At 43.5% G+C, this 58,725-nt stretch overlaps 1 protein-coding gene across 46 annotated transcripts; it reads right to left on the bottom strand.

Annotated features, from left to right (window-relative positions):
* Positions 1 to 17,509: 17,509 nt before the first annotated feature.
* On the bottom strand, positions 17,510 to 55,660 carry KIF3B (kinesin family member 3B). Of its 46 annotated transcripts, none has more exons than XR_014073807.1 (13): positions 55,583 to 55,660; positions 54,238 to 54,361; positions 50,450 to 50,601; positions 45,972 to 46,149; positions 33,204 to 34,660; positions 29,792 to 29,893; positions 29,457 to 29,579; positions 29,231 to 29,349; positions 24,556 to 24,669; positions 23,764 to 23,869; positions 21,530 to 21,708; positions 20,610 to 20,938; positions 17,510 to 20,450 (listed from the first exon to the last, which is right to left on the bottom strand). XR_014073807.1 is itself a non-coding variant. In XM_081559599.1 (12 exons), exons 5-12 carry the CDS (start codon positions 34,593 to 34,595, stop codon positions 20,842 to 20,844), a joined length of 2,232 nt encoding a protein of 743 aa, XP_081415725.1. In that variant the 5' UTR covers positions 34,596 to 34,660; positions 45,972 to 46,149; positions 50,450 to 50,601; positions 54,238 to 54,361; positions 55,583 to 55,660; the 3' UTR covers positions 17,510 to 20,841. The 46 variants fall into 46 exon arrangements, 22 of the variants coding, with proteins under 22 accessions (XP_081415725.1, XP_081415732.1, XP_081415736.1 ...); XR_014073814.1 differs by having other exon boundaries at positions 17,510 to 18,270; XR_014073810.1 differs by having other exon boundaries at positions 17,510 to 20,337; positions 50,450 to 50,551.
* Positions 55,661 to 58,725: the final 3,065 nt, after the last annotated feature.

Raw genomic sequence — 58,725 nt, 5'->3', positions numbered from 1 at the left:
TATTTTTGAGATGAAAATCAGCATAAAACACCTGGCAGGTTGGAAGAGGGTGTGCAGGGGGAACCCTGACATTAGGTCCGTATGATTTGGCTCCTGGCATAGAGTAAGTGTTTAATAATTGGTACAGGCTAAGAGACAATGAGCAACGTACTTACCCTTTCCAAGCTTTGGTTGCAGAAGCATGAAATGAAATGAGGTTCAGAGTACCCAACACATAGGTTTTCTGTGCCTATTTATTGAATCAGTCAACTGTCCAGAAACATCGCTAGAATCAGTCCTAAACTGGATAACGGCCAGTTCTTTAAAATTAGAGAGGAGGTGTCACTGGTCACATTTGAAAGGATTCCCGCAGTGAGGAAGCATACCTTCTACTCGCAGGTGTTAGCACATGGGAGAGCCAGTGATGAGGGAAGATCAACAGGGTGCTGCCCACGTGGAACACTATGGAGTTAAGTGCTCCTCCTTCAAATTCTCATCACACAGAAGGCTTTCAGGTCCAGTAAACAAAATCCTGCAAAGTGACTAGACTGTGCAAGGTAAAATAAGGCATGGTTTTGTTGGGGTTTCTTTGGCTGCACCACATGGCATGTGGGATCTTAGTTCCCTGACCAAGGATGGAACCTGTGCACCCTGAAGTGGAAGCACAGAGTCCTAATCACTAGACTGGCAGGGAATTCCTAAGCCTGTTTTCTAATCTTCTGTCCCCTTCTAACTTCACCCCAATAGGGGGGAAAGAAGAACCCCACTGCCATGATGAAAAAAAGTGTTTGACCTGACTTTTCACAAAAGGGTGATGGTGGTGGTGGTGGTTTAATGTATAACTTTTGACAGGTCATTTGGCGTGTTTAAAATCTTTTGTTCTTGAGTAGCTTCATCCCACTACCACCCCCGCCCCCCTGACCTCCAGGGAGTCACTAGAGAAGGTTTATTCTAAAATGTACGCATTTAGTATAGGCACTGTGGTTGGCAGAATAATGTTCTTGTTGCCACCTGCCCCCCCAAAAAGAAAAACTATGCTCTAGTCCCTGGAACCTGTGAATATGTTATATTCCACAGTAAACAGGACATTGCAGATGGAATTAAAGACCATAAAATAGGGAGATTATCCTGGATTATATGGGTGAACCCAGTGTAATCACATGGACCCTTGTAAAGGAAGGCAAAAGAGATGCCTTGGAGAGAAGTGGCAGAAAAGAATCAGATTGGAAGCTTGAGAGGAAGTCAACCCACTGTTGCCGAAGGGGTCATGAGCCAGGGAATGTCAGAAGCCTTTAGAAGCAGAGAACAAAGCCCTGTCCACAAGTAATGGGACCTCAGTTCAACAGTCACAGGGGACTGAGATTTCATAACCTGAATAAGCTTGGAAACATGTTCTCCCCACCTCCCCATCTCTCATCCTGCAGAGAGAAGTCCAGTCCTGCTAACAGGCTGATTTTAGCCAGATCAGAGAACCAGCTGACCCACACAGTCCAGACTTGTGACCCATAGAAAGTGTGAGACAGAGTGTTGCTTTAAACCACTAAACCTAGTAACTTTTTACAATAGCAAAAGAAAGCTAATGCAGGGACTGTGGAAATACCTAATTTTTTCAGCCAGTATTGCCTGGCTCTCAGTTGAGTCAAGCCACACTGGAATCCAGATGTGAATGTTTCAAGGTCTCTGCCCTTGCAGAATCAAATGGAAACTAATGACAACATCATAGTTAAGTGTGAAAAGAGTTATGTTCAGAGGACTCTGCAAGATGTGTGGCTTTAGTCATTAAACCTTAAGTAGCTGTCATTTTTTAAAAGTTAATGAGACTCATGAGTATATTCTATTGTCAGAAACACCAAAAACAAGTCTATATATATATATATTTTTTTTTTTTTTTTGGTGTGTTTTTCTGTTTTATCACAGTGCTTTTATTACAAAGTTTCTTTGAAGTCAACACAGGTGCCACAGGGCAGTATAAGATAAACAGGTCTGATATTCAGCCCTGCCCTTTTTGGGGATGAGTCAGTGTTTTCGAAGTGCACAGTTACGAGCAAAGCACACATTCAGGAATCTGAATAGCAAACACACCACCAGCAAACCTAAGCATTCCCAAAAGGACACATATACCCTAGGAACCTCACTAAGAGAGAATGCATTGCTACTGACTTTGGATTTTGGCAAGCCTGGGTTTGAATCTTCTTGTAGTCATTCTCCAGGGCTGTGTGGTCTTGGTCAAGCTATGAAACCTCTCATTGACTCAGAGTCATCATTTGGATAATGGGGTACATAAACTCAAATGGGTGGAATTGAGATTAAGTAGGATCTTTGTAGAGAGATCACAGCAGACTCACTGGAACACAGCAGACTCACTAAAGGCCATCAAAAATGTTTTAATCAGAAGTGTAAAAAGTGCCTCATTTTTATACTTCAGTGAACCAAGCCCTGGAACAGAGTTTGCCACACTGACACATGTTCTCTCCCAGTGATTCTGTCCCCATTTTCAAATGAAGTTCAGAGAGGTCAGATTATCTCCTTCAAGTCCCAGGGAGATAACACTGGCTAAACTTCCAACACAGCAGATGATTCACAAACGTGCACCTCTCCTGGTTCCCCCCACAGTTCATTTCTTTGTATGATTTTTGGTTTAGTGTCTCTGCTCTTGTTAGCATCTTCTTGGGTTCATCATCACCCTTTCAACACCTGGCACAGTCTTGGCATGTGGTAGGCACTTAATCTGTGGAATTAATGACCTTACTCAATAATTACTTTATTGGACAAAATCCCTAAGTACTACTTATGAGCCCTGTACAGTATTTGGAATCAGCCCAGGCAGAATTGGTGAACAGTCAGGATTCACCCAAACATATCTATGCAAGCTGTAAAGATGCTTAGGGATGGGGACTTCATCACTTCACTGATTCAGCTTACCTGCCTTTCACCATCATTTAAATCCATTCCTGTTTTTCAGTCTCCCATGAGGCTGAAAAAGGTGTTTAAATCCCAACTGTTAATATTAGTTACTTCTGGTTTGTAAGACTACATTCAACTGGGGGGAGAGTGGGTTTTACAAAGTATTACATTTTGTTTTAATTGAAAAAAAAATTTTTTTTAATGTATTTGGCTGCGTTGAGTCTTAGTTAAGGCACGTGGGATCTTTCATTGCCGCTGGCAGGCTCTCTACTTGCCAAACTTGGGCTCCAGAGTGCCTGGGCTCAGTTGCCCTGAGGCATGTGGGATCCTCGTTCCCCATCCAGGGATTGAACCTGCGCCCTGCATTGGAAGGCAGAGTCTTAATCACTATGCCACCAGGGAAGTCCCGAAAAAAATTTTTTCTCATCCAAACCACAAAACAGCATTTAGATTAAGGTGGCAGATCTAATGTTTTTCACTTCTTTACAGTTGTCTGTAGTTTCCAAATCTTCTAGAATGAGTATGTCCTACTCATGTCATTTGAATATGATGAAAAAGTAAAGTTTTTCATGCTTAACAATGTAAGAACACCTTTTTTTTTTTTTTTTGCCGAGCTGTGCAACTTGTAGGATTTGGGATCTCAGTTTCCTGACCAGGGATTGGACCCAGCCCCCTGCAGTGGAAACACAGAGTCCTAAGCAGTGAACTGACAGGGAACTCCCAATAATACATCGTTCCATTTTACGTTAGGGGCTTTCCTGGTGGCTCAGTTGGTAAAGAATTCACCTGCAATGCAAGAGACCTGAGTTCAATCCCTGGGTCAGGAAGATCCCCTGAAGAAGGAAATGGCAACCCACTCCAGTATTCTTGCCTGGGAAATCCCGTGGACAGAGGAGCCTGGCGGGTTACAGTCCGTGTGGTCATAAGAATCTGACACAACTGAGCAACTACACCACCACCACCATTTTACTTTAAAAGATCTGTGGGATCCCCTCCTACAATGGCTTCAAAGAATGATCTGAGTGAATTTTTACCAAAATTGTAGGTAAGAACAGCATACTACCTAACTCTTTAAAATTTTCAGGTGGAGATTTCAGGACCCCGTGAAGGAACCCATCTCAGTTTTCAGTCTCTATAATGCCAGAGAGTGGTACCCATATCTACCATAAATCTTTCTCATCTTAATTTAAGCCATTTCCTCCATTCTTTCTCTGTGAAAAAGGAAAAGAAACTTTAAAGTGCATTTTGACACCAAAATTCTAAGAGTGGTGCTAATTTGATGAGACTGGTAGATGAGCTGGTTAGTTCTTCATTTGCTATTTTTTTGTACTGAAAACATCAACTTACACACTGCACCAAATGGCTTTTCTTCCTCTTCCTCTTTATTGATTGCTAACAACCAAATGTGAAGTCCAGGGCTTGGATAAATGGCTTTCACAGGCCTTAACTCTTGAGTAGCACAATTACCATGTGAGCTGAGTGAGAAAACTGGCAGGGCCAGTAAAGCGAAGGAACTTTCCCAAGATCACACAGTTGGCAGTGGAGTCAAGATTTAAACTGACAGCTCCTCATTCCAAATTCCTTCTAAGGCACTGTGGTAGCCAGCCTCCAAAATGACCCCCAGTGATTCTCAGACCTGACATTCACATCTGTTTTAGTCCCTCCCATTCTGAATAGGGCTGAACTGTGAAACCAATTGGGTACTTTGGAAATGGCCGTGTGTGGCTTCTGGGGTTTGGTCATAAAAGACACTGCAGCTTCTGCCTTGTTCCCTCAGATCATAAGCTCTAGGGGAGGCCAGGCACCATGTCATGAGGACACTTAGGCAGCCATATGGAGAGGTGACGTCTACACCGCAGGTAGCCCAGACAAGCTTTCCAATGACTTCAGCCCTGGCTAACATCTTGAGAGATCAATCTCATAAAAGATCCACAGCCAGGATCACCCAAACAAGCTTCTCCTGGATTCCTGACCCACAGGAACGGTCACATAATGTTCATTGTTTTGGTCAGATAATGTTCATTGTTTTAACTCCCTAAATTCTGAGGTCATCTGCTACATAGCAATACATAGCAACAGACAACTAAGAAAATGCATTCCTCTTGCTTAGCTTGTACATTTTGTGAAATTTAAAAATCAAGGAACCCTCCTTCCAGAAAAACTTACACGTATTTAAACAATTCTTTATAGAATTTTAACATGTGCCCAGACCCTCTGAAGCCAACATAGTAATACTAATCATAGTATTCCCCTTTGCTTGAAGGCTCAGAGAAATAAAACCACTTGTCCCACTTCATGGAGCTACTACATGCCAGAGCCAGGGTTGAAACCCAAGTAACCCAGCTTTCCCTGGAGAAGGAAATGGCAACCCGCTCCATTATTCTTGTCTAGAAAATTCCATGGACAGAGGAGCCTGGTGGGCTACAGTTCATGAGGTCGCAAAGAGTCCGACATGACTGAGCACAGCCCAGCTTTGCACATGGCTCACACTCTGCCAGCTTGCTCCTCTGCTCTCGGAGCCCTAAGTTCAGAACCACTGCTCTAAGCTAAGTAACCCCACCCCTTCTCTTCTTTCTATACTCTACCCCTTTACTTATAGAAGTTGCATTTCTCTGACCGCATTTTAATTGCAGTTCCTAAGTGATCCATTGTGTATTAGTTCCTACCAGAGAGACAGAGTCAAGGTCCCTGACTCTGAGGGCCTCCTGGTCTGATGGAAACAAATAACTGTGCACGACTGTCAATTTTGGACAAGGACTCAGTAACAAACTCTGAGAGGGCAGACTGCACAGAGGTAGTGATACTCTGGTTCTTGAATGCCGAGAGAAAAAAGGAGAGGTTCAGGGGAATTCTTTGTAGAAATGACAGTGAATATGATGGGCCCAGGGGATGGCAGCCTCCACATGTGTGAAACTGCAAGTGTGTTCAGCTGGCAAGGGACTAGCAGTCCAGTGAGGCAGGAGAAGATGAGGTCAAAGAGGTGGGCTGGGGCCTAGTAGGGGGTATGAGAGAGAGATAGGAGATAGATCCCCGTGCTGAGGAGTTCTGATTGTCTCCAGTAACTCCCAAGAATCAACAGAGCTCTGATTAGAGCTCAGATACTGGCTCTTACCCAACCCTGTGGCCCCAGACCAAACAGCACAGGATCTGACACAGAGCAGATGCTCTTTGCTGAATAGATTCATTCAAGGAGGCCTGGGTGCTAACACTAGTCTGCCCTGGAGGGGGAACGTGTTGGGTGCAGAGTCGTCCTGGGCTCCTCCTGGAATATTTCTTCAGCAAGGCTTTTCCTGCTGCTCTGTACTCAACTAAGTCCTTTACACTCCCATAGCACCCAAAACTCCCTTCAAAATGTAATGAGGAAAAATATTTAATGTAATTCATTCTTGACCCTAATGATGACTTCCTCAGTGTCTGCTCCCAAATTAGACTGTCAGCCAGATGAGGTCAGGGACTACAGGTCTATTTGCTGTCCTGCCCTGTATCCTGGAAGAGAGGCTCTTCTATTCCAGAAAAGAGTCATATAGCATGGGGCACCTCCTTTAATTGGCATTGGTAAGTCTGTACTGATACAAGCCCTATGCTGAGCCCTGGGGACTAACAGCCCAATTAGGCGCAGTTTCTGCATCACAAAGATGAATTTCAAGTGACAGCAAGCCAAGGGATGGAAACCTGGGGTGCTCCCAGAGCTGAGAGAAAGGAATGTCTCAAAGCTGATACTGTGCAGGGAGAAATTATTCCCCAAATCAACAATTATAGCTACTTTGGGTGCAACATAAACATTTAAAAATGAATGACTAGATATAGAGAACAGACTGGTGGTTGCCAGAAGCAAGGTGGACAAAATGGGTAAAAGTGATCAAAAGGTACAAAGTTCCAATAAAATAAGTCCTGGGGATATAAGGCATAGCATGGCGATGATAGTTAATAATACTGTATTGTATATTTGAAAGTTGCTAAGAGAATAGGTCTTAAAAGTTCTCACCACAAGAAAAAAGATGTACCATATGGTGAGAGATGTTAACTAGACTTATTGTGGTGATCATTTTACAATATATACAAATACAGAATCATTATGTTGTATACCTGAAACTAATATTATATGTCAATTACCTCTCAATTTAAAAAGTGAATAACTTTCTTATGTACTAAAGAATTCACGTTCACCAAAATGACAACAAAAGTTATATCATCTGGAAATAAAGTTAATATAAAATCGCGCCTCTTATATGAAGAAAACTATAAACTCTACCAAGGAACATAAAGTCTCGTATCCATAAAGAGCACAACTTGCCTCCGGCTGGAAAACGCTATGACATGTGGACATTCATTATCTCAAAATTAGCATATCAAGTAAATGTCATCCCAATCAAGATCCAAGGAAGATTTTATTGTTAAAGTGATCCTAAAATTCAACTGGAAAAATAGATGCATCTTTTTCATAACAAAGGGACTGAACATTTACTGACCACTTACCATGTGCCAGACTTGCTATGCATCATTTCCTCTCATCCTCACAAAAACACAGTAAGGCAGATACTGTTACAATTAACTTTAGACAGATGAGGAAGCAGAGGTTCAGAGAGAAAAAAAAAATTTCCTGAGATTACACAGCTTGTGGGTGGTTGACCTGGGATTAAAGCTCTAGCTGGGTTGTCCCTGGTGGCTCAGGGGTAAAGAATCCCCCTGCCAATGCAGGAGACACAGGTTCAATCCCTGGTTCAATCCCTGATCCCTAGAAGATCCCACGTGCCCGTGCGCCACAACTACTGAGCCTGTGTGCTAGAGCCTGGGAGCCTCAATTACTGAGCCCACATGCTGAAACTAATGAAGCCCGAGCATCCTAGAGCCTGAGCTCTGCAACAAAAGAAGCCACTACAATGAGAATCCCGCATACTGCAACTGGAGAGTAGCCCCTGCTCACCACAACTAGAGAAAAGCACGTGCAGCAACAAAGACCCAGCTCAGCCATAAATAAATAAATGAGTAAATTATAAAGCTCAGGCTGGCTGAATGAACACGAACTCCGTGAATTTAACCACTCCACTTCACTGCCCTATTGCCAAGAAAAGTTTGAGGACGAGTTGGGACTTGTTCTACCAAATATTAAAATGTACCTACACCAACTAAAACAGTGCCATTTTGAAAAAGGAACTGACAGACCTATTAAACTGAACAGAGTATAGGAACAGAGCCAAATGTATAAGGAATTGCAGTGCACAGTAAATGTAACATGTCATATTGGTGGAGAAAAGATGGAAGTCAATAAACAGAACAGGATGATTGGGTAGCCATTTGGAGAAAAATTAAGTTGGAGCTCCATCTCTCTCCTTAAATCTAAATTTCCCCTATTAGATCAAAGGTGTATATGTAAACAATGAAATTTGTTTCTTTTTTGGGAAGAAACAAACAAGTGACTATTTTTATAATCCGGAAATGGAAGTATTTCTAAACATGTTTAAAAAGTTTTTTTTTTAATCCATCAAGTAAAATCAAGTCAAGATTTGACTTCATAAAATTAAAAATTCATATTCGGCAATAAAACACCCCAGACAAGGTTAAAGACAGCCAATGCGGTGGAGGAAAATATCTGTCACATTCATGACAAAGAGTTCTTAAAAAGTCAATAGGAAACACCTGAGTAGAAAAAGTCAAATAATAATGGCCTAAACAGGCAATTAACAAAAGAAGAATCACAAATGGAAACAAATACTTGAAAATATTTTCCACTTCATTAGTAACCACAGATAGAAACGAAATTGAGACATCATTTTTCAACAGGTCAGACTGGCAAAGATCAAAAAGATTGGCAGAACCTAGTGTTAACAAGGCTGTATGGAAGTGGGCACAATTTATGCACAATTTATGCTGGTGGAAGCACAAATTCATATAGTCTACTTTCGGAGGCCATTTACCAAAATGGAACAAAATTATAACGGGAAAATTCTTTGTTAGTCATTCATTTACAGTGATTTATCTCAGGAAGGACGTTAAACAAGTGAACAATGATCTACGTGTGAGGTTGCCTGATACAGTATTGTATAGGGACTTCCCTGGCAGTCCAGTGGTTCGGACTCCTTGCTTCTACTGTAGGGTTTGATCCCTGGTTGGAGCACTAAGATCCCACGTGATGCATGGTGCAGCCAAAAAAAAAAAAAATACAGTGTTATATAAAACAGAAAATAATTTGGAAATTACTTCAATGATCATCTATAGTGTTCAATAAATTCTGGTGATTCACACAATAGATTACTAGGAAGCGATTAAAAACGAAAATATAAATCTATATTTATTAACTGAACATATGTGTATAACATATTATTGAGTGAAAACAGGATAGGTGTGTACTGTGGACCCATGTATATTATGAAGGTCAAACTAAGAGTTTGTATAAAGAGATACCTAAAAAATTCGCCATCAGCTATAGGAAGTGGAATTTCCAGTGATATGTATTTCTTTAAATGTTTTTGTATTGCTTCAATGTTTTATCATCAGAATATATGATTTTTATAATCAGAATATTCAATAATGGTTGCTGTATTTTGATTTTAAAATGGCACTTAGCACTTATTATACAACCTAGGAACTTAATATTATCACATTTATCATATGTCAATCCTACAAGGAAGGTATTATTCATTCATTTTACAGAAAAGGGAGACAATCCAATGCTCAGAAAGTTTAACCAACTTGAAATGGGAATGTCAGGATCTGAACACAAGTCTGGCTGACATAAGAGCTCTTTCCATAATGCTACACTGTTACTAATAATTAATAGTTACTAATATTTTCATAATAAATGCCTCTTGAGTCTGCCTGCAATGCAGGAGACCAGGGTTTGGTTCTTGGGTCAGAAAGATGCCCTGGAGAAAGAAATAGCAATCCATTTCAGTATTCTTGCCTGGGAAATCCCATGGACAGAGGATCCTGGTGGACACAGTCACGACTTAATGACTAAACCACCACTGTGTGTCTATTAAGTGCCAGGTGCTTGATGGATGTTTTCTTTAACCTTCCAGCAAACTCGGAGAGCAGCAGGGGAGGTATTAACCCTCCTCCCAAAGTACAGTAGCTTCAGGTAGAAAGTGCTAACCCAGGTTTGCTGTTGCTGCTGTGCTGTGCTCAGTCACTCAGTTGTGTCTGACTCTTTGCAACCCCATGGACTGTAGCCCACCAGGCTCCTCTGTCCATGGAATTCTCCAGGCAAGAATACTGGAGTGGGCTGCCATTTCCTGTTCCAGGGGATCTTCCCGTCATAGGGTTCAAATCCACGTCTCTTGCATTTCCTGCATTGTCCGGTGGATTCTTTATCCCTGCGCTGCCTGGGAACCCCAGCTCCAAAACCTCTCTGCTCCAGTTTGCCACATTTCCTGCTTATCTGTAGAATACTGTCTACACCTTGAGAAATTATTTGCCCTGAAGTCTTGGCTCCTCCACAGGTCCTTACATCTCTATCTTGTAGCTCTTTGGTTAGATCATAGTGCCTAAATGGGGCTTCACTGGTGGCTCAGATGATAAAGAATCTGCCTGTAATGCAGGAGACCCTTCAATCCCCAGGTCAGGAAGATCCCCTGGAGAAGGGAATAGCTATCCACTCCAGTATTCTTGCCTGGAGAATTCCACGGACAGAGGAACCTAGTGGGTTACGGAGGTCACAAAGACTTGGACACAACTTAGCAACTAACACTTTCACACTTTGTGCTTAAATAGAGATTATGCATTGGACCATAATGCAGATGTTTACTTTTACAATGAAGTATTTAAACAAGAATGTTGAGAAGTCTTAATTTATCTGCTAATTTTATCACTGGGTTCAGAAGCCTTGGGCTCTCCCCCTGGCGGACTAAAACCAAGGCAGCCAGGCTTCAACACAGTGTAGCGCAGAGTACTGTAGGCCTCTCCATTCATGCTGCTGACCACACCTCTCCCAGGTTTTTCATCACAAAAGCCAAGCATTAGGACTGGCCCAGAGTGGCATTCAGTTAATGCCAGCTGAAGGGAGGAAAAAAGAATGCTCTGCCATGAGAGACAGATTTCAACCAGGCAACTCGAAAGGGGCCTTGGAGGCTGAGTGAAATTTAATTGAGCAGAGATGAGGGTAGGCTTGGATGAAGGCAACATGCTTGCAGTCACCTAGAGACCCACCTCTATACAGTGCTGTCCACAGTTTCAAAGTGCTTTCCTATAATAATCACAACAGCTTCCGTTGACAGAAGGCTTGCCTCATGCCAGGCGCCAGGTGCTTTACATCTCTGCTTTCTTATTCATGTATTTTTAATGTATTATGATTACTATTGTCTTTATGATTAATATTTACTTGCTGTTTCTACTAGCTGCACACAAGCTCTAGGGAAGCAGGGTTTTTTTCCCTGTTGTGTTCAAAACAGTGCTTAGTACTGTCAGGTTACTGAATCCTCCACAGAGCCCCACGAGGTAAGATCTTTTGCCCCCATTTTACAGATGGGCAACCTGAGGCTCAGAGGGGACAAGTGACTTTTCCAAAAGTAGAGATCCCACATGAGGACAAGACTAAAAATACATCTATGATCTCTCTCTCCATTACCGCTGCAACTGCCTGGACTCAGAAGTGTCCAGTTGGCCTCAATGTTGGGAGCCGCCACCTGCTTGCTCCTCACTTAACTAATAATGATAACAGCCTTGTAACACTGACCCCTCCCTGAGCACTTGCTACTACACACCAGGCACTCTTCCCAGTAGTTCACATGGCTTGACTCCGAGCAACTTAGGAAGTACTTGCTATGATGCCTTTATGGCAGTTGAGGAATCTGAAGCCCCAGGGAGGTTAAAAACCTTTGCAATAATCATGCAACCTGTCAGTGATGAGTTCAGAATTCAGAATCCAGCAGTCTGGGCCCAGCGCCCATGCTTTTCACCCCTGGCCACGATGCCTCAGCAAGATGGTGAGCAGTGGGGGAGAGCTGGGATTTCCAGAGTACTTATGAAGGCCAAGGCCATTCTGCCTGGCAACTATTAGGCACGCTCTCCTGTTTCTCTTCATGCTCTCTTTTCAACCTCACAATCACCCTGTGAAGTTACTGGATTTCTGAGCACCGCACAGATGAGACAGAGTCGATTAGTGGTTGCCTACAGCTTGTGTGGTGGGAAGGAAATGGGGAGTGGCAGTTAATGGGTATTTTGGGGGTGATGAAAATGTTTTAAAATTGATAGGGGTTGATGATTACACAACTGTGAATATACTAAAAACCAATGAATTATATACACTTTAATGGGTAAAATGTGTGGTAGGGGGATTGTATCTTAGTAACGCCTTTTATCTCAAAGGGGAGGGGCATGGAAGGAAGTGGCAGGGGTGGAATTTCCACCGGCTTCAGATCAAAAACTTTGGAAAACTTTGGAACCGCTGTTGCCTCCTTTGTCTCTCACTTCTCACAAACAATTATCAGCAATCAGCGTATATCCTAAGGCGTGTTCCCACTTCTCCCCCTGGCTCCCACCGCCTGGTCCAAGCCACCACCTCTTCTCTAAACCACCATACCCCTTCTAAGCATTCTCCTTCCTCTCCCCTTGCTCTCTCTCTCCTCTGTTCTCCACAGAGCAGCCAGAGGGATCCTATTAAAGCATTCCTGTCAGATTTCCCTCTTTTGCTTAAAAGCCTCCAGTGGTCTAAAAATAAAATTTACCATTCAGCATTGGCCCCCCGCCACCTGTCCAACCCCACTGCCTGCTGCCCACACTTGTCCTCAAACACACCCCAGCCTCCAGGCCTCTGCACCATGGTTCCTCTTCCCCGGAATATTCTTGGTCCTGGTACCAGAAACCCATGCTTGTTCCCCAGTTTCACTCGGGGCTCTGTTCAAATGGAAAACATGCTGCAGAGAAGCCCTGGCTGACCTCCCAACCTGAGCCAGCCACCAACCCCTCCTCATCTCTCTCTCACCCTTGCCCTGCCTTGTTGTCCTTCAGGGCACCTTTGGTTAACCAAAAGTCCACACTTTTGGTGAACCACCTGTCTCTCCCACTAGAACGTGCCATCCCTAGGAGCAGGAGCTTCATCCTGGATCCCTGCGACTAGAACAATGCCCCCACATAGTAGGCACTCAAAAAATGAGAAAGGATCTGACACCAAAGTGCTGGCTCCTCCCACTGCCCCAGATCAAGCAAAGAAGACTCATCACCAAGTTTAACACACCGCACACTGAAAAGGCTACAACCCCCTCACTGCACCCCGTGAGTGTCGTATCTGAGCCACTGATCACTTTGAAATGTATGTATTTGTGCGGGATGATAATTCCCTACCAGACTGGGAGCTCCGGAAGGGCAGGACCCTGAGTCGTATGTAGCCCTTGACATCTGGCATAGAGTGTTGAACAGCATTTAGTTAAAATCTTTTGGTCACTGGCCAAAGAAGATAAATTTCAAAACCAATGGCAGAAGTTTCTCTTTTCCTAAATGTAGCAAAGGCACCACCCTTCCATTCTACCGCTTTGAAAAATGCCTCAGCCTCATTTCCAAGGGAACCGAGTCACAGTCAACCGTTGGAATTCCTTGGGTTCTGAGCTGTGCCAGGGAAAGCTCCTTGAGAATGGAGTTTGCCAACTGAGCCCAGAAAACCTGTGTGAACAGCAGGCACACTTAAAGCAGCACTTGGTGAAACTGCTTCCTGTTATGTCGGGTAGAAACAGGAGCATGAGAGGCTGGCTTAAGGAGAAAACGCCTGGAGTGTAAGTAGGACCAGGCGTCACTCCTTCACACACACACATCATCCACCAAAAAAGCCTCCAAGGGCCGCCCCTCTATCTACAGGCTGTACCGTGGAGTTGAGCCCCTTCTCACAGTCTGCTCCCTCACTCCAGTACACCTTCCCTGTGCTTGTTCGTGTTGTTGTCTTTGTCTGCCGTGCCCTTCCCTCCTCCTAGGAGCGGGGTGCTACCCTGCCCATTCTGCAGGAGCACCGCTCCTCTGTGAAGTGTTTTTCCACCTCTCCTGTCCTACCACCCTTTCCTCTGACAGAAAACACTCTGTTCTGAGCTGCGGGTGTCAGCACTGACCCTACCACTTGATCCATCAAAGCATCAAGCTGGAGATGACACGACATGCTCTCAGGAACTTACGGTCTAGTGGGGGAGACCAAGGCAAACAAATACATTGCAAGTTGGGGAAAGGGCTTAGAAGGAAACACGGTTCAGTGAGAGACACTGCACAGCCAGGTAGAGACGGGGGGAAACCAGAATGGGTGGCTGGGGAAGGCTTCTTAGAAGAGATGGCATTAAATGAGTACCTGAAAGATGAGTATGAGTGAGCCAAGCAGAGAGTGGGGAGAAATTACCAGAAACAGGGGACAGCACATGTGAAGGTGTCATGGCCTGTAAGCGCTTGGCATTACCGAGCACCAAAAGGAGGCCTGGGAGAGCGGCATGAGGGGAGGAGACTGGCCTTCTAGGAGGTCCTAACCACTCTGAATCACCATTCTGAGACTTGTTTCTCTCATCCTGTTTCTCTCTCTCCCCGCCTCAGAAGGGCTGGAGTATACGTTACTCCTCTCTGTCTCCAGGGCAGGGCAAGACACCTGGCACTCGCGAGCATTCGACAAGTTCCTGTGGGCGGTGCTGTCCCTAGCCATGCGGGTGAGCCACCTCTCTTTCTGCCCGTTCCCCACCCCCACAGCCATCCCCAGTCAGCTCGCCTAACTGAAGCACCCGGGGATGGTTAACCACAGACTGCTGATAGAAACAGAGGATGAAACAGGAGCAGCTGTGAGAGCTACGGTTACAGTCCTTGATAAACGCCACTGACAACCCCGTTGGCAGATGTGACCACCGCACGGTCCTCGGAGACCAGATTCTCAGGGTAAACTTCAATCAGATGGCAACTCTAGTACAAGAGGGCCTGCCAAAATCACGAGCCCTGAGACAGACTGTCAGCGTGAAGTTCAAAACAGTTTCCAAGGCCAACTGTTTTTATTCACAGTACTTCTGATAATGAAATGCACGGGTGTTTTTTTGTCCCTCCACCCAATAAGTCTCTGATTCTCTAGACACCAAATGGGTGTCCTACAAATCGATTTTCAATACTGATACTAACTCCCAGTATTTCAGGACTTGGACCCACAAGACTGCCCCCCGCTTCAGAGGCTAGTCCAATGTTCCAGGTTGCCAGTTGGACCTCTGACCAACCAGCTATAACTGCCGAGGGTTTCCACAATCCTTTCCTCAGGTTAAATAATTACTAGAATGAATGGCTCACAGGAACTCAGGAACGCACTTTAGCTACTATTACCGTTTTACCGATGCAACTCAGAAACATCCAAATGGAAGAATTGCACAGTGCAAGGTCAGGGGAGGGCCATGGAGCTCCTGGCCCTCTTCGGACACGCCGTCCTTCCTGCACCTTCATGAGTTTACCGGCCTGGAAGCGCTCCAAACCCCCATCGTTCAGGTGCTTCTATGGATGGGTTCCATTAGGCAGGCCGGAATGACTGAATCATTGACTATCGGTGATTAACTCAATCTTCAGTTCCTCTCCCCTCCCTGGGGGTCAGAAGGGGTGCTGAAAGTTCCAACACTAATCACATGACCGGTTCCTCTGGCAACCAACCTCCACCCCAAGCTATCCATAGATCACTTTGTTAGCCTAAGCTCTGGTGTGGCTGAAAGGGGCTTGTTAGAAACACCGGAAGTTACTCTTATCATTAAGGAAATTTCAGGGGTTGTAGAAGTTTTTGGGGGGACGAAGACCAACTACATACTTCTTACTCTGTCACACGAGGTTTGAGTAGTTTCTAGATTTTTTTTTTCTTTAAACAATCCAGAAGATGAGAAGACAACCTGGTGAGTCAGCAGGAATTTCCAAGTTGCCCAGCAACCTTGCCCTGTACCTCCCCTGATAGGTTAGCCCCTGACCCACCCAGAGCTCTGTCACTTTCAAGAAAACACTCGTAATTCTTCAAATCACACTTTGAACCCTTGCTTTCTGGCTAATGAGTTTTGATTTTATTCTAAAATAGTTAACTGGGTAGGCTAGGCTAACCTATGATTTTTAACTCTTTTGGGAAAGAAAGGGGACTATAGGGACATTACCTGTAGTTTGAGGCCATCTTCTGAAGAGTTAAGGATCATTTGCCTAATCACATAGACCACTGTCCTCTCTGTGCTCTTTCCATTTCTTGTTGGCATACCTATTTTTAAAGTCCTATACTATAATCTTTTTTATGGTAGCTCTGCATGCTTCCCCCCAGTGAGGGTAGAAAAGGACTGCAGATACCTTCCTGTGAAATCCTAGTTGTCTGTTATATGAGGCTTTCACAGGTGCTGTCCCCTCTTTGAACAAATTTCTTTCTTTATTCCTGTCTCGATAACTCTTTGTCCTCTGGATCTCACTTTATGCCAGTTCTTCAGAAAATCCTTCCCTTCTTTACTCACCCAATCCAAATCAGAATCCTATTACTCTCTCATAATATCACTTCACGATATCTGTCATGATTGGTTATTATACGTTCAGGTGAGTTTGGTTAGCATTTACCCCACCTCTCTCTCCCATGCAAGCACAAGCTGGGTGTGGGCGGGGACTACGATCTCACATCTCTATATCCAGTTCCTGGTACAGCATGGCACAGAGGAGATATTCAACATGTATTTGTTAAGTGATTAGCCACTTTTCTATAGAGGCCTAGGGTTTTCTGAACATCATATACCCAGTACTAGCTTCTAGTTTCTTAGGATACAAATTGCTCATGGTGTCTTCTGAACCCAGGGCCCTGTCATAGCAATAACCAAATAATTTTATTATTTGGTGGTGGCGGGGGTGGGGGTGGGGCTTTGGGGGTACGAGGGAATCGCAGTACACAGTTTGTATGATCTTAGTTCCCCAACTAGGGATCGAACTCAGGCCCTCGGCAGTGAAAGTGCAGAGTCCTAACCACTGAACTGCCAGGTAACTCCCAATAACCACATTTGAAAATGTCTGCTTTCGTCCACATACTTGTGTACTTGTTGCTTTAAATGCAATGCTAATCCTCACAGTGGCCCTTCCAGGTGTGGATTATGACCCTGTTTTACAGACAAGGACCCCCCAAGGTTTAGAGAGAAAAACTCCACATAGTTGCACAGCTAGTAAGCACAGGCACAAGCAGGATTCAAGCCGAGCTCAGAGTCCAGGGTCTGAGCTCCTTCTATTGAGTCTCCACTCCTCACACAGGGTACATGACCACCCCTCCATCCTGCAGGGGGACGCTCCAGCAGGCCTGAGCACATAAGAAACCATAAGACCAAGGAGTCGCTCATTTCTGGTAATTTTTTTCTTGATAGTAAATAACATGAAATATTTTTCTGTTAAAAAATATATATTTTGAAGTATATAATAAATGTAAAGAAACATTAAAAAACAAAACACAGAAATTAAAAAGTAATTTCATGCCTGTCTCAGGAACTTCCATGGAAAACCACAAAAAGCATTCTTTTGTCACTCTTTCATTACATGTCCCTTTACCTTGCTGCTATATTTTTAAAACGCCAACATTCCAACTCAGTCTTCATGTTCCACTCCCACCCTCCTTCCACTAGAAAAATTCGAATGTTTAAAAGAAATTGGCAGCGTGTCAGCCACCGGCATGTCATTCTCAGAAGCATCAGTCATTTATGAGGACACCTTTTTGGAGGTACAATAAATCTGATTTTTATTACACATCTTAGTTTAGAGTCACTTTTACATTCCTAGACAAAGAGATGATACAAATAAATATTGACTATAAAACTCAGAGCCCCAAGTATTGGCGTATTCTTTGTCTAAAGGTAGCCAAAGAGAAGGTCAAGATCAATAGTAACTCCAAGGAGCCATAAAGCCCACTGCCTCCTGCCTGCCCCAGGATCACTCCTTTCATAAATAACCTCAGAAGCATTTCATTCAAGAAGCGAGGGCAAGGAGGCGGGGGGCAGATTTCCAAACAGTACAAGACACAACCTTGCACGATAGACAATAGCCAGGCCTGCTGTTCTTATCCAGGTCCTTCTGAGCATTCTGATTATGGCTTTTAGAGTGTATTAACAGCCCCATTTTCGCCCACAGATGGTGCTGAGATGGCCCAAGGTGTTCCCACTGAGCCTCTACCTCCAGTGGGAAATGTGAGGCTGGACTGATATCCCACGTTGACAGGGAATGGACACTTCTCACAAACTTGGCAACAATTCTACATTCAGTGAAGGGGCACTTACAAAAGTCACAAAGGAGAAGTAGAGCGTGGCCCACGCCGGAGCTGAGCAACTCTCTTGACGCCCATGGCTGTGGAGATGCAGGTGGTGCCATTCAAGCAGCATGCAGGCATTCGATGGGGAGCCATCCAACGTTAGGGTGGAGTCTTTAGAAAGTGCTTCATGCCTATGATATGTGGCCTTGAGTTCTGAATCCAGGGGCCTGGGAGACATGGGATTTGAAATCTGAAACCAGATACATTCCTGCAGGCGGTTGCACATTTGTCTCCAACTCCTTCTCTCAGATGGGCTTATTAGATCCTGGGGCCTTGCTGCCAGATTTCATTAGTTGCTGCTGACATGAAGGCCCTCAGATGGCTTGGAATATTCTAGCATGACTACAGACAATAAAAACCTGGTCCCTCAGTCATCTTGGTAGGTCTACACCTTTGCCTCAATTCAGAGCCCAAAGCAGCAGCTTCCTAGTGGCAGCAGGACACTCTACTCTATTCGAATATTTATCGGATCCATTTTGAGAGAAGAAAAGCACCGGAGACTCAACCTCCAGCCAGGTGTCCTTCTACTTCGTTTCACAGACCAGATGAACACAGCTGAGTACAAGGCAAGCCTGTTTTCATGACCCTGCCTGTCAACTTGGCTTACTTCTTTTGCCTACTTAGAAAAGTTCCATGGTCATTCAACCACCCATGATCAGAACAGTCACCTTGAGACATCAGTATTCAGCTACAGGGTTATCTGCAATTTTTAATTCTCAGATTTCCTAGATGGAAATGTTCAGCCTACAGAATTCAGATCAGCTTCAAGGAAATGTAGTGCAAGAGACAGGTGTAACCAGCAGGTCACCATCTTAGGCTGCCCACCCCATCATTTGGTTCCTGTTCAAACAGGGACATTCTTAGTAAATAATAAAGAACAGAGTTTGATCCCGAGAAAGATGAGGGACGCCTCCATTATGCTCCGGGAATTGCTGAAAAGGGCCCTGGGTTCAGAAAGAATGGTTACTAAACAGGAGATAAGCTGGTAGACGACAGATTTCCATTTGCAGGACGCTAAGACATTGCACTCGGTACCTCCTCTTTCCCACAGGTTCTGATCCAGAAATGTGCCCTGGGAACTGAGCAGCTGAGTTAAAATATAACTCAAGGCCCACTGAGTCGCCACCTTCCCGAGGCACGGTGCCAGCAAGGTGCGCCGGTATGGCCGACTAGGGACACATATTGTCCCCTCAGGCTTGGCTCGTGGACTCAGACACCCACGTGGGAGCTTCCAGCCTGGATTAGTCATTCAGCGGGCCTTTAATACAGACAAAGGCAACAACTGCACGTTAGTGTATTTCTAAAGTCGGGCAAGTTCTTGGTCTCTCTCTCTCTTACAGACACACACGACACATTCAAAGAACATAGGCACCACTGTGCTTGCACACCCACACACACTTATGAGCTTCTCATGGGGGGAAATGAGTAACATCCACCTAATGACCAACATAAAGCCAAATTTTGAATTTCAATAATACAGAGAACTAAAACTTACAAACCAAACCAGTATATGTAAACGGGAACTCCTAATCTCCTCTGAACCTATTCAATCACACGGCCATGCCTCACTACCGCCCCGAGCTCTGCCTGGAGGGAGCCCCAGTTCTAGGATTAGGTGAGTTTTCTGCTGGACGCAGGCAGGATTCCTCTGCTGCTCTAGCTGTCATGTCTTCCTTTGCCACTGCACCGAGCCTCATGACTCCATCCTGGCACCTACCTCGTCACCCCAATGCTCTCTATGCAAGGATGGAATAAAACGGGGGATGCAGAAGTGCCACTCTGTGTCTCGTCCCCCAAGCTCTGGTCCCATCAGAGAAGGCAGAGACAGCCTCCCTTTTCCCAAAATACAGGCCCACTGCAGAGCATGCTCTGGAGGCAGAGGATGGGCCCAGGCAGGTTCGCTCAGAGAATGTGCATGGGAGTAGATGGTGACCAATAAAGAGCAAAGTGACACGGCGTATGGACATGGCATCAGCTTACAGATTCACGTCTTGGATAAGATGGTCATGGTTTTGAGGTTTTAAAGATGCTGTTTCCCTAAACTCTCCAAGGAGGCAGAGGAAGTGTTATTTCTATTCCTTCTGACATGGAATCCTTCTGGAGCAGAAGTTGGCAGCTTCCTTGGAAAATATCTGCTCCTTCAGCAGATCCCAAAGGCAGATCTACTTCTTACTGAGGTGCATGGACCGTGCCCCTCAGAGGCTTGGCTCCAAATGAGATTTCTCATTTTCTACCTACAAGAACAAGCACCTGCTCAAGTTCTAGGACTTTCGCTTTTCAGACTCATTGCCACTTTATCCTGAGGCTCCAAAGACTTGGGTCTGCTGAGGTGACTCCTGATTTTGCCCTATTGTTCAACAAGAAGGGAGCCCAGTATAAAGAACAGGCTAGAAAAGGAGAGGGGAGAGGATGGGATGGCAAGGAAAAGGAGAGGTGGCGGCAAGGGAGAAGGGAAGCAAGGTCACCGGTCACTCTCTTGCTTTCCACTCTGGCTATCACACTTTACCTTATCCAGGCAGTTCTGAGATGCTAATTAAAGGACAGGTCCCAGAGGAGCTGAGTGCCGTCTTACGACCAGCATGTTCAACCAGATTAAGTTGGTTCATCGGCAAAGAGGCCATTGCTTTTCCCCAGGGGAATGGTTCTGAGTTTGGGGTCAAGTCCTCTCTGCAGGTTTTCGCTTGTCTCTTCTCCCAGAAGGCAAGGCTGTTTGTAACCTGGGAGAGGGGGAAGTGGCTTTACTTTGGAACCAGCCCCCGAGGCTGTGGATAAAGCTGAGATGCGGGGGTTCCTGAGGAAGAGGAGGAGGAGCCCGACTTCCTTCCACTTTTAGGCCTGCAAGAGTCAAACACATATGTCCATTACACATCCCAGCACTGTCTCTGATGCAGATAAGCCTCCCTTCCCATCAACGGCCATTATGTCTCAGAGTGGCCTGGCCTCATGGACTTTCAATTGTAAAACCACCAGAGACTGGCACAGCCTGACCCTCTTGGATGGCCAACATGACCCGCCAATGGACAGATGACACCTCGGGGGGGGGGACTCCAATTCTCAGCAATTGCTCTTCCATTAAAATCACATCTTGACTGTCTTCTCCAAATTGGTAAGAAGGAAAATAAAATAAAACCTAAGTATGCATAAGTATGCAGGTAAAATTCCTTCCATTTTTGGTTTTGCGCTGTTATTTTCCTTAAACTTCTAATCCGGAATTTGATAAGACAGGATTTCTAATTGAGCACCAAATTAAGTGGTTGGTTATTTAAACTGAGGCTCAGAGCCTGGGCTGTGGATGCAGACAGACCAAGGTTAACTCGGGCTTTGCCACTTAGTTCCATGATAAACAAGCACTTTTGCTACCCTCTCCCCTCATCTGTCCTTGTTCAAGCATGTTCTGTTCAATCATAGGTCGCCAAAGCCACTCACCTGGCCTTGGTTTTCTTATGTGCAGTGCTTTCAAAGGATGATGCATCCACCTGTATCTCATCTTCGTCCTGCAGAGCCGCATCCAATGCGGCCTGGACCTTGGGGGCGATGGTGGGGCCCTCGTAGTCTCTGGTGGTACGACTGGGCATGTCCAGCTCCAGCAGCATGATGTTTTCTGCCTGCCGAAGCAGAGCCAAGATAGCTAGGATGGCATCCACTCAGACAAAGGGAGTTCAAACAATCTAAACCCAAGAACAGAGCCTCAGACTGCTTGCTACTCAAAGCCCACCAAGGGTCTGCTTAGAAAAAGTGATGTAGTTTTATAACTTTTTCCCTGGTGCCATTTCAGATGACTTTTATTTTACTCTCTCTGTTTTTCTCTATTTTCCTTTAAAAGAAAAAAAAAGAATGTGTATTGCACCCTAAGGGGAACAGGCACAACCCATTTATTGTAGACAGTGTAAAAATACAAAAAGATATGCAGAAGAAACTAGCAGTCACCAATAATCTCCACACCTACAGCAGCTTTGATGAATTTTCTGGCTGTAGAAGGAAGGAGGCAGGTATGGTGCATATATGTGGCGTGTGTGCAGGGGGCAGTATATGTGTTTATTACCAGACTTTGAAAATCAGACCAGGCCCTGCCTCATAACTGGCCTTGTAGATAGATTCCTTCACTCAATATTCTGCGGTGGGCCTTTTCCTAGCCCCTAAACACCAAGCCGAGGGTGACGAGGGAATAACACCCATGGCTCCACATCTTCCCCTCTAGCTCCTCCCACTAAGTGGAGTTCAAGCCCCAAGGCCCCAGCGGGGGGAATGAGGGGCACCAGCTGGGAGAAGGTTAGGGGAGAGAATGGAGCGGCTCCGTTGATCAATTTTATATATTGAGATACTGCACAACATGTCTCTCAATGGAGCAGGTCCGCTGCTAAAAATCATCTGAGAGCCACTGCTTGAAATTCTATCTCTGGATCAAGGTAAGCCCCCTGGAAACCCACGTATTTGATCTGTTGGCTTTAAAATCATGTTTTTAGGCTGAAGACACGAAATAAACTGGCAAGATATGCACCCTCCGAAACTGCTAGAAAAATGCTTCTGAGGACTCTGACACATCCCTCATCTTCCACGACAGAAAGCCACATCTGATAACTTCTTTTTTGCTTTTGTTTTCCTTATTCAGAATAACTCAGTGCCAGGAAGAACAGTGCTTGAAGAGTTAACTAGTCCTAATCTGCCTTGCTCTGGTTGCCAAGGGAGACTCAAAAACATCTTAAATTTTTTAAGTGACAATCTTTCATCATAAAAGTAATTCAGAGAATTCCCTGGTGGTTCAGTGGTTAGGACTTGGTGCTTTCACTGCTGTGGTCCAGGTGCGAACCCTGGTCGGGGAAACTAAGATCCCATAAGCCATGCAGTGCAGCCTAAATAAATAAGTATAATGGAGGTTCCCCATGGGTAGTTATAAAAAATACAGATAAGCAAAAAGAAGAAAATTTAAAATGAATGTGCTTCCATTAACCAGCCAACTACCAGTTCACATTTTGATCTACTTTGCACCTGATCTTTTAATTCATATATATGCTTTCAGGACCAATTGTTCTATAGCTGAACAATACCTGCATCTCCTGGCTCACCCACTTACCAGCTACCTGAACTTTTAAGCCACAGGATTGACCACACAGAGTGGGTGAGAGGGCTCAATCAGATAGAGCAGCAAAGCGCTGAGTACAGTGCCTGGTGCATGGCCAGTGCTTATAAATAGAAGCCTGTATGGTATTTTTACTGTAAAATATGTTTGGGTCATTAACTAGTTATCAATTATGTCACTTCAAATAACTACATGACTCACATATTCTGTTAAATGGAAGGACTGCAAGTTCTTTCACGAACCTCCATCTCCTGTTATTAGACATCTTTCTTTCCCATCTCCCCACAAGGCCATTCTGAAACTCACTATTAACGTGTATTGGTCACATGGCCTATGGTATGTTTGTACTCTCTCCTTCCCTAGTCCTAATTTTCTAAATCTCATTCTCTTTTACCTTGTTATTTATGATTCATTAATCATACGTATTATTTGTTAAAATCGTTATTATTAATGTGGCTGTCCTCAGGTCCCTCTTAAAAGTGTCAGGATACAAATTGTGACTTTGCAGATGGGTCAAAGGGTTTACATAAATTTAAACTCCTCCAGGACAGAGAGGAGAGAAACATGAGTACAATCTTCTCACCCTGTATCGAACGTCTGGACGAACCATCATGGACATTCTTGCGTGCTGGCTCAGCGGTCTCCTGTATCCCACGGCTGAGACTGGCCGTTTCATCATCTGCTGGCTCCTGGAAATGGACTGTGTGCTCAAGACCCAGGCCAGAGTGTGTCCCACAGTCCCAGGACTGGGACTGTGGAACCAGCACTCAGAAAATTCTGAGCCTCCTTTAGGTAGAACCTGAAGTGGGAAACTCCCTGGACTGAGGGCTGACATGTAAATGGGGCGGGAGCTGCTTTTATTTTCTGCTTGAATTGCTTTCTGATTCACATGTGAGCATCATGCATCTTTCAAGCTGGAGGGGGTCTGAGTCATCACCCAGTTCTTAGATAGTAGGCATGAAGCTGAGCTGTCCACACTCCCCACTCCCACATCCTTGGCAGACTTCTCTCATCTTTCCAGCAGGACCCATACAGAGACTGAGAATCCTCCACACGGTCAGACTGACAGTTAAGATCACACCTATCTACTGCCCCTCCCTTGGCCTGGCACACTTCACTGGACATCTGGGGAAGCTGACGAGCAGGAACTTGGGAAAGGCCATTAGTTCACTATGATAATGTTTCCCTATTTCTAATACCACACTCGTCACCAAATGTTTACCTCATGAACTTACAGCAGCCACAAAGTCACAGCTGTAATTGGTTCCAAGTTTAAAGGAATCAGACTGTGTTTTACCATTCTCCTCTGGCCAAGTCCAGCTTATCAACATTCTACCCCACCCCATTCCCACATTACACGTCAACAGTGACTTACTCCAGTCTGGTTATAGGATGTAATTTCCAATGATCTTCCTCTTCATCGAAGAAGGATCTATTCATAATTTTACTTTTTTCTTCCAGAGGAATGAAGTTTTCTATAATAAGATGCCTGTAAGAGCACACACACTCAGGTGAATAGATGGACAAAGAACAAGAATGGGGTGCTGGCTATCTGGCCCCACATGAAGCAAGTAATAAGTAAGGGCCAAGTCACTCAACCAACATCTACTGAGCAGGTTCAACGGGACTACCATCATCCTAGGAGCTGGGGTACAGACATGAATGACACTGGCCCCTGCTTGAGACAGAGAAACACTCTTAGGTATGCTGACAGGTCCATCGTAGGAATATGGAAAGGTCAGTTATCCCCAAGGACTACCAGCTTGAGGAGGTGGAAGAACTAAAGAGGAAGGGAGGGACTTCCCTGGTGGTCCAGTGGTTAAGACTCCACACTTCCAATGCAAGGGGCCTGGATTTGATGTCGGGGAACTAAGCTCTCAAAGTTTTTGAGGCAAATAAATAAACAATTTTTAAAAATAAAGAGGAAGGCAATGCCTGAGCTATGCTGCAGTGAACTTGTGCTAAGTACCTGGGGGAGGGCCACTGGTACTGCTAAACCCGCTCCTTAATTTCCAAAATGCTGAAAACAGATTACAATTTCAAATGCCTTCCTCCAGTCCTATGGACTGTTGCCCAAGGTGGAAAAACTCCACATTCTAATCACTAGAACAAAGAGGAGAAACAAGATGCATTTCAGCCCCTTAGGCCCCTGAGAAAGAAGACCATTCCTGAGAAGAATCTCTGCCTGAGAAGCACCCAGGGAACACAGCAGACAATGAAACTGGAACCCGCTGAGCTGTGTCTCTCCATGGTGATGACTATTTCCTGCCCCCTCTGAGCGCACTCCTTCCAGACCTCAGGACAGAACAATGCCCACAGGGTGTGAACGTGGAAGACACACAAAACAAACACCACGGAGGTCGAGGGGACTATGAGAAACAGGCTGGCTTGATGTTTATTCAGTAGATATGAATAAGAGACAGAACAATGAAAATGACTTCCTTAAAAAAAATAGTTTGAAGAGATGACATTTTCTCTTTATTTGACTATTTAAGAAATGATTTTTCATATATTTGGGGTTCTTTTTTTTCTGATTTTAAAGATCTTATTTATACATTAGAAAATGTGAGACTTCCCTGGTGGTGAAGTGGTTAACACTCTGACCTCCTAGTGCAGGGGGTGCAGGTCCGATCACTGGTCAGGGAACTAAGAACCCACATTCTATGCAGCAGGGCCAAAAAAAAAATTTTTTTTTGAAGAAAAGAAAATGTGAGAAATACAATTACACACAATTTCAATACCCAGAGACAGATATTTTGACATATTTTGTTCTGACCTTTTTTCTAGGTGTACATGCCTAGCAAGAGGACTAACATATATTTAATTTTAAGGGCTCCTTTCCAAATTTACAACTTAATCATTAAAAGAATCTCTTTGAAAAGTTCTTTTTTAAAAAAAAAATGTTATTTATTTATTTTTGGCTGCACCGGGTCTTTGTTGCTGCAGTTGTGTTTAGTTGCTAAGTTGTGTCTGACTCTTTGCGACCCCATGGACTATATAGCCCACCAGGCTCTTCTGTCCATGGGAATTCCCAGGCAAGAATACTGGAGTGGACTGCCATTTCCTTCTCAATGAAAAGTTCCTCTTTAAAGAAAACTTTGAGCAAATGAAGTGGAAGAACTGATATTAAAAAATTTTTTTTAATTTGCAAAAACCCCTAATGAAATAATGGAGTTATGCAAAGATCACTGTTGGCTGAAACCATTAGCTCAGTGGTTCTCAAGCCAGGCTGCACATCAATAGCACAATATCTTAGTCAGACCTCGTGAGAGATCAGTGATTCTCAAAGTGTGCTCACAAACCAGCAGAAACAACAGGGGGTACTTGTGAATGCAAATGCTCAGGCCCCACTCCAGATGTGCTGACCAGAGTCTCTGGATGTGGGGCCCAGCGATCCACATTTAACAAGCCCTTCAGATGAACTGGTGCCTGCTGAAAATTTAAGGACCACTACCTAGACAAGTGAAATCAGAATCTCTTGGGTAGGACCCAAGTGTCACTATTTTTAAAAACTCCTCTGATGATTTATGTGTGTAATCAAGGTTAAGAACCAGTCCTTCAGAGTTCACCTTCAGTTAAAGGAAAGTAAAGAAGATAGAGACACAAGCTAAATGACACCATGAAGAAGAAGCAGACTGACAAATCCAGAATGTGGTATATTTCTCTAGGCTAACTGCCCCAGCCTTTTCAACAAGACAACTCTGAAAAAAAGTTTCTAAAAAGGAAAGGGGTTGCTCCAGATTAAAATAAGCTTAACAGACATAACAACTAAATGCAATATATAGTCCTTATGTAGATCTTAATACAAACAAACCAAGAAAATCCAAATATGGGTAGAGTATGAGAGAATACTAAGAAACAATGTTAATTTTGTTAGGTGGAAAGATATCATTACATCCACAAAAATCAATTTTAATTCTGACACAGTAGCTTCTAAAACAATTCCTTATATGATAGCATCAAACAAATAAAATACTTAGGTATAAATTCAACAAAAGAAGTGCAACGACTACGCAATGAAAAATACAAATGTTTATGACAGAAATTAAAGAAGATTTAAATAAATAGAAAGACATCCCATGTTCATGGATCAGCATACTTAATACTGTTAAGATAACAATACTCTCCATATTGATCTGTAGAGTCAACACAATTTCAATCAAAATCTCAACTGTTTTTTTTTTTTGCAGAAATTGAGAAGCTGATCTTAAAGTTTATATGGAAATGCACGAGACCTTGAATAGCCAAAAGCATCTTGAAAAAGAACAAAATATTGGAGCACTCACATTTTCTCATTTCAAACCTTACTACAAAGCTACAGTAAATAAGACAGTGTGGTACTGGCATAATGACAGACATATAGCTCAAGAGAACAGTACTGAGGGTACAGAAATAAACCTTTACATTTATGGTCAACTGATTTTCTACAAGGATGCAAAGATAAATAGAGAAGACATTTGTCAACAAATGGTGTTGGGACAACTGAATATCCACAGGCAAAAGAATGCATTTGGAACCATACTTCAGACCATATAAGAAATTAACTCAAAACGGATCATAGACCTAAATCCGTAAGACTCTTGGATAACCTAAGAGAACTAAAAATGTTAAGTCCACAATTAAACTTGGACACAAACGTTCATAGCAGAATTATTAACTATAGCTGAAAAGTAGAAACAACCCAAATACCTATCAACTGATGAATGGATAAATAAAGTGTGGAATATTCATATAATATGCTTCAGCTCTAAACAATGAAGTGCTAACATGTTGCAACATGGATAACTCCTGAAAACATGTTAATTGAAAGAAACCAGTCACAAAAGACCACATACTATATAATTCCACCTATATGAAAGGTCCAGGTTAATTTACAGAGTCAGAAAGTAGATCAGTTACTTTTAAGGCTGGGGGAGGAGATAAGGAGTGACTGACAATCGGTATGAGTTTTCTTTGGGTGACGGCACACACAAATGTTCTAAAATTAGACTGTAGTGTTGGCTTTACAGCCAAGTAAACATATATATACATATTTAAATGACTTGTAGGGGAGTTCCCTGGTCACCTAATGGTTAGGATTCTGGGCTTTCACTTCTGTGGCCCAGGTTCAACCCTTGGTGAGGGAACAGATCCCCCAAGCTGTGCAGCCAAAAAAAAAAAATTTGACTTGTATCTTGTATACTTTAAATAGGTGAATTGTATGGTATGTGAATTATATCTCAATAAAGATTTTCTTAAAAAAAAAACAAAAACCACACTGTGGTACATATGTAAGTATGTGGGAATGAGGTAACATGATGTAAGATTTGCTTTAAAATATTTTTATGAGGGTTAAGATCTGTGCTTTCACTGAAGGGGGCATGGGTTCAATCCCTGGTGGGGGAAATAAGATTCTGCATGGTACATGGTGCAGCCCACCCCCCTAAAAAAACACAAACAAAAAAAACAAAAGCAAGCAAACTATGAAAGATAGACGACAAAAGACTGTTTATCATGGCATCTTAGGCTTTCCTGGTAAAGAATCTGCCTGCAATGCAGGAGACTTGGGTTTGATCCCTGGGTCAGGAAGATCCCCGGGAGAAAGAAATGGCAACCCACTCCAGTATTCCTGCCTTCCTGCCTGGGAAATCCCATGAACAGAGGAGCCTGGCAGGCTACAGTCCATGGGATCACAAGAGTCAGACATGACTTAGCGATTAAACCACCATCACCACTGGGCAATGGATATTTGGGTGTTCCTTATACCATTCAGAAAATTCTAATTAATAAAAGATTCCCTTTCATCAGTAGATAATGGCTTCAGGAAGGCAAAATGGAAGGAACTTGGAGATCATCTGGTGAAGATATTTAGTTAACAGATGGGATGCAGAGACAGAAAATAATTTTCTTAGGAATAAACTTTAGACAGACAAGGTGGCAAGAGAAGGAGAGAAGCAGGCAGGGGCCCTGTCTTCTGAGGGGTTTCTTCCACCCCAGTGATAGGAAAGACCCAGCTGAGCAAACAACAATGCAGCAAGTAGCTGGGGCGCCCCAGAAGGCCCAGGACTTACTTGAGTTTCAGCTCCCTGGTGAGCTCATTCTGGGTCTGCTCCAGCTCCTGTCGCTCCTTGATGTGCTCTTCTTGGAGGTCATGGATCTCTGCCTTGACTGCCTGAAGCTTAGAGAAGAGCTGGAAACAACAGGATAGGCGGCTGAGCCGGGCGGCCCTCTGGACAACAGAGTTCACTCTCTGCCCCATGCCTCAAGGAGCCTCTGCCTGCCTCATTCCTTTCCTACCTTTTTGAGTTTCTTGGTCTTGATGTCCACCTCTTGCTGCAATGAGCTGTACGTCTCCTTCAGTTCCAAGGTCTCCTCGTCTCGGCTTTCCATCTGCTGCTGGATTTCTCTTTCTCGACGTTTCTGAGCAATGTCACAAAATTGATCAGTGTGCCTACAGACAACGTCTATTCAAGAATATGGGGCCGGGTGCTCTAGATCAGTCTCCCACCAGGAAGGGGCTGACACATGTCCTTTCTATCACCTTTGAAGAGTCTAACAGAAGAGATATTTGCTCTGTAGAATTAACGTACCCCACCCCACTCCATTCTCTCCAAAAAGGAATGACAAGTTACCTGTTCTGCAATTTCTTGCCGTTTCTGCTCCAAGATTTTCTGCTGCTCATTTGTATGATCTACTATATTTTTTCCTCCAACGAGCAGTTTACTCTCCATGGCCTTTGTGAGAAAGAAGCAGAATCTATGTTATGAGTGGTATTGCTCAGAACATAGCTCCTCACAGGGAAGCCTGTGAAAGACAAAGAGCTCTGGATGGAGCCAAAGTGGGTAAATTCTTGGGGAAAATATACTGTGCTCAGCTGGGTCTTTCCTGTCACTGGGGTGGAGCTTTGGCAGCTTCATTAGGGCTTTATAATGGAAATACTGAAGACACAGCTTCCTCAGACATACATGAATTTCAGCTTTATTTTTTAAAGAAAATTTTTGGTTTGTTTGTATGAAGTATTGACCCCAGTTAGAACCTATTAAGCACCTCCTACATGCTAGGTACTGAGGATGCCACCATGAATACGAGTCAAAAGCTGAGAGTCCACGGAGGGCCACAAGTAAGCAGGTTCTTATCAGATGGAGTCGGGTCTTATCATGAGGAAAAGACAGAGTAATATAGGGAGAGGCACACGGGAAGGAGCAAATTCAAGCTTTTCCAAAAGGCCGTCAGGGAAAAAGCTTCCTGTCTCAAGGGACAGCTACAAGAGTGCTAAAGTAAAAATAGGAATCAGCTAAGAAAAAAAATTGTTTTCAGAGCATAGGGTAGAGAGTGGTGATACATGAAGTTGGCAAAGCAATCAGGGGGTAGTTCAAAAACCTCCAAGCCTTGTTAAGGGAGACTAAGCTTGACCCTGAGAACTGCAGGAACCACTGACGTGTCCTTTGAGCATTAGGATACACAACCAGATCTGTGTTTTAGAAACAAAACTCCCCCGCAACAGGAAGAATAACTGGAAAAGGGCAGGCTGGGTGGAGTGAGAGCAGACAGGAGGCTGTTTTAAGGTTCCAGGCCTGAGCTGGGGCAGGAGATGTTGGGAGAGCAAAGTGGATGGGTCCAAGAGAGGCAGGATTCAGAGACTGACGGAGAGTGAGTGGCAGCTGGCAGTGATAACTCCTAGGAGTCCGGCTAAACTGAGGAAAGGCAGGCTGAAGCAGGCTCTGCGTGGCCCTGGGCATCTCCGTGGAAATACCCAACAGGCAGAGGCTATGGGATGTTAGGAGACAGCTCTGGGCTAACCATTCAGACTGAAAACCTTCAGCATTTAGATGAGGGCTGAAGCCAGGGGAACGATTTGCACCTGAGAAGCATGGACTCCAAAAACTCTGCAACCTTGCTTTTAGGAAACTTCTACCCCTGCTGTCATGTTTCAGCCCCTGAGACTTTCCTCTTCTTTCAAAACAAGAAGGCTGGACTGATTACTAACCACCACTCCCAACACACTCCCTTCCAGTTCGAAAATTCTTTTGTTCTATGACTGTATATCATCCAGGGATTGAGAAAGACAGATGTCATGTCATTCTCCCATAAATAAAACATGTAAGAGGTCCAGTGACCTTGAGGTGATGCTGAGTCTGGCCACACTCGGCTTCTGAGAGTTGCCCAACTACCCCAGGTTGTTTAAGAGTCTAGGTGCTCCTGGGCTTGAATAAAAACCGTGATCGTTAAAAATTCCACATGCAGATCAAACACAAGCATACCCAGTTACACAGTGCAGGAGTCAGGAAGGGTCAAGTGACATAACAGAACTCCATAGTAAGCCCCTCCCCAGAACACAGCTACCTCCTAATTGTGTTGTATGTGACTCCATTTTCACACCAGGTCTTGAGAGTCCTACAAAGGATCCCTACCTCTGAAGTCAAACAGGACCCAGCTCTGTGAAAGGGCTACTATCATGCCACAGATAAAGTACAGCTTCACATGCTGGGGGAAGGGGAGGCAGGAAAGAGATCACTTTGTCATTTTTTAAAAATTAATAAACATAGACACGTTTTAGAGTAGAAATCAAAGTTTGCATAAACACAAGACAGAATCCAATGCTTCAAAGGAATTCTGGCGTGTTGTCAAGCAGTGGTCATCCTCAGTTTTCCACAGCCAGCGCTGTGCTCTCCTCTGCCAAGAAAGCCCTGTGGTGGCCCAGAGTCTAGGCACCTGAGGGAACTGCTGCCAGAAAGAACAGGCAACACACGGGCGCCTCTACACTCTAGCATTCTCCTCAGCCACTGGCACACAGGGCCTGACGGCAAGGGACCCTGCATATGAAAACCACAAGGAGACACCATTGTCTATCTACCAGACAGACAAAAACTCAAGTCTGCTAATCACAAGTGTTGGTAAGGATGGGGAACAACCAGGACTCACACCCTCCCGATAGAAGCATCAACACACATGACCACGTGAGAAAGCTACATGTTGTTGTCTGGTGAAGCTGAAGCTATACACACCCTAAGACCTGATGGTGTCAAGCCAGAAACTCTCTTTCACACAAGTTCTCCTCCAGTCAAGGACAAGGAATTCAGGGCAAGAAAACTAAAACCCCCCACACTATCAGGGGAATGGAATGCCATGGAAATCTCAGAGCAGTAAGAATGAATCACAGTTCCAGGCATCAAAATGGATAAATTTCATTAACATAACATTTAGCAAATAAAAGTAGATCACAGCAGTGGGATTCAATTGATACGAAAGTTAAAAATTATGTGAAACTAAAACGATCTTTGGGGGCTTCCCAAGTGGCTTAGTGGGTAAAGAATCTGCCTGCAATTCAGGAGATGCAGGAGATGCGGGTTCAATCCCTGGGTCAGGAAGATCCCCTGGAGGAAGGCACAGCAACCCACTCCAGTATTCTTGCCTGGAGAATCCCATGGACAGAGGAGCTAGGTGGGCTATAGTCCATAGGGTCACACAGAGTCGGAGCATGCACAAAATGATCTCTCATGTAGAGATACACACACACACACACACACATTTGGGTAAACTATAAAGAAAAGCAAAGAAAGAATAAACCCCAAATCCAAGGTAATGGTTACCTCTGGGGAGGTAGGGGCACAAAGAGCTTGTAAAGATACAGATGCTATTCTTTCTTATACTGGGGCAGGAAGGGGTGGTGTCTGGTACATGAGTATTACTGTCAAAGATTCTCCAGGCAAGAATACTGGAGTGTGTTGCCATGTTCTCCTCCAGGGGATCTTCCCAACCCAGGGACTGCACCCAGGTCTCCTGCATTGCAGATGGATTCTTTAGCGTCTGAGCCACCAGGTAAACCCATGAACACTGGAGTGGGTAGCCTATCCCTTCTCCAGGGGATCTTCCTGACCCAGGAATCGAACCAGGGTCTCCTATATTGCAGGCGGATTCTTTACCAGCTGAGCTACCAGGGAAGCCCTTGGGCACTGAGTATCAATATCATTCCTCATATCATTTTTTTGATAAAACAAAAAAATTGGGAAGAAAAGAGAAGGGGCCTAAGGCAGGGTACAGTACCTTGATTTTGGCCCCGAGCACCTCAGCAGCATCCTTCTCCCGCCGTAGATCCTCCATCTTTTTCTCCTTCTCCTTCAGCAGCCTCTTCTTTTCCTCTGCAACCAAGCTGTGGTCCTCAACAATGGCCCGCTTCTCGATCTCCAGTTTCTCTTGCTGTTCCCGCCAATAATCATCCTTGTCATCCCCTTCCTCCTCCCCCTCTTCTCCCTCCTCCTCCTCCTCTTCCCCACCCCCTACCCCCCTCCGCTTCTCTCGCCTCTTCCTTCTGCCAATGGACCGTTTCTCCAACTGGGCCTTGAGCCGAGCAATCTCCTCCTGGAATTCTCGAAGAAGGGCGTCTTTAGGGTCCTCATTGACCCTTGGCTTGTTCTTAATGTTTTTAGCACGGTTGGCATATCTTAGAGTGGTTAGGGTCTCTTCTACATTGTAAGAGGCAGGCCCCACGTTGGCCACCATCACAGTTTTTGCATTGCCACCAAGAGAATCCTGGAGGAGCCTGGTAAGCTTGGAGTCCCGATATGGAATATGAGTGCTTTTTCCATCCACCAGGGCAGAAATGACATTACCCAAGGCCGAAAGGGACAGGTTGATCTTGGTTGCTTCCTTCAATCTCTCCCCTTGTGCACCGGTCTTGGCCTGCCGTTCACTGCCAGCAAGATCTACAAGGTTCAGTTTCCCTACCCGGATATGGTTTTCACCGTCAAGGCCCACCTCACTGCATTCGATGGTGATGACAAAAATTGCATGTGAACGGGAACTGTGCTCATTCATGTTGGTGGCCCCAACAGAACGGTTTTGGTTCCCCACATTCATCACATGCTCTATTTCCTTCACACTCTTAGTAACGAAGGAAGATAGGTCTTTCACGTACACCCCGGTGTCAGGCCTCTCCTTGAGCTCAAGCCTTTTGGTCTGATCCTTGGAGAGCAGGTCTCGGATCTCTTCCTGGTAGATCTCCAAATAAGAAGCCCTGACCAAGTACTGTTGATTCTGGGATCGAGAGATATGGGTGAAGATGTGATCAAACGAGTTAGGGATGACCCCTCTTTTTTCAGGGTCACCCCGGACTCCTTCCATCGTGTAGGTTTTTCCAGTCCCCGTCTGTCCATAGGCAAAAATCGTCCCATTGAAACCCTGAAGGACGGAGTCCACCAGCGGTCGGAAGGTCTCATCATAGAGTTCAAACTGTTTGGCGTTCCAGTCGTAGACGGCATCAAAAGTGAAAGTCTTGGGCATTTCATGGGCCACTCCCTTGGGGTTCTTGACAGACACCTGCCCTAGCTTCACGTCCACATCCACCACCTTGTCGTATGAAGCAGCCTTTTCCTTGCCATTCATGGGCCGACAGCGAACCACCACCCGGACTGATTCTGAGCTTTTCAGCTTTGACATGATGACCTCTGACCAGGTCACTCTTAAGGGGTATGAATCCAAAAATATCTCAGGATGCTAGGGTCCTAGGGGGAGGGAAAAAAAAAGTAAGCACAGATAGTACAGTTGTCACTGGGGGCTGATTACACACCCAGGTCACCTCCATCTAGCCAACCTTCTGACAGCCATACTTAACAACTTTACTACAAATGGCTATTTCCTCATGGGATCTTAACCAGTTGCAGAGGGAAAAATAAAAACACTACTCCACCAACAGTGTTAACTAGCTTGTCTACTCTTCAATGTATATTTTATCCTATACTACAGGCTGAGGTGGCTGGAAGCTTTATAAAAGCCCAAGTAACCTTATATGCCATGGAACTATCATAAACTCTGCACAGAGCCATTTGGAACTATCTATCTAAATTTAAAATGCAAGTCCCCTTTGATCTAGCAGTTGTATTTCTAAGAATTTATCCTACAGATAGAAGGATATCTGTTGTGGTATCAACTGTGGTAGCAATAGATTGTGGACAACCTCAATTCCCATCAAGAGGGGGCTGATGAAATAAATTTAATACATACAGTGGAATCCTGTGCAGTTGCTAAAATGAATGTGCTAATCTAAACATAATCCTAAACGAAGATATGTTGTTAAGTGAAAAAACCTGGACGAGGAACAGTGTCTATAGCACAGTTTACATATGCATGCTACAATATTAGAAGCATGCATGTAAAAGTGGTAACAGTGGCAACCTTGGCAGGGGAACTATGGGCCCAGAGGACACTCAGAGGTCTAGAGAGAGAAAAAAAACACTTTTCACTATACACTCATTAGTTCTGTTTGAATTTCCTATCTTGTACTGATAATACTTTTCCATTCTAAAATCAACTACGGCTTGTGCAAAATGTGTTCAAATAAACAAGGATGTAGGGTAATGCATTACATAGAAAGCACTTATCCAGTCAATAAATTTTAAAAAATTTGAATGCAAATAAGAAAATAGATGTTAAGAAATTTTTAAGTAAAAACAAAAAAGAACTTCATTTGGTGCTAAAAAACTCATGGAGCAGAAGAAAGGATGATTAAATGGGTTCTTTGGGAAGGGGTAGGGAGCAAGCAAATTAGAACAAAAAGATACATATGATGATGTTAAACTCCCCAAAACCTCAAATCAAGGGTTTTTAAAAAAACAGATAATTCTGACTTCCCTGGTGGCGCAATGGATAAGAATCTGCCTGCCAATGCAGGGGACACGGGTTTGATCTCTGGTCTGGGAAGGTTCCACATGCCACAGAGCAACAAAGTCCATATGCCACAACTGCTGAGCCCTGTGTGCTGCAACTACCCAAGTCCATGTGCCTAGAGCCTGTGGTCCACAACAACAGATGCCACCATCATGAGAAGCCTGCACTCGTGGCAAGTGGAGAACGCCCTCACAGCAACAAAGACCCAGCACAACCAAAAATAAGTAAACAGACAAATAAAATTATTTTTAAAACAAAAATTATTTTAAAATATATATATTTTTAAAATTAAAAACAAACAAACAGGTAATTCACATGATTCTTGATTCAAAAGGTCCTTTGCTGAGAGGTCCCTCTCCCTTACCTGTTCTCCAGCCAACCACTTCCTTGCTTACAAGGCAAGTATTATTAGATTTTTAATCTTCCTGAATAAGTTTATGTATAGCAAGCTCATACGTATTAATGTACACTTATCCTCTCCTTTTTTACACAAGCATAGTATGTAATACACAATAATACGCAGTGTCCTGCAGCTTTTTTTTACTTAACAACCTATCTTAGAGTTTGTTCCCCTCAGTAAATGCAGAGCTGCCCTATTCTTTATGACAGCAGTAAAACATCCATCTGTATGGAGGCAGTGTAATTTATTTAACCACTACCCTAGCACTTAAGCTGTTTTTGATATTCTACTATGAAAAACCTAGGACCACATCCTTTCATGTATGGGGAAAAAAAAAAATCTATCTGGATCACAGGATATATGCATTTGTAATTTTGATAGATACTTAGAACCTGAATTACAGTATTCATTGAGTTGTGAGACTGACCTATTCCTTGCCAACAAAAGGCGGAAAAATGTGAAGCCATGATGAGTCACTCTAGGCATATATGTTGCCAATTAATAAATACGGAGTTATTATGTTCCTTCATTGATCTTTCATAAAAAAACTGTTCTTTTGGCAACTAAGCACATGGAAACACGAGAAGCTACTTTTCATAATTCTTCTAATTGTTACATGTAATAAAATAATGTTCTCTAAGAATGAAGAACCACAAGACCTCTTAGCTTCCCTGCATCAGTGTTTTTGTAAGATCGTACAACAGGGATAATTCTCCTTCATTTTGGATGATTGTCAGACTAACAGTTACTCATAAAGGTGGAAATACCTTGTGAACTAAAATAAAGTCAGATTAAAATTAACTAATATAGGGACTTCCCTGGCAGTCCAGAGGTTAAGACTCAGCACTTCCACTGCAGGGAGTACAGGTGGGGGAACTTTTGCTCACATGCCACAGCAAGGCCAAAAAAGAAAAAAAAATCAGCTAAAACAATTGCATCCAAAACCCTTGTCAAACGGTCATTCTGAAGATTACTGGTGGTGATGGTGGTGGCTTAGTCATTACGTCGTGTCTGACTCTGGTGACCCCATGGGCTGTAGCCCACCAGGCTCTTCTGTCCATGAGATTTTCCAGGCAAGAAAACTGGAGTGGGTTGCCATTTCCTTCTTCCAGGGATCCTCCTGACCCAGAGATTAAACCCGTGTCTCCAGCATTGCAGGCAGTCTCCAACATTGCAAGTGGATTCCTTATTGCTGAGTCACCAGGGAAGCCTAATTTTATCCATTAAATATCACTAGACTAATATTTTCTCTTGTTCAATTTGTAGTCATCATCTTTAAGAAAAAAATCAGTTTAAATTGAGATCCAAATACCTAATCCATGTTCAACTGTGGTGGTTTGTGGTTTAGTCGCTAAGTTGTGTCCAACTCTTGCGACCCCATCGACAGTAGCCTGCCACGCTCTTTTTCCTATGGGATTCTCCAGGCAAGAATACTGCAGTGGGTTGCCATTTCCTTCTCCAGGGAATGTCCATTTGAAAGTAAATATCAAGGCAATGGCACCCCACTCCAATACTCTTGCCTAGAAAATCGCATGGACGGAGGAGCCTGGTAGGCTACAGTCCATGGGGTCACTAGGAGTCGGACACAACTGAGCAACTTCACTTTCACTTTTCCCTTTCATGCACTGGAGAAGGAAATGGCAACCCACTCCAGTATTCTTGCCTGGAGAATCCCAGGGACGGCGGAGCCTGCTGGGCTGCCATCTATGGGGTCGCACAGAGTCGGACACGACTGGAGCAACTTAGCAGCAGCAGCAGCATGAAGTCATTTAAAGAAAACTATGTAAAAGGCAGCCCTTAATTCATCACCTTCTAGAAGCTGCTAGAATTTCGCCAGATGCTTTGAATCAGGTATCAGAATGGCCAGGTTACTGCGTCTCCTTTTCTTTTCCAGGAGAATGGCCCCCAAGTTACAGCTATGGCTCATCCCTTGCCTGTCTCTCCCTCTACTTCAACAGAGGCCTGCCAAAAGCTCTCTAGGTGCCAAGCCCGAATCCCAGGCCCCAGAACCTCCTTTGGGGAGGCCTCTGCTGTAGCACATGGGATGGTTAGACAAGACCTGAGACTCCAAGGAATAAGAAACAGAAGAGGTGGATGGGGAACAGGTCACTGGAGAGGACCTGTCTTCTGCATTTCATACCTGGGGAGAGGTTTTACCTATGAAAACAATGGGACCCCAAGCCTCTCTAATGAAACTAAAAAGCCTGCAGCAGGCTTTCATGCAGATATTGATGTTCAGCTGCTTCTGTTACAGCCCTGTATATTTTTGAGTTCTCCAAAACAATAAAAACAAAGGAATGACAATGACCCACAGTAACCTTAAAAATCTTTTAAAAAGAAGGAATTCCCAAAGTCTGAGTCCACTTAATTAAATCTCCTTGACTTGGAACACAGAACATCATTTCTTTTCTGAACTCACTGAGCTTGGCTGAACTAGTCATGTACTACTGACATATTACTTCAGGAAGATGGACTAATTTAATTTCCTGACACCAGGGCTTAAAATCTTGCTATGGGTCCTCCTCAAAGGAGAGGGTTTTCTTGGAAGGATGCCATGATAGTCTTTATTACCTTCCTCCTCCTTCTCCTGGTCTGTCTAATTACAGTGATAAATCTTTAAAGGAACTCACAGCATTGCCAGGAAAGGAGAAACCACAGGTCACCAGCTCAGCATCTTTATCCCAAACACCTCTTCTGCTTGAACTTGTCATCCCATTGTTAACAACCACCATTAGAATGCTACTACATGTGAAAAATTGAGTCTTTGTCCAGCTTCATCTCTTTTGTCTGCTGAGGAAATCAGTTGCACATTTCTCAGGGCAACCACTCTCTTCTAGAATCTTTCATGTTTGGATTCACGCACTCTCACCTGTGCTGTCAAGGAGTCCACAAGAAATTCTAGAACTAGGTGTGGATTTGGATTATCAGTAACCATTGGCTTCCTATAGAAATTCTAGAACAGAGGTCACAAACTGGTCACATTCTACTTGAAGCCATTTTTATTTGGCCCAACCGTTGTTTAAAAACAGACAAACAAACAAACCCCCCAGCAATTCTACCTCTGTATCTGTATATGCCCTGGTGAAAAACCTTTGCCCATGTGCACAAGGAAAACATGGAAAAGGATGCTTCCTGCAGCATTGCTAAAATAGTAGAAAACTGGAAACAACCTAATCATCCATTTATAGAGGAACTGAAAAATAAAAGATGGTACATTTATGCTACAGATAGTATACTATTCAGTATTTAAAAGGAATAAATTGGGAGTAGGAGTCAGCAAATGACAGCCCACAGGCCAAATCCAGCCCACAGCCAGTTTTTGTAAATAAAGTTTTATTGGAACACAGCCATACCCCTTTGCTTACATATTATCTATGGCTGCATTAGCTATAAAATAGCAGAGCTGAGTAGCTGTAGCAGAGACAGTGTGGCCTACAAAACCTAAAATCCTGATCTTTCATAGAAAAAGTCTGTCAACCCTGAATTAGTTATATATATTTACATTAATAAATAAACAGGTCGAGACTTTCCTCGTGGTCCAGTAACTAAAACTCTGTGCTCCCAACACTGGGGGCCCAGGTTTGACCCCTAGCCAGGAAACTAGGTCCCACACGTTGTAACTATAAAGACTTCACATGCCACAACTAAGACCTGGCACAGTCAAATAAATAAATATTTTTTTTTAAAAAAGAAAGAAAACAAACAAGTTGAGTAAAAAAGCAAGTTGCAGGATGATGATTATGACTGAAAAACTAGAAAACAATATAGTGTTCATAGATTTGCATTTATGTATGGAGAAGGCAATGGCACTCCACTCCAGTACGCTTGCCTGGAAAATCCCATAGACGGAGGAGCCTGGTAGGCTGCAGTCCATGGGGTCACTACGAGTCGGACACAACTGAGTGACTTCACTTTCACTTTCCACTTTCATGCATTGGAGGAGGAAATGGCAACCCACTCCAGTATTCTTGCCTGGATAATCCCAGGGACAGGGGAGCCTGGTGGGCTGCCGTCTATGGGGTCGCATAGAGTCGGACATGACTGAAGCGACTTAGCAGCAGCAGCATATGTAAGTATTCCCAAAAATGGAATAGAAGGATATACAATAATTTATGATAGTGCCTGCTAAAACTGGACAGAGTGAAATGTAGAGAATGGAACAAGAAATGTGAAGAATTTTTCAATTTTATCTGTAATACTTTATCATTTCTCTTAAAAACAAATAGAAACAGGTTATGAGGCTTGAAGCAAGAGAAAACATTAACAACTGTCAATTCTGCTTCCTATATTATTCTCTGAATGTTCAAGATTTCTGAAAAAAACAAAAAACAAAATAAAACTAAAACAAACAAAAAACCAATAGCAATTTTACATTAAAACAGACAGGTTTTCTGCTTCTCTGGAAGAATGGGACAGCCCCTGGCCCAGGCCCCAGGTGCCAGCAATGGGAACTGAATGACAGCTCAGCTACCCAATGACGGGCCCAGCCACCCAATCCTCCCCAACCCACACGTCCTACTGTCTCACACCCAACATGCTTTGCTCATTTACACTTCCTGCCTGGCTCCTATAGGCATCTCTGTCTATGACCAGATTTATGTATGCACGCTCAGTCGTGTCCGACTCTTTGCGACCCAGTGGACAGTAGCCCACCAGGCTCCTCTGTCCATGGAGTTTTCCAGGCAAGAATAGTGGAGCAGGTTGCCATTTCTTACTTCAGGGTGTCTTCCTGACCCAGGGATCAAACCCGTGTCTTTTGTATTTCCTGTGTCTCCTGCAATGGTAGGTGGATTCTTTACCACTGTGACACCTGGGAAGCCCTTGTCATGCTAGTTCATCTTTTTAAATGACACTTACCAAGGTTCTGTAATGACATGGAATATGCTTAGCATAAATGAAAAAGCAGTTTACAAAATTAAATACAAGCAATCACAATTGTATAAAAATAAGACACACATCAAAACAGCAGTAGTGGTCCACTCTGTGAGATGGGACTGCATATAGGAGATTTTCCCTGCTCCCTCAACCTTTTTATATTTTCCAAATTTTCTCTAACAAGCATGTGGTATCTTTAAATGGGAAAAAAATAAAGGTCTGGCAATTTACTAGGAACAGCCCTGCAAGGAGGGGTACCCTGTGGGTACACAGTGCATACTAATACACCTTTAATGAATGCATTCCGACGCAGTGTCCTCTAAGATCAGATCAGGTAATCACCTGCCAACTGCCTGGCCTGGAGTTCAAGGACTCAGAGTGTCTGAAAGGCAGCCCAAGCCATAGATCACAGAGGCCAGCAGAAAAGCACCACAACACTCAGACAAGAAGATAAAAGTGACTCCCTATTAACCAGCCCAAACCAAGTCCCTGTGCAGCTTTCTCTCAGGGGAAGGAGCTGTTTCTACTCTGTATCCACCTTATCACCATAAACACGACTCTCTTTCACAACTGCTGCTAACTGTTCTGAAGGATCAGGACTCCTTGTTTGCTAATCCCTGAACCAACATCAAGAGAGCAAGCTCAACTCTGGGTCTCTGGTTCCCATGACGGCCAGTTACCAAAATGGGAATTACACAATTTTCAAAACAAGATTATTCATCTCCAATTGAAAAAATAACATCCCTGCCTGGAGAACTTTTAAAAGGACATGGAATCTGTGTTGAGAGAATAGTTCTATATCTGCTTCTATGTACATAAAATATATCTGAAGGAATACACAAGAGCCGGATAACAACACTGGTTGCCTGTAGGGAAAAGAGCTGGGTAGCTAAGGCCAAGAGCCGAAGGGAAGCTTTGCAGTGTATATCCTTTTATACCTCTTGAATCATGTAAATATATTACCCAGTCTTAAAATCAAATTAGGGGAGAAAAAAAGATGGAAAATTTTTGTGAAATTAACTAAACTATATCCAGATGTTAAAACTCATTTTCCTCTTTTCATCTCTCCACTTTCACTGACCACCACGAATATAATGTAATAGAATGTTTTAATTGATGAACAAGGGCCCTAGGAGTAAAACTACTTGTTTCCACTTCATGGGGAAGCGTCATAAAAGAGCTTCTATGAGGTCTACAGCCATGGAGTCTTTAACGTTCTAATGTCAATGTTACGTGTCGTGTAGCCTCAGCCATAAAAGGCACTCAGAACAAAGATGTCAAAATAACAGACTAATAATATATATTCTGTTATTACGGGCACTGTTTATAAACATAAGGGAATCTTCTTTAGTAAGCCAAACAGTTGAGTGCTCGGTCTAAACACTTTCAAACTATCTCTTACAGTACATATAAGAGCCACAGCATCTCAAACCAGCACAAATTATTTAAGGGCATTTGAGCAATCAACATGAAAAAAACCGAAGGGATTCCCATGACAGCCCAATGGTTAAGATCCCACACATCCACTGCAGGGGGCATGGATTCAAACCCTGGTTGGGGAACTAAGGTTTTGCATGTCACACAGTACGGCCAAAAAAAAAAAAAATATATATATATATATATAAAAACATTGAAATGCAATACTTGAAATGTAATACTCCCTTGAAACAGCAACTCCATTTCTTGCTACTATTTTAAGGCCATCAGTGAATAAATGAATACATGTGCAAGATGTACATACACCTTTATGTTTATCTCAGCCGCATCTCTGACCACTTAAACACTCATTAATAAGGAACTGGTTAGATTATGACATATCTCTACAATGGGAAATCATGCAATCATTAAGAAAGGTAATAAACCTCTAGGTATTTACATAAGGGAAGATGTTCTTGACATCTTGTTGAGAGAAAAAAAAGCAGGCTACCAAACAGGACAGTTACTATGATGCAATTTATGTCTACATGTGTACATGCACAAGTGCAGAGACAGATGTGAAGGAAACTGTGCAAAGACAAGACACACTATTCAAGCATGAACTTGAATATTCAGCAGGTCAGGATTTGAAATTCTGCTCTGCCACTTAGCTATAAAATCTTGAGAAAGTTACATTGTCATAGTTTCTTCTATGAAATGGGATTAATAACAACACCTACCACAAAGAACTGTTATAAGGATTAAGTAAGCTAATAAATGTTAAATGCTCAGTCTAGTCCAAGATGCATAATAAACCCTCAAGAAAGGCAAATAATATTGATCTCCGGGGGTGATCTTGCAAATTAGTGTTTTTGCTTTCTTTGGCCTTTGTGATTAAGTATGTGTATTTTGTTTCTTATGATCAAGCAGGAAGATGGCAATAAAAATATTTTGTCTTTGGGGGAAAAAGGTCTAGTACCTTGGTTTCAGCTTACGTGTCTTAAGATGACAGACTACTTATCTGGAAAGAAACCTAGGAAGGTCACAGACAAGAAACATGAACACATAAATGCCTGCCCTGAATTCAAACTACCACCATGAGCTCCATCGTTTGATGACCCCAACAGGCAAACAAAGAAAGCACTTATCTAGCGGGGAAAAGAGGCAAAGAAACCGAAACATTCATAAAGTACATTCACAAAAAATATATTCAAGTCTGCTGCTGCTGCTAAGTCACTTCAGTCATATCTGACTCTGTGCGACCCCATAGACGGCAGCCCACCAGGCTCCCCTGTTCCTGGGATTCTCCAGGCAAGAACACTAGAGTGGGTTGCCACTGCCTTCTCCAATGCATGAAAGTGAAAAGTGAAAGTGAAGTCGCTCAGTCGTGTCCGACTCTTCGCGACTCCATGGACTGCAGCCTATCAGGCTCCTCCATCCATGGGACTTTCCAGGCAAGAGTACTGGAGTGGGGTGCCATTGCCTTCTCCGATATTCAAGTCTAGGGGACACTAATTCAGAATCAATGTGGGTCTGGGGCTTCCTTGTATTCAACAGTCATGACTCATAGTACATTAAGCACTTAATGTATATACCTCTACTAATCCTCAAAATCACCTTTTGAGGAATAGGTATTAACCTTTTTTTAAAAACAAGGATGGGAGGCTCAGAGAAATTTATTGGCTCAAGGTCACAGCAATTAAACGGTACAGTTAGGATTCAAAACCAGGTTTGTCTTATTGAAAAACTCAAAACGTACTAAACATATACACATGCATATACATGTATATCAATATATGCAGAGATTAAAACAATGCAAGCTGTATATACAGTGAACAAATAAATCTTCCTCCTACCCCGGGGAGATACTTGAAGCATCTGCAAACATTAATATATGATACATTCATGCTTAATATATCTTAACTAATATAAACATTGCTTCCCCACTTTTAAAACTGAGGTGTAAGTAAGTATATATCACCATTCTCTGTCTTACTTTATAGATCTTGGAGAAACCTCCCATTCCTCCAACCCTCACCCCTGTCCCTACCTTTTAAGTAGCTGCTTAGATACCACAGTACAGTTGCCTGATAATGTATTTGATTAGTCCTCCACTGAGGGAAACTCCAACAGTTTTTGGTCTTTGCAAAAGTTTTTGGTCAGTGCAAACAATGCTGCAGTGAATGTCCTGAACATTGGGTTTCCCAGGTGGCTCAGTGGTAAAGAATCTGCCTACCAATGAAGGAGATGCAAGAGATGAGGGTTTGATCCCTGGGTCTAGAAGATCCCCTGAAGGAGGAAAAGAATACTCCAGTATTCTTGCCTGGAAAATTCCATGGACAGAGGAGCCTGGTGGGCTACAGTCCATAGCGTCGTGTCGCAAAGAGTCAGACATGACTCAGCATATACCGTGAATGAATATACCTTTAACTGTTTGTGGGAGTTCTTAGTAGAAGCTACCACTAGAGGTTTAAAGGCTATGCATGTCCTTTTGACAGAGGGCACAGTCTTACCCTCCCTTGGCTATACCATTTATCCTCCCACCCACAGGGCACCTACTGCCCACACAACCCCGACATTCAGGGCAAATGCTCTGAACTACCACTAAGCTATGAAGCTGGAAGAGCCTGCCTGCCAGGAACTTCTTGTTCCATGTACTGATCCAGCAAAGAAATGAAACCGTCTCTCTGCTTAAAATTTATACTGTGATGTCAGAAACTTAATCAACCAAATACAACATTTGGCTCTTGAGTAGGACCCTTTTCTGGATCTTGATTTGAAGAAGCTGATTATTAAAAATGTACGAGACCATCAAGAAACTTCGAACCCTGAACATCAGATGATGTTAAGGAACTATTATTGTTACTTTTTAGCTGTGTAAACGGTATTTTTTAAAGAATGTTCTTACTCTTACGAGATACACACAAAAGCATTTTCAGATAGAAGTGACATGCTGTCTGGAACCAAAATAATCAGGGGTGAGGTCAGTGGGGTGGATAAAAGGTCACAGGTGAACTAGAACTGCCATGTGCTGATAACTGCTGGAGCTGGGTAATGGGTTCATGGTTCATTATACTATTCTATTTTTATGTATGCTTGAGAGTTTCCAAAATGGAAAAAAAAACAGATTGCCTTCTGACCAATGGCGCTTTTCAACTTTTAAGAAAATTTTAATTGTGGTTAAAAACAACAACAAAAAAAACCCCACATATTATAAAATGTACCCTCGCAACCAGTTTTAAGTGTACAGTTCAGTAATGATATTCACAGTGTTGTGCAACACATCTCTAGAACTTTTTCATCTTGCCAAACTGAAACTCCATACCTATCAAACAGCAACTCCCCACCTCGCTGTCTCCCCAGCCCCTGGAAACCACCATTCAACCTCATGGTATTGTAGCATGTGACAAGATCTCTGTCTTTCATAAGGCTAAATAACATCCCATTGTAGTATATACCATATTTTTGTTATCCATTGATATGGCCATGGACATGTGGGCTACTTGCCCCTCTTGGCTATTGTCAATAACGCTGTAGTGATGATGAGTGTACACAATGACTTGTCCTTTTAATCAGACTGCCAGGCAGACGGGCAGAGAGCCACAACAAATTCTGTATCTGAAGGAGGGAGGTGGCCTGGAATAACAAAAAAGAGGTTCAGACACACCAGGGATTGAAACCCAGTCCAACCATTCCCAGCTCTGGGAATCCATGCAAGTTTCCTCACCCCTTTGAGCCTATTTCCTCCTCTGCAAAATGGGAATGCCCAGCTCCTTGGGGTTGTGTGAGGATCAGAGGACAAGCATGATGATGCCTGGCCCACAGGAGGTGCCTCTGCCCTGACCCAATTTACGGGAGTAAAAAACCCTGGAGACTGGAGAGAGAAGCAACATGGCAGACTGAGATAATCAGCAGCAAAGTAAGCAGAAACCAGGGCGACCTGGCTCCAAAGTTCATGGCCTTTTTTCCACACCAGCATGTCCTAAATGTCAGTCATCTGACTTCACAGTTTTTGCCATATCCATACACTACCTGTACTATTATTGAGTTAAGGTTTTGCATTAAACCTACTTTTAACACACGTTTCTTTTTAAAAGAAACTTTCTATCACTACCATAAATGGAAAATCAGTATCACTTGTTGTAAATGGAAGGTAACTGAAAATAAATATAAGGACACACAACAGTGTTACTAAAGTCAAACTAAATAACTGTAGCTTACCTAAGGCCCCAGGACTGATCTCCCTTGGTTAGAAAGGGAATTTAGCACATGTTAAGAAAGACTGGAACCAAATACTCATCTTGACATAGTCAGAAGAGACAAGCGTTTCAGAAGGAATAACTCTCACAGTGTCACTCAACAGAATTTAGGATGTTGTATCAGAGTGTCCCCTAAAATCTTCCCCTGTCCCACCTGGTTTAACCCCTAGAATCTAATCCCATCTAATACTCAAAATCAGAGTCCCATTATCAACATCTCTGGTGATTCTGGTAAGTACATTAATGTTAGAGACACTGCCTACATATGCTACCTTTATAGTAAACAGCTTCCAAAGTTGATCAAACAGAATATCCCATAAATCACAGGATGTTTCAGTAATATAATGAATTGACTACATTCAAAAATTCCTCTCCGAAAGTCCATCAAAAATATCATGGCTCACTGTCTGATTCCATAAAGACATGCTTGCTCTCACAGCTCATCCACTGCACAAAACTGATAACGTACATACAGTATTTCTGGTTAACGTCACCAGCCAATAGTCTGTTCAGAGAATGAAGGGTTTAAGTGTTAAAGGCTCATGTTCTGAGTCCTACTCACAAGGAATTCTGTATCAAAAAGAAAAACAGGGACTTCACTATAGTCCAGTGGCTAAGACTCCATGCTCTCAATGCAGGGGGCCCAGGTTCAATCACTGGTCAGGAAACTAGATCCCACATGCCACAACTAACAATTCTGCATGCTACAACGAAGATGGAAGATCCTGTGTACTCTAACTAGGACCTGGCGCGGCCAAATAATTAAATAAAAGAAGAAAGAAAAACAGATTAAGGAGACAGCAAAGAAGGCTGACAAAAATTATTAAAAGATACCCTGTGGTATGTGAATTATATCTCATGAAGCTTTCTTTCTAAAGATATTTCTAGAGGGTCCTAATCAAATTTTAAGAAGGAAAAGGTACAGTTTTCCTTTTGAACTTTATAAAGTTCAAACTTAAGTTCTAACTTTCCTAAACTAATTTATTTAGAATGGTTCTCTTATGAGGCTGACAGAGAAGCAAAGATGCTCACCACAGCACTATATGTGATTATAAAAAGCCAGAAACAATGTCAGTGCCCACTGCTAGGGAAAGTTTACTAGTTCATAACTACTAAACATGAGAATACGGAAAAATGGTTATGAAACTTTAAATGAACCTCTCCAAATGCAAAACTGGAAATACACTTTGAGAGCAACTATCTGAAAAGACATCTGCAAGTGGACCAGTAAGCTGAAACTGAATCAGAACACTCTTTTCAAAGGTAATCTCTCCCCAGAAAACTATTAATGTCTGCCTTTTCAACTTTGTTTAGACACTATCTCGTTAAAAACATTATTTAGGAGGCTGCCTTTATAATTACATTCTTTTTTTTTTAACAATGAAAGGATCCAGTTTAAAGAAATCATGAGGGGACTTCCCTGGTGGCCCAGTGGTTAAGACTTTGCCTTCCACTGCAGGGGGTATGGGTTCAATCCCTGGTCAGGGAACTAAGTTCCCACATGCCTGAAGGTCAAACAACCAAAACATAAAATTCAGAAACAATACTGTAACAAGTTCAATAAAAACTTTCAAAAATGATCCTCATTAAAAACAAACAAACAAACTTGGACTTCTCTGGTGGTACAGTGGATAAGAATTTGCCTGCCAATGCAGAGGACATGGGTTCGATCCCTGGTCCAGGAAGATTCCATGTGACATGGAGCAACTACGGAAGCCTGTTGCCTAGAGCCTGTGCTCTGCAACAAGGGACGCCACCACCTTGAGAAGCCCAAGTACTGCAACTAGAGAGGAACCTCCACTCTCGGCAGCTAGAGAAAGCTCGTGAGCAGCAAAGAAAACCCAGCGCAACCAAAAAATTGTTTTAATTTTAAAAACATCATCAGAAACTTAAATACAAGTTTATGCAAAGATAATCTTTAAGATGTTCACTGTAGCATTACTCATAGCATTAAGTATTGAAACCAGCCTAAACGACAATGATTAGGGAAACAGGTAAGAACTGCATAACCATGAGATAAAACACATTTAGGGATGCATTTTCCTTTGGACAGTAAAGATGATTTAATAGTTATTTCTGGGTGAATCTTAGTTAATCTTTTTGGATTGTCCTCATTTTTCCTCAGTGGAAATTCAGTATTTTTATAGCCAGGGGAAAAAAATTCTATTAAAAAAATGCTGACAATTGAAGAAATAAGGAGGGAAAAACACCATGTATTTCTTGGGCTAGAATCTGACCTGCTATTGCAGACCTTGCAAAACCGGTAACTATCTTCTTGAGGTTATCTTAAGTAACTCAAGCTGACGTTTTATCTTACCTGGATGGATCTTTTATGATTTACTAGCTAGACTTTTTTGCTTAGGTTATTGAAATGTGTTATAAAGTAATGATTACTGCAGTCCCCTATGCTGCTGGAGACAGTACTATGAGCTTTAGCGTCTGTTTAATTTATATCACACATGAAAGCCTCAAAGCAAGTCCTTCCAGAAACCACTGCTGAAGGGGATGTTAAGGACCCCAGGATAGGTAACAGCATGTCCAGTCTCAGCTCCCAAGAATCTATTACAATTTCTATTTCACTTGGACCCACTTCCATTTATACACTATGTTCAAATATGACAAAATGCAACTGCTGCAAATATGTTGCCAAAAATTACAAAAATAAAACCACACCCACCACAATTATCACTGATGCTCTCTAATGCAAACTATGATTTAAATAAATCAGCATGCTAAAGATAGATGTGCCTGTGTGTGAAGAGCTCTCTGTCTGCTATCAGTGTGACAAAGTGAGGAGACACAGTGTGTCACCAAGATTAACCGAGCCTTAAACAAGAACATCCCAAGCAGCAATGCAGATGTCTGTGCTGATAAGATGAGCTGATGGTAAGGATCTCTGACTGCCAAGACAGAGCTCTCAAAGCCCCACCCTGGAAGGCCTGGGAACTGCATCAAGTCACCAAGGAAAAGGAAAAGATTAGCCAACTCAAAGCTGTCTTTCAGGCTGCACTGGAAGAGCCTTGGAAGATGACCCCATGTCCATTTTGCCTATACAGACACTGAGGGCCAGAGACGCTGAGTTACTTGCCTTGGGTAACACAGCAAATGGCAGAATTGTGCTTATAATTCATGTCTCCACCCAGATCCCGCTGCCTTTTCACACCAGCATTTCCTGTGATGGCACAGGCTTTGATCAAGAAATCTTTCTAAGATTGTGGAGATAAGGGGATATTGAAAGGAAAATCATGAGCCCACCCAGCAGACAGGGAGAACTGAGGCTCAACAAAGGGAATCTTTTGCAATTAGTCAGCTGGTGGCATAGGACTTTAGCCAGCTTCTCCTCACTGGTACAGATGTTATCACCAGAATCAAGAAGCAGTTCAGGCCTGAATGACTCAGAATACAAGCTCACAGTGCCTAGCTGCTTCATGTTTCAGGCCTGAGTTAGAGCTAAGAAGAGGGAGAGGTAGCCTATCTCACAAATCAGATTATCTGTCTGTTGCCTGTCAGTCAAGTAATTGACATCCCGAGTTACATTCAAATACCAAGGGTTTTTCCCCTGATTTCTTCAGTCATTCTATGAAGCCACTTTTCCTTCATCAGCATTTGAAGTTAGTTACCCAGGTACAAAAGGGAAAGAAAAGCCTTTGACAAGACATCAGGGAGGTGCAGCCCACCTGAAAAACAGATGAACAAGTGAGTGGCTGAAAGAGCAGTGGACTTGGAGTCAGCAGGCCTGGGTAAGTTATTTGACTTTTCTGTGCCTCTACTTTCCTCTTCTGGAAAATGGGATTCATAACAGTACTCAGTTACCAGGCTGCTGTGAGGACTAAATGAGACAATGCGTGTAAAGTAAGAACAGCATTTGGATCAATAAATGTGAGCTATTCCTGTTACAGGCATACCTTGGAGATACTGCAAGTTTGGCTCTGGACAACTATAATAAAGAAAATCTTGCAATAAAGCAGGTCACACAAATTTTTTGGTATCCCAGAGCATATAAAAGTTATGTTGACACTATACTGTCATCTATTAAGTGTGCAAGAGTATTATGTCTAAAGAAACAATGCAATTGTTTAATTAAAATGTAATTGTTAATTTAAAAATACTTTATGCTAAAAAAAAATGTTAACCATCACCTGACAACGCAGGGTGCCACAAACCTTCAAATTGTAAAAAACGTAGTATCTGTGAAGCACAATAAAACAAGGAAAGCCTGTACTTTTATTACCATTATGTTTGGTTAAGTCCTAGTTTTGCGGCTTATTATCAAAGAGGTGCATCACCAGCTTTAATGTACCCAGGAAACACCCTGGTGGTGGGGGGGGGTCTTGGTAAAATGCAGACTGGTTTACTGTATCTAGACATAAATTCTACATTTCTAATAAGCTCTCAGGGCACATGGGTGCCTTGATCATACAGAATAGCCTTGGACCAACAAGGATCTACCTAGCCTTGCACCTACCAAGTGTTTAATATTACTGACCAAAATGAATGCCCTCTCAATGCTTCATCTGTAAGCTAGGTAAAATACATATGCCACATGATTTCAACTAACTAAACATTAGTACACAAGAATGTGCAGGAAAGAGCATTCTAAACTGAAAACAAAGCTAGACAAGCGGAGGTGGTAGAATTATTAGTCTTACTATTCACAGTGCTGAATCGACAACATTGTGAAGTCTAAATTTACAGAGGCAGTTATTAGCATAAATGAAAAGAAGGCTCAAATTCCCTTGCTCGGAAGAGATACTCTATTCAAGGATCCTCTAGGAATTCTAGCAGAACACAACAGCTTCTCAAGGGATTCCCAAATCAAAAGCTCTGAAACTTTAGAAATGTCATTCGATGGCCAAGAAAGAACCACTTTGGCAGGGAGACTGTGGCCATTTGAGGCACTGAACTTCATAAGTGATCCCATTCTGTCTCCCAGAGTTGGCCAGCCTTCTCCCAGGAACCTTCATCAGCAAAGATCTTGAGTTAGGACAGCAACGCCAACAGCAATGAAACAGATGGGCACTGCCCTGGCACAGTCCGCACCTGCCACTCCACAAGCTGGCAAAGAGCCAGACTTCAAGAAAAGCAGGGCTTCTGATGTCCTGGGGGGGCGGGGCTTCAAACAGATGCACCTGGCTGTCTATCCCGTAGGATCTCCTCCCCAGAGGCTCTAAGTATGATGTTTATACCTTGTGCCTCTCCTCCAAGGGTTCACAGGGAACCCGAGCTAATTCCTCCACACAGGGCGCCTTACCAAAAAGCTGTCTTATCATTTTCAAGGCAGATGGCACCACAAACATCTACTTAATTGCTCAGGCCAGAAACCCAGGAATCATGATTCCTTGCCCTCAACCACCATCCCGCTGGTTTCACCTCCATGACACATCCCCAGTCCATCCTCTTCTACCATCTCTACTGCCAACACCCTAGAAAGCCACCATCACATCTCACTTGGCCTCCGAATGACTGTCCAGGCTGCCATTCTTACGCCTCTTAAAATTCACTGGCCACAGAGGCCAAAGTGATTTTTAAAAAACACAAAACAGATCATGTCACTTCCTTCTTAAAGCCTTCAATGCTTTCCCATTGATTCTGGAATAAAAGCCCACCTCTGTGCTCTGGGCTATAGGCCCTGCACGACCCGAAGTCTCGCCCCCACCCATCCCCCACATGCCCACTTATTCCATCCATTCTGAGTCTTCTTCCGGTTCCCAGAATTTACCAAGCTTATTCCCACCTCAGAGACTTTACCCCTGCTCTGCTGCCACATTTTCAAATGGCTGGCCCCTTTCTAGCCACAAATCTCAGCAAAAATGTCATCATCTTAGAGTAACCTTCTTGGACCACCCAGTTTAAGTGGCAGCACCCCCATGGAGAAGTTACTCTCCATGACACACTGCTTTACTGTTTACAGAGTACTTATTTCCGCCCAAACGACCTTGTTTATTTACTGGTTTCTTTTTCTGCTGCTGTCATTAGAATGCAAGCTGCATGAGAGCAAGGACCTCACCTACCTCTCTACTATCACAGCTCCAGGCTAGAACTGCACCTGACACACACCAAGTAAGTGTTCAGCAAACAAATGAAATTGAGCCAGCAGGGGCAAGAGTACTGAACTGGGAGTCAGAAGGCCTGGAGGTCAATGTGAAATGGGCCACCTACTAGCAGCCTGGCTTCTCTTACCTCGGGTCCCTCGACCGTAAAATGGGAATCTCAGTCTGCACCTTCCTGTCCTCACAGGGTTACTGACCGACCAAATGAGTGAAGACACGTTTAAGCATTCTTGTAAACTATTAGGCACCATAAACAGGGCACTGTATTATTAACCAGCACAACAGAAGGTTCTTTCTCAGGGACCCATAAATCAGTGGATAAAGGGCTTAGAGAGCAAGCCAAGACTTCTAGCCCAGGCACCCAACAGAAACCTAAGGACACAAGAGATGTGAATCCATACTTTTACACCAAAGAGGGGCAAACACAAGACATAAACTCACTTAAAGACACCAAATTCATTTCAAATGCTAGCGATATGCAAATTAAGCTCCGAGGTCCTTGAAGAATCTGGAGTTGGGGCTGATTTCCACATGCTCCACGTGCTTGGCAAATAGGGATTTGGTAAACATTTACTGAACTGGGAGTCGGACAACCAGACCTGGCATCTGACCATCAGCTTTCGTTTTTCTTTGCAACCCATTCTGACATGGGATTACAGGTTCCTGGGGCAACCCTGTAACAGTGACATTTATACCATACTATGACAGCTACTGTTTCATGAATTCAGTGACCCTGTGAAGTTGACAAGACCTAGTATCATCAGCATATGCTTTAATTTATTCATTCACTAACCATCATTAGAATATAAAGTATAATTCAGGTTATTTAGGCTATGTTACGCCTAAAAAACAATAGCTAATGTTTACCAAAACTGCCAGGCACTTTACATGTATCAGGCGTACATAAATCCTCACAACAGCCATGGTGGTTACTATTATTACCCTACTTTTCCAGATGCTGAAACTGTGATGGTTACTATTATTACCCTCTTCCAGATGCTGAAAGTGTAGCACAAAGAGGTAAAGTAAATTACTCAGTGGCACACAACTCGGAAGCAGCAGAGCCAAGATTTGAACCCAGGCAGCTTCATTCCGTGCTTTTGAACCACTAGCATGCAATCAGAATTGCACACCACCACTAAAAGGACCCATTCGCTTGCTCCTCTCATTTTAAAGAGGAGGGGTCAGGAGGACAGAGAAACCCCTTTAAACATTCCAACTCCGTTCGGAAGTTCACACTTTGGATGGTTTCTATTTAACTGAAGCTTTATGTAAGATATGGTTTCATTGTCAGTGGAAGAAAAGCCTCTAGCCACATCAGTCAGAAGGAACAAAAGAATACCCTATGGCTTTGTAACAGCCACCACGGAGAAATCAAAGATATCAGGGTACGGAGAAGAAAATACAGGATTTACCTGGAGATGTGTCCAGCTCCATCACTTAATAGGTATAAAATTCTTAGGCAAGTCATTCACTTTTCTTAGCCTCAGTTTCCTCATCTTCGAAATGGAGATGACATCACCACCTACCTGGCAAAGTCTATGTGAAGATTAAATGAGATAATATACCTGAAAAGTGCTTCTTAATCATATACAGCTGACCCTCAATATTTGCGGGGAATTGGTTGCAGGAGTCCCCGGTGGATACCAAAATCCATGGATGCTCAAGTTCTTTATACATAAAGGTGAAGTACATAACTTTGTTAAAAAAAAAAAAATCTCATCCACAAGGTTCAAACCGGTGTTGTTTAAGGGCCAATCACACTTGGAAATAGCTATTACTGTTTCAAGCACTTCTCAAAAGACAGAAACATAACTCTTTGTCTTCTGGAAGAGTCAACAAGACCTAAGTAAAAAAATAAAACCATAACCTCAACTATCATCAAGGACTTGACCCCAGGGTTTCCCCCACCAGGACTATTTTGCAGAAATCCACACCACCTCCCTTGCTCTTGGCAGAATGAAGTAATACTGAGGGGGGATGTCAACAAGTGAGGAACATCCATATCAGCTGGTGCACTACACACCTAAACCCTACCTGTCTCAAAGTCAACCCCTCCAGGAAGCCTTACCCAAACCACCCCACATGCCTCCTAACAGCTTGTTGAGCACTTACTATGTGCCAAGCTACCTGACATACCCGTCTTACTGGATTCCCACTACAGTTCATTAACGCATTTTACAGATAAGAAGGCTCAGAGATTAATTTGCCTAAGGCCACACCATTACTAAGTGGAGATGCAGAGTCTCAAATCCAGACACTCCGACTTCAGGTTGGATTCTTGGCCTTTCTCCTCCCCACTGAGGGCGCTTCCAGCATACACGGCTCAATATCTTAAACATTCCGAGCAGCAAGTGTTAGGACCTCACTGGGCAAACAGGTCAACTGAGGCCAAGAGGGAAAGGGACTTGCCCAAGGTCACACAGTGAGCCAGGGGCAGCGCCAAGATTCGGACCCCAAGCTTTCGCTTCCCCACCTCCCTTACCGCTTCCCTTCTCCCTCCCGCTTCTCCCCGGAGCTCGGTCTCGGACTTCCACCCCTCGCGGCCGGGTCTGGGGTCCGGCCGCATTCCCGCTTGGGGGAGAAGGGGACGAGGCCGCCCGGACAGCCTGAAGATGCCCAGGAGGCAGGGCAGAAGATGCTCCCGCTGCCGGAGCAGCAAAGCCTGTCGGTGGTGCCGCCGCGGGCCTCCAGGGGAAGATCCCAGGCGGCAGAAAGATCGGCCCTGCCCAGAGGCCCTGCGGCTCCACCCCGACTCACCTGCAGCCCGAGCTAAAAGCGGGCGGCGGCGGGGGCGGCGGCGAGCCGTGGGCTCAGCCGTTGGCTCAGCCGTTCCCCGCTGCCCCGGATGGGGAGAGAACGAGGCCGCTCACTTCCTTAGCAACCGGCTCGGCGACCTACTTCCTTAGCAACCAGTGTCAATTTCAATAACTTTATTGAGACACGAATAACGGTCATTGACAGTCTGTCAAGCAGGGCAGGGAGGGGCCGGGCCCGGCCAGGTATTGGCGCTTAGTTAGGTACCCAAGACCCTTCGGTCCTTTCACCCATCTAAGGGGGTGTGAGACGAGCGATACACGGTCTGACTCCGCCTGCTAGTATCTCGTGCCTCAGTTTCTCCATCTGTAAAATGTAACGCGCTGGCTTTGTTGCGTCCTTTGGCCTTTTCTAAAGTGCTTTCATGTCTCCAACTCACATTTAGAGTCCAACAGACCACTCAACCAAAAATTTAGCAATCATTCCTGTCCTTTCTCCTTCACATGCCCCTCCCACTCCATTAAGTCAGTCACCATGTCTCTTAGAGTATGTATGTGCATGTGTTAGTCGCTCAGTCGTGTCCGACTCTGCGACCCCGTGGACTGCAGCCAGCCAGGCTCCTGGCAGTTCTCCAGGCAAACTCTGGAGTGGGTTGCCATTCCCTTCTCCAGGGGATCTTCATGACCCAGGGATCAAACCTGGGTCTCCTGTATTGCATGAAGATTCTTTATTGTCTGAACCAGTACCTCTCAAATATTTCTCCTATCCACCTTTCTCTATTCCCAGTGCCATCACATCAGGCCAGGTGTTGCCCTCATCTCTAGCCTGCCTGACATAGTTAAGCTCTACTTCTACTCCTGTGTCCAGCCCTGACCTCCCAATCTATTTTCCACAGGTGGCCAAAGTAATCATTTTAAAACATAAAGCAGATTGGGTCACATTATGCTCAATACCATTTAATGGACTTCCACTTCTTTCAAAATTAAGTCCAAAGCTCTTACTACTTTCTACAGAATCAGTAAAACTCCCTTCTAGCCACATTCACCTCTAAGGCCAGGTTCCATACCCCCTCCCCCAGGAACTCTACCTGCTGCTACCCACTGCCACATGCTGTTGTATCTGCCATGCTTGGTCCAAAGTAGGTGCTCAATAAATATGTGGGGTCCGTACACGCTCAGTCGTGTCTAACTCTTTGCCACCCCATGGACTGTGGTCTTCCAGGCTCCTATGCTCATGGAATTTTCCAAACAAGAATCCTGGAGGAGGTTGCCATTTCCTACTCCAGGGTACCTTTCCTGACCCAGGGATCAAACCCTTGTCTCAGATGTCTCCTGCACTGGCAAACGGATTCTTTACCACTAGTGCCACCTGGGAAGCTCTGAATACCTGGGATGTTTTTCCCCACCCTACACCCTACCTTTGTCTAGTGAGGCAAATATTGTTACTTGCTCCCCTCACATTATTTTCTGGCTCCTAAACACACAATTAGACAACATTTCCCAACCTTCCATGTGGTTCAGACCAAGTTCTGGCCAAATGAATATGATGTGTGCCATTCTCAGGCCTAACCCATAAAAACCTCTCATATAATTGCTCATACTTCCTCAGCTTTAAGATGAAGGACTTTAAAGGACTTGAAAGTGAAGGATCCAAGGCTCTAGGAGATGGCTGAGTTGCAGAATAGGAGGAATCTGGATCAATGAGACACCTCTTAGTGGACAGCTGTCCAAACTAGACAAGAAAATAAACTTTTACTGGATTCTGCTACTGAGACAAGGAGAATTTTTGTTACAGTTTAGCTGGCCCCAACTAAGATACCTGACTCTGAATCATCCTTTGGGTCCTTACTTACTTTCCTTCACATGTTAACCCACTCTACGTGACTATCCAGCATTATTCAATATAGTTAAGTCAATGAATCATGTTTACCCTATAATAACTACAAACACTGTTTCTACTGAACCCAATAATGTGGGTTTATGTTTTATTTCTTCCACACTTTTTCATTTGTTTTCTTTGTAGCTATTGCTATTTTTTTCTATATGTCTTGAACTTCTGTTAGAAATTGTGTTTAATGGACTGAGCTAATTTTCTCATTGTTTTTCTCTTTCATCCCTCTTTTTGGCTTTTTTTGTTCTACTCTCTGGGAGATTTCCTCAACTTTAGCATCCATTTCTTCTAAGAAAGGATTCTGGGCTCACCTTTCAGTTATTAATATTCCTCTCTGCAGACGTTAGATCATAACTTCCTCCTCCTGTTAAAGTCAGTACTTCCCCTCTGTCTCTGTCTGCTGAAAGTCTGCCAAAATTTCTGGACCACTAATGTCTGCTTCCTCTTCTATTCACATTGTGGGCTGATACATTTTTTATTTCTTACTGTCATATAAGCAGGAGTCAAGGAGAAAAAAATATCAATCAATACTAGATGTCTATATTTATAATTTAAAAAAAAACAGGTACATAAGGAGTATAAATAGCTAGTTCAGAGAAAAGGTATAGAAAACATGACTTTCAAACATATGAAAAGATGCTCTGCTCACTCATATTAAAGGAAATGAAAATTGAAACAACATTGAGATTTTTTTTCACTTATCAGAAAGAAAAAAATTTGATAAGGCCCTGTTGATGAGAGCCTGTTCTTGCTTCTGTCCTTAGCAAGCTATATAAAACTGTGTAGAAAAACAGGATTAGTAATCATAGTACTAAAGTGTAGGGTGATCACCTCATCCTTGTTTGCACAGAACTTTTCCTGTTTGCTATCAGTCAAAAGTCCCATCTCCCGGGGAATTCCCTGGCAGTCCAGTGGTTAGGATTCTGAGCTTTCGCTGCCAAGGACATGGGTTCAATCCCTGGTCAGTGAACTAAGATCCCATAAACCACACAGCATGGGGGGAAAAAGTCCCATCTCCCAGGAAAACTCTCAGCTGGGCAAACCAGGATGGTTATTCACCCTAGTATGGTGGGGTACTATTTTGATATATTACTTAGTATGTTTCCATTTGCTTTCACACTGTGACCCCTTTTCCACCCAACTTAGACTTTGAGACAATTATTGCTTAAGAAAGAGTTGCTTCAGCAGAAAAACAGGGAAAGGATGTTCTGAATTCTAAAGTCCTGGAGAGGGGACTCAAGGCATGGAAGAAGTCA

The sequence above is a fragment of the Giraffa tippelskirchi genome, chromosome 13 (assembly GCF_054371585.1).
Source record: "Giraffa tippelskirchi isolate mGirTip1 chromosome 13, T2T-mGirTip1v1.2.pri, whole genome shotgun sequence".
NCBI classification, from domain to species: Eukaryota; Metazoa; Chordata; class Mammalia; order Artiodactyla; family Giraffidae; genus Giraffa; species Giraffa tippelskirchi.
Note: the sequence above shows the minus strand (reverse complement) of the source record. Positions and strands in the feature narration are given on the sequence as shown.

Excerpts from the sequence above, each read along its gene's own strand:
- KIF3B (XM_081559603.1), bottom strand. The coding sequence starts at position 34,595 with ATGTCAAAGCTGAAAAGCTCAGAATCAGTCCGGGTGGTGGTTCGCTGT. Across the intron at positions 29,894-33,203 it reads TGCTCGGGGCCAAAATCAAG|GCCATGGAGAGTAAACTGCT; the intron begins GTACTGTACCCT and ends TTTCTCACAAAG. Across the intron at positions 21,709-23,763 it reads GTCCAGACGTTCGATACAGG|GCAGAAAACATCATGCTGCT; the intron begins GTGAGAAGATTG and ends CTGCTTCGGCAG.